This window comes from Catharus ustulatus, chromosome 7 (genome assembly GCF_009819885.2).
Source record: "Catharus ustulatus isolate bCatUst1 chromosome 7, bCatUst1.pri.v2, whole genome shotgun sequence".
NCBI lineage: Eukaryota > Metazoa > Chordata > Aves > Passeriformes > Turdidae > Catharus > Catharus ustulatus.
In genome coordinates this window covers 24,601,957-24,657,779 of record NC_046227.1, presented here as the reverse complement: position 1 = coordinate 24,657,779, position 55,823 = coordinate 24,601,957, and the positions used below count along the sequence as shown (strand labels likewise).

Genomic DNA, 55,823 nt, shown 5'->3' with positions numbered 1-55,823 from the left:
GCTTTTATATTTGTTTATGTTTTGTGCATCATGAGGCAGAAATGTCAAAACTTCTGGAACCATCAGTGACAGATTCTGCACAACTGGAGTTCAAAGAAATCAAGCTTAATGCTTATGACTATCTCCTACAATGAGATTAAGTTCAAAATGTGCATATTTGTTTAATCTATTCTAACATCGGACCCCAGAACACTTCATTTCACCCGACTGTAACCAGCTAAACCTATTTAATTTAAGCTGAGTCACCTTGGCTCCTTTTATAGTCAAAAGGGAGAAATCCCTACCTCCAAAGCTGATAAAAGGTAAACCAGAAACGTCTCCCTTCCCCCTCAGCTACAGAGGGAGATTAGCTGAATAGCTTAAATAGCTAAAGTTAAGAAAGCCAGATGGGTTATGAAACCCACCTGTAGTCCATCTCCCTGGTGACAGGATGACTCATTTCCACGGTTCAGAGGGAAGAAGCAAATCTGTCAAACACTCCAGCACAAACAGGCACATTTAACGTGTCCATGCCCCCCACTGCTTTCTTATGGCTTTCTTAATTGATTAATACTCTAGTCAATAATAACTATGTTAGCTCTCAGCCCCATAAGTGCATTTCTGTTCTCAGTTGTCTCATTAAGGGGAGAGGAAACGTTCACCTGTTTACAATTAAACATATGCTTAAATGCTCACTGGCTTGGAGTCTATTATTTTGTAGCTTAGGTACAATTTATTCCCTTCGTTGCACAAATTGTTGTTCCAGCTCTTTTTGTCATTATTATTAGTATTCCTGTTTTGCCAGTTTTGTCCATCTGGGAGCAGGATGTTTTCTTCATGATTATTAATTTAAATTGGTATAAAAATTTGTTTTTCAAAGAGTGATGTCAGCAATGTATCCATTAACTTATTTTTTATTGTTTCTGACTTTAAATTGTAGTTTGTGTGTTTAAAATAATAAGTAAAAACTTTCCTGCTACTGATGGCAACATCTTTCATAATCCAATTCATTTAAATAAAGTTATTCTAAAATTACAGCAGTAGTGGTTTCTACCATTCATGGAACTAGAACTCTGTTCCAGTTACAAAGAAAATTAAAACCCAGTTGAATTGATTTTTGTTTCTTTTCAGCAAAGAGTTCTGAATTTAAGTGTATAATTACAGTTTTTAGAAAATACTTAGTAGAGTTCAGTTAATTGTTTATGGAAAATATAAATACATCATTATTGAATTCCTTAAATTCTTATATTTATACTAAATAGTATTTGCAGTAAACTATTACTAAATAGCATTTGCAGTAAACTCTTTGAAGAACTCTAAAGCTAAAGCCCTTTACCCCAAGTACTGTTATAATGCAAAATGGGTCTATTTCAATCACAATTCCTTGCAGCACTCAAAGCTGAGGTTCAGATATTAACCTGGTTGTTTGGATCTGTGGTTTTGTTCTAACTCTGGCTGTAACACTACAGGTCACTTGGCCTCACTCCCTGCCAGCACCACTCTCTTGCTTCAGTGATGTCAGCTGAAGGACCAACCTAAGTCAGTAAATCCAACATCTTGAAAACAACAAATTGCATTAAATATATTATGTAGCAAAATCTAATCATGTTCTAACTCCAACCTTGCCCACCTTTTTCTTTCCATCACAGATCATGCATTCTTCTGGGACACATTCCAGAAGAGCTTGCAAAGGTGATTTCTGTGTTTTCTTTTAACCTGATAACATTGTCACAGATAATTTGGTTATCAGTTTCACCATTATCTAGTTTGCCTTAGAATTCCTTTCTGATTGTCTATATTCTCCTGCAAACTCTCCCTTTGTTGTCCCACAGAAAGGTGCAGGGAAGAATCAGGAAGTTTCTGCCATAAAAATAATAGACAAGAACTTGCTGATTATTTGTGTTCTGACCTTTAAAACAAGAGCAACGTGAAAGAACTTTGACTTTAAAAGTGTTCAAAGGTGTTCTCTCTCACACCTCTCAAACACTCAATTCCTGTTGAATCTCTCCATTATCTTTTATGAGAAACAGAAGATGATATCCAAGTTATTTTTCTTATGCTCTAAACACACCAAAAAACCCACAACACCCCCCCCCCCCAAAAAAAAAAAAAAACCAAACTAATACTCTAGAACTGGGAAGGCTCCAAAGCTGAGAGCTTTTCCTGTCTAGTCCAGACTCACCTGTTCAGAAACAGGGAGAGGCAGAAAATTAAATGGCATTAAAACTTGTGTCTCATGCCTCACTGAAGACTGCCCCATGATTGCAAGCTTGCTTGAATTCTAGGGAATTGTGTGGTGTTCATGGTGTGTCTTACTGGGACCTCCAAACTTTGCCAGATTTTTCATAACTTCAAAATTCATTTTCCATCCATATACCTGTTTGGGTGCTTGGTACACCTGCATGTAACTATTAGTTTTCTCTGCCTGTGTGGATTTAGCCAACACAAGTGATCTTTGGCCCTGAATTTGTGACAGATTAGTTACCATTCACAATTAAATGAAGCAAGTAAAGAATGGCAATGGTCTGTAAGCTTTGCACAAATATATTTCCAAGAAGCTTATCAAAATTTCTGTGTATCCTGTTGTGCAGGAAAAGAAAGGATTTGGCAAATATGAAGTAATTTTGGTTTTACTTTTTCATTATCATCAATCAGCCAGGAACAGGCAAGTGAATAATTTGCATCTTTTGGAAAATATTCTGAGAATTCTGAAAGCCTTCAAATATTTATTAGAGTATCTAAAAAATCAGCAATAATCATATACTCAAATGGACAGGCCAGTTTATCCCCATCTATAGCTAGAGTAGAACACAGGGCTGGACTGCTGGAATCACATAAAGGATATCATATCACCAGGATACCCTATCAACAGCACAAACTGGCACTGAAATGCAGGAGGTATTTGATATTTTCTATCAAACATACCTCCACAGGCTTCCACACTTGTGATAGCCCTGCCAGATGGATTAGGTAATGATAACAGTTGTCCCACTTGCAATGTCTTCATCCTTGCTTCCCTTTACCAAGAGCCTCATTTTATTTCCTTGGCAACGAAATAGAGTGATTTATTCACTGCACATTACTTACAAGAGCCATCTCTCCTTCAATTTCTGCAAGCTTACTATCAATTCAGACCTTTTCAGTTTGCAAAATTATCCAACTCTTTACTTTTGAGGTTTGGGATTTGATTTTTCATAAAATAAGGATTGTAACTTTCCAGTCTGGGCAAATTCTGTTTTTCTGCACGTATCTAATAAAACATGAGATATAATTTATTTATACAATCTATTCTATGTAATAATTACTGACATTTATAACAATGGTTTGCTAGACCTTGATCAGGGCTGAACTGAAGAAAATACAACATAGAAAACTCCAAAAAATTTATTTTTACCTGTAACAACTTAGCCATTTCCAGAGCTCTATCAATGCTGTAAAAATGCTTTCAAAAAGATTCAGCAAAAAACAGTGAAGGCCTCAAATAGTTAGAATTAGTTAGAATTTATATATTTCTCTTCCCAAATTATGTGACATTTTAATGTATCATTCAGTGCTGTGACATCTTCAAGTCTCCCTGCCAAATTTAGCAGAGAACATTCATGCATTCAAGCACCCTCTACACTTTAATGAGTCAAAGCCATGTGTATGCAGATATCAGGGTCATCAGCATGGTAGAAGAATAAACATAAATTTAAAGCTCAATTTCTGCTTTGTTTCCAAACTGTGTTTTGAAACATAGTGTATTGCATTAATACAACAAGGCAACACTACCAGATAAATGAACCAACTGTAGTAAATTGTGAAAATTTTTCAAACATGTCACAAGTGATGGAAATACATATTATTTCTACTGCTGTACTCTGAAAACCAAAGCACAAGCCTGGAAATGTTGCAGCATCTGAGCATCTTTACTAGGAATTTTTCAATACAGGATGTTCCCTCAAAACCCCATCTTTTGGAATAGGTGTCCACACAGGGGAGAAAAAAGTCAAAATATGAATCACAAAAACTGAAAACCAAAGAAGGGGAGGGCAAATTAAGCCATTAAGCCATGACTTCAACATTTTCATTTATTTTAAGGAATTCACAGCCTTAAGTCACGAGCTAAGGAAAGACCAAACGTGGCACTTCTCTCTTGGATGTGGAAGGAAAGATAAATTTATTATATATATTGTAGAAATGTGCTGCCTGTAAAACAAAATTCCAGAAGCTGGTAGCAAATAGAAACCCAAAAGGCAACTATTAACAGAGAACAGTATTTTTGGTCTACATAACAGCAGTGAGCTACATCACAGCAAAACAAAGCAAACTGCCTGGATAAGAATAATCTTGCGTAGCATTATCCTCTGGCTGTATGCGTCCTGTCAGATCTTCTGACATCCTAGATTTGAAACAACCAACCAAACAAGCAATAATATCCCTTCCTAGAAGGCCAACATGATTCAGATTTACTAAGACTTATATAGTAAACATTATAAAAGCAAGCAACCCTACATTCCCTAGGCAGAGCAACAAATAGGTACAATCCACTTGCAAATCCTACCAGTACCACACCAGTTTATAGCCTCATGAGGGTATGGCAATCCCAGAAACCACACAGTTCTTTCCTGCTGAAATTATACCTTTCCATTCTGTTTAGAAAGCTTTTCTTCATGGAGGAGAACGAGAAGCTTTGATCTTGGAGTTAACAAAATATTTCCTGGAGATACTTAATTAATTATCCTATCCTATCCTATCCTATCCTATCCTATCCTATCCTATCCTATCCTATCCTATCCTATCCTATCCTATCCTATCCTATCCTATCCTATCCTATCCTATCCTATCCTATCCTATCCTATCCTATCCTATCCATTATCACAACAAACAAGTCTTCATTTTCTTATATAAATATCAGAATATATAAATGGAAATACACACAATTTGTGCTTTATACCATATAGGATGGAACAGTGCCCTAGATATGTTTTGGTAATCTGATCAGTTATGCTCTTTTTTTAAAAAAAAATGTTTTACAGGTTCCTGTTGGTTTATATGTAATGTTAGAGGCAGTTCTTTAGATACTAGTCCCACATTATCTTGCAATTAGAGGTTGCTATTCATCCTACAGGAATGTCCAGCTGATCACAAAAACTTTATTGACTCACTGCTGTCTTTGAAGCATTTCTCTTGGCCTTGGTTACAACCAGTAGTCAATACAAACACCAATCACAATCACAAAAACCAACCAAAGAAAGTATCTTCTAGCTAGCAGTCCTTAACCTTTTATGAATTGCCATCACCTTAAAAAATACTTCAAAAACCATTAAAGCATGACGAGCCTTCCTTGTTTTAGTCCTTTACAGATCCTGGAGAAATAAATAATGGATTCTCATTGCTCCCTGGTGCTGACACTAAACATCCCTCTTTCCAGTCCTTCCAAACTTTAAATGTCAAGTACAGGATGATAACCAAAAAAGACAGTGCTTGCATTTGTTGCCTAAAGACATCTAAAATAATGAACTCTCTTCTCCTCTTTTTTTTCTTATTATGCAATTGCATAATAGACATAGAAATAAAGCAAAGGCCTAGGAAGATTTTCTCTTCTGGAAAGTAGCCAGTCCAGGGGAAACATCTGAGGACCCTGACCTAACCCAGCATCTTGGAAATGTTAGGTTATTTCCCATTCACTATACTTTTTTTAAAAATTTAATTAGTTTTCATTTTACATGAATTGCACAATTGATATTTCATCACTTCTCATGGCAGAAACTCTTTAGTATCCCTCTATTTTCTGTTCCAGTAGAAAAAGGACAATGTGCTATTTGTAATTATTTTCTAGCCAAATAACAGCATAAATTTTGTTTGATCTTGCCTATAATATTGTGTTGTGAAATGCCAACATCAAAAATAATAATGGAAGTACTTAATACCAAATTATACATCAGCACAATTGCAGTAATTGCAAGAAGTACTCTTGCATTCCCATGTGACCCAGACTGTGACAGATCAAAACATTTATCTCTACCTCTGCATTTGCCAGTGAAACTTTGTCAATCAGAAGATGCAGAAAGAGGAATTCAACACCATGAAACTGTTCAGCGTGGGCCTAAAATTTACAGCCTTGAAAAACATACAAACATTAGAGACACCTGCTTTGGTAGAGCAGCGTGGCTGTATCAGATCTTTCCCACCTCAATCGAATCTGACACAGCCAGTGGATGGATAAGTGTGGCCATTCCCTGCAGAGGTGATGATTGATCTCTGCATCTCAGGACAAGTTAGAAAGCTTTGCCAGTTGAGATTTACGTCTCAGAAATCTGCAAAGTTGAGATGTTTTGTAACCATTTCTAAAATAAAGTGTAGGATAGAGATGAGACAAATGGCTGCCCACACGTTCTGGAGCTGATATCTATTTATATTGCAAAACTAAGCTGACTAGCAACCAGTGAATGATTATTTCTTGGATGAATTTGGTGCCTTCATTCTTTGTGAATAGAAATGCATGTTATTTCATACAACTTCATCTGAAAATAATGGGTATTTGATAGAGTTATCATAATTACTATGCTTTATTATTTATGAATTTGTGACCATAGAAGGAACATCTATAAATGAGAGAGTGAAATACTGATTTCCTTTTCAGCGGTATCTTCTTAGAGGAAGATTTTTAGCCAAGTCCTGTGTAACTGATTCTCTGCATACTTTTCTGATTCTCTAATCAACTAGACTTGATGCTTCTTTTTTGCGTCTGGGATGAGACTATCTCTGCATTATTTGGGAATCTTCAAGCAAATTCAAGTGTTCACCCCGTCTGCAGAAAGAAGATAAAGAGCTTCACAAGTTGAGCTGCTGAAAGTAAGAAAGGTTTGCTTAAATGTTTCTCATCCTGTACTTAACTGCGGCAGCAAACATTCTCTTGCAGTAGTTTATCCCTTAGACACTTCTTCCCAAAATCCCTGACTCCAGCCTTCCTTTTGTCTCAGTAAAGTGGGCTGCTTCAGTGAGTTTACACTTCAATGTAATTGTTTCCCAACTAGATAAACATTTGACAGCAAACACTGTGCTTCAAACATTGCCCACTAAATGGTGTCAGATGATCTCCTGTTTACTGCAATGTTTATTGCAATAGTGTCTGAAACCCAAATATCCCCCTCACTTATTTCCTGTCTCCTTTACTCTTATCTCACCGAGACTGTGATCTCTTCAGAGTAAGAACTGACTTTATTTTGAATTTTACATGATAACAGTTAGTGTCAAAGCTCAATGATTAACAAACAGTTAAAAGATAAATCTCAGCAGGAGCCATACAGGCCTGCAAAGGCTGGATTTTCTCTAACAAAACTCTTCCCATATGAAACTTTGGACATACTGTACGTTTTTCCATATGCAAATTCCCATTTTGAGCAAGGATAAGCAAAAGATGAACAGAAATTGAGAATGTTTACATATACAGGGACTAAGGGTCCTTGTCAAACAAGTGTAACCAAACTCCTTGTCTTTAGCAAGCCATAATAAGTACATTGCTCTTAGCTATATATATTTTTTCCCATAGATACATAATCACAGACTTTAACTAAGGAATACTATAAAGGCAGCACCACCTAGTGGTACCAAAACCACAGTGTAGTATTTTCAATGGTTTCCTGCAGAAAATCCTATTGGTAACACAGGGGAAACTAAATTGAAATTATTTTTTAAATATTCACGACATTTATATGTTTTGGTCTTTTTTTTTTTTTCCAGCAAGAACATGAACAAATATTTGCAAGCTCTTAGCATACATAAATATATATACTTATTTTCTGTTGGAAGTACCATTTGAAAGAGGAAAAGGGAAGTGAACATGTGCATTAATGACACCAGATAAAATATTTTTCTTTTTATTGTACATATATGTATATAAAATATACTTTTAAAATATCAGGTACTTCTCACACCTTTCCATCCAACTTTATTTTATTACTGCATGTGTAAGGTTTAGATGAAAACCTACACAGGAATAAGAAATACCTAGCAACTTTGGACTGCTTTCCAAATATTCTGCTATTGTAGACAGGTAGAGAAATTATGAAAGAAAGGCCTCATAAAATCAGGCCCTGCTAAATTAAAGCTAGCCTGTCACTTCTAAGTGCAGTTTGCAAGTTCCCATGTGAAAACAATCTTGGTATGAAAGGTTCATTAACACAACAACCTATTCCTGGGTGTAAAACAAGTGCACTTATGTGAACAATAGAGTTTGTCCCATGAGAACCCAAAAAATCAAAATGTAAATACTTGAACTTTAGCATGTACACACAAAATCACCTTCTGACCAATAAATGAAGTAGTAAGAGAAGTAATGGCCAATTAGAGTCAAACATGAGGTCTGTAAAAATTGTATAAAAATGTAATATGTGAATATAGAAGGGGCTTTTCCTGCATGAATAAAATGGAGTCTCAGCTGATTTATTACAACATTTTCAACACATATTCCAAGGAACTGTAGTTTATCTTGCTTCAATAAAAATAGTCCATTACAGAGGTGCTCATTTTGCAAAAATCAGATGAGTCCAATGTGCAAGACCAGCTGTCCTCCCTAGGGATGGTATTGCCATGTGTATTTACATCTGTGCTCAGTAGCTGCACAGCTCTGGGACTATCACCTGGTACCATTTAACATCATCCTACCATCTGCTTTTCACTGGGCTCTGGAAATCCTCTATTGACACTTCTGTGACACTTCAGGAGGTGAAAAACCTTCAAATGTATCTGCCCCCATGGGAGCCTGCCAGTGCAAGCTCACATTGGTCTGAACACTGAGAATCAGTGGTTTGCCACTGCCCTTCCCAGTCCTTCTCTGGCATGCACTGGCAAGGTTTGGCATTACCAAAGGTATCAATCTCTAGTAATTATATGAAATTATATGACAGCATATTTTAAAGTTATAAACATTATGTGACAACATAGCACAGGAAAGGAAAACCTCAATGATCAAACTGAGTGGATATTTTTTTAATACAGTACAAATAGTACACATCAGGCACCCAAACTCCTGCCTCATCCCTTTTTCCTCAGCCTGCCCCATCCCCCATGTATCCACAGCTCACCTCTCCACTTCCTGAGCTTGCACCCCATGTGATATTTGGTGTAGCCACAAAGCCACACTGTGTGGTTTTCCCACTCCTCACTTCCCAGTCCCGAGTGCCAGCACAGCTCTTCTGTTCCTAGCTCCAAACAAAGCCCAGTGCCTCCTTCTCTCCTGTTCTCAGCTGCCAGGCATCCTACTCTCCTTGTCACAGCCACCTCACTGCTGGGGTGTTTAAGAAGCTTCTGAATTTCGTTCACCACTGGCACACAATGTTGCTGGTGTTGTGACTATTTCACCACTGACCTCATAGATTCCTCCCTTGCTTACAAGAGAGTGGAAAAACTGAGAACAAACTGACAGAATAGAGTAATTCTAGTTAAACACTTCATGAAATTCTTTTTTGCATGCTTTATCATTTAATGGTTGGGGATTTTTTACTACAGTCTTCCCCATGTCTCACAGTGACTTTATTCTAAACTCCAATTCTCCGGATAGTTCGAAACTTTCCACACCAGTTTATTTATTCATTGTTACTGGTGATACTTGTTTTGAACAGGCATTGTCCTTTACCTTAAGGAGTAAAGAGCTCAACCTGAAAGTATTTGAAGAGAAGATTTATTTCCTCTTACAATATTCACTTTTCTAGATTAATTACATGAACTTTTTGAGGATAAATTTAGTCTCTTGCAGACATCCATGTTTCCACTACCTGTTATCTAAGCCAACTGGAAGGAGCAAAATCAACTCAGCAGTTTTGTGTCCAACAAACCAAGTTCTCCTGAGCCATGGTTACATTGCTTCCAGATGTGCCAGGGCTTGATCTGCCAGCAAACCACAGGGAGGCAGAGCAAAAACCATTTCTCCACTCACAGAAACTACTAACCTTAGTATCCTCATCTGTCCAAATCAGACTCCACCTCTCTTGAACACTTAAGCACACTGCACACAGTACTTAGGAAGAGGTACCTCTGATAGAAATTGGGGGAAAATAGGTGAGATTGCATCTCATGCTTTGTAGGCTCTATTTCTCATTATTCCCACATACTTGCACTTTCTTGTCACCTGTGATTATATGGGCCTTCCTCTACATATTACATTTTCAAGTGGTGAGCTCCTCAAATAAATTAATATTTCCTACATATCTATATTTTGCTATTAAATTCCATCCCATTTCTATTACATTTTGGGTTCTGGTTTTTTTACTGTTTTGGTTTGATTTTCACACTTTATGCCTTTTTTAATCTTTAATACTCTTCTATGTATTAAGCAATTAATCAAAACATTGACATTAGAGCCAGTCCTTGGGTACTTCTTGGATAATTTTGCTGGTACCTTTCCTCCACAGTAACAGTATTCTTAATATAATGTTAACTTCCTGTTCACCAAGTCATTACAGACCTTGAATTCTTGTAAGAATTCCCCTCTTTTCTAGCTGAACTGTTAATTTCCCATGGAGCAGTGAATCTTTGAGTTAAATTCTTTAAGCTGCTAAAGAAAAATGCAAATATAAACAGAAATTAAAATAAGAACCAAGACTTGTAAATTCTGTATAAATATTTTATTATGTATAAAAGACAACTTACATGGATAGGTGCTCTATTAGAACAAAATACTGGCTGTTTTCATTAAAAGATTCAAATGCTATAAAAAGCATTTAAAAATGTCTCTTGCATTTCCTACACTGATGTATTACTTAGGGATTCATACCAAGCAGCAAATTTACTGCAACATAGCAGTGGCTGGTGTTTCTAACGATGCTATGACAAAGCAAAAGAAAGGCACCATATGGCATCCAAATCCGGATTCAAGGCAGGAGTTCTTTGTCTCCAAGTCAACAAAACCAGGCAGAGTTATGGAGTCAAATACTCAGTCCATAGACTTTTAAACAGATTTTGCAAAACATCTCCTTTGGGATGTCAGCTGGCTCTAGCAAATACAAATCTCTTAATTTGATTTAAGATGGAGACAATTGAAAATAACAATGGGAAAGAAAAAAAAAAGATTTATGGAATACTTGGAAGCCCTGGAAAAATCAGAAGGCAAGCTTGTTCAAGGAAAATACTCCCAACAGAATACCTGATTTTATTACAGTACACGTATATGCTCAATACAAGAATAACATCTTAAAGTCCTTATGTAAGCATTTAATCTTCTCATAGATCAGATCATTTTTTTGTATATGAGAACCATACAAAGGAGATTTTGTTTTTCTTTTGTCTAAATCTTGAGAAGGCATCACAAAAAAGGAATCAAAATATTATAGCAGTGCAACTGTAGTAGCTAGCTAGCAATGTGAAATTTCATGCATACCATTAAAACTACAGTTCTGTTTAATTTCTAATCTGTCTTTGACTTCCAAAGGCTAGACAAAGAAAAATTTTGTCATTTTAAAAACCAAGTTGCAAAATTTTGCTAAGTTTATTTAGCTGAAATATTTATGATTGTCAGTATGTAAACTACCTCCCGAAAAACAGTCAGAGCCTGACATGTAAACAGTTATCTATATATAATTACATATGTATTACATTAGGATATGCAGGTCTGAACATTGTTCAAGGCATAACCCATGGATACAGGGTTTCTCTCAAAAATTGGAATGTAAGGTTAGTGCAGTGATACTAAAGTTATCCAAAGTATCATGAAAGAGAGTTTTCTGTTGGCTGTCATAGGAAGAGTAATAGTAATAAAATAACCAACCAACCAAAGAAAACTACTCCCAAAAGACCAAACCCAGACTTCCAGGTGTCCACTCTTTCTGTTAGGCACCAGATAGTAAAAAAACCTCTCTGAATACTTCAGTAGTCACATTTCCATCCTACAGAATTCTGTATTTGCCTATGGTTCAGCAAGTTAAAATGAGAAGTTTTCAGTTCTTACTGTTGAAGAACTGTGAATAAAGTTTAAAGTAGTATTTTAATTAAATGATAAAAATGTAACAACTACTTCCTTTTAATATTTACATTTGGGTTTGGCGTATTAGCTAGAACAATGAAAGTGGCTTGTGCTTTGGTGATGAGAACAATGCCTGGCTTCAAACTATCGAATGTGACATTTAAACTTTAATTTTTAAGACTTTTATATTTTAAAACTATATAAAAACATTTTATGGGGATTAAGTTTAGATAAATTTGTATATGTTCTGTATTTCAAGTCTAAACAATGTGACATAAATTGTATTTTTTCTATCCTTACTTTTCATATTAATGGACTTTTTTTTTTAATACATGCAGAGTAAATGTTTTTACATATAAAAAAATCTCAATTTCATTATCACGTGGAAACTTCTACAAAACACTGGAGGACAACAAAGAGGAAAATACAAACTTATACATGCAGCTAATTTCCACACATTATATAATAATCCCCTTGCTCTCAAATACACTCACTGAGTAGCAGCGTAACAAAACCACTGAATGACACTGACATGTCTGAATTGACTTTTGGTTGGCTTTTTTCAATGCATGTGTTGTTATTACTAGGAATTCTCCCAGACAAAAGGAAATTCCCAGTGCAAGAAGGATTTTTTTTGGTATATATTTCCATATGTGTAATTAACTGTTACAGGAGAGGTAATTGCGCTTATGTACTGCCAGAACTAAGGCAGAACATAATACTTCATTGTATTGTCAAATACCTACAAACCAGAGAACAAGCCTGGTCTAAACTTGCATAAAATGCAAACCTGTTTCCATGAAAATTGTATAAGTACGTCCAAAACATCTGAGTTTCACTTCCTGTCAGAAAACCTGACATTGATGGGGTTTCCAGGAGTCAAAAGTCCATGAGTTTTGGCATGAACTGGTTCAGTTTTGGGAGAAATTTTGATTTCAAAGTTCTGAAGTAGCTGTGAACATAAACAGGATAAGTATTAGAAAAACTGCAAAATTGCCAATGAAGAGTAGCCTTTAAACAAGAGAACATAACAGACTGTCAGAAGCAAAATTTGTGTTGCCAGTTGGGCAGGGTTGAAGTGCTATGATTCCCATCCAGGAAAATAAAAGAAGACGTTACAAGGTAAAGATTACAGTTCAAAATCTTCCTCCTGTGATGGAGGGAGGACTGAGCAAGTCCTTCCTGAAGAACTTCCACATAACCAGATTAAACAGTCTGAACTATCAAAGAAACTAAGGTGTCTTCCAAACTTTGTGAGGTTCCTCTCTATGTGTTTTTGATTTCCCTTCCTTTAATATCAGTCAATATGTGAAATTATTAAGAAAGCTACAGGAATCCAAATCGCCTCAAACAATTTTTTGTGAATGAAGAATACCTCAGCTATCTCCTTTTACACATTCAGGAGGGAAATACTGCAACATCCTCAACTTTTCCTAGTAATAAATCTCAAACTCTTTTTTATATAAATTAAGTAATTCTCTCTTATCTTTCTCCTAGCCTGACCGATGACCAATGCATTATTTTCTACATTTTTCAGTGTCAGTTTTTGACTAAATTTTTATGTAATTTTTCTCTTTTTAAAATCCATCTCGTTATTATCTTTGTCTTCCAAATTTTCTTGAATTTGGCTTTATTGTCCTTAAAATGCAGTGCGTGGGGATGACTATCATTACTCAGTGAGGATTCATCAGTTTTTGGCAAAACTGAGTAACTTAGCTCCTCTTTCTCACATACAAAATGCTTGCTAATGCTGCTAATATTATCTAGAATAACATTGCCTTGTCAGACTTGACCAATTTTTTACTATATCCCTCCAGTCTGCTCCTATTGTACTAATATTACCCAGACAGTTGTTCATAAACTTGTATTTATGCATTTATTTCTTCTCAAAGGCACTAACTTGCAACTGTCATTAGTGAATAATTTTGTGTTACTTCTGAAACATTTCTCCTTCTTTTTCAAAATTCTATTGTCACATCCTCTGATTTTAACTTACTTCACATCAGCTTGGTATCCCATGCAAACTGTAAAAGTATTCTCTAATCCATCACTTAAACTGTTAATGAAAATAACTGCCTAAATCAAATGCAGGACAAACTGGTATAGAATTTTAATCAAGTGCTTTTTCAGTTCAACAGCAAATATTTGATAGCTACTGCCTCCAGCTATTTCCTTTTTCTAACCAGCTGTGCATGCACTTTATGGGCACTTCCATCTGGAACAAATTTTAGTAATTTAATTGAGAGAAAAACATACAGAAAGTGTGAAAATACTTCCTGAAGTCAGAGTACATGACTTCATTTATACCCCCACATGAGGCAAGTGATCAAGTCAAAGAAAGAAATCAGACTCCTCTGAAACAATTTCTCTATGATGAGTTCCCCGTGTTTCTAATTTTTACTCACTTAAATATCATCTCTGTTTGTAAATAGGTTGTGTGCTAGTTTGTTCTAGTTTCTTTCCAGAAAACAAAGCAGGTTCTCCATTGCTTCCCTGAGCTTCTTTTTCAAAAAGATGGAAGCGTTTTTGTTTTGCAAGCCCCCTGGGAGCTCTCTCAGACAGGCACTAATTGTTCAGAGACTGCTCTAGAAGTTTACTGAAGGAAATTCAAAGACAAATTCAATAAAGCTTTCCTTTGAATAGATAAAATGGATCGAAATATTTTTATAGTTAAGTAACTATAAATAGTTACCAAATCGTTGTGATTTGATTGCACAATCTGCACTCATTATTTGAGCTGTAGGCTGTCTTGTAAATTACAAAAATGTGGCAGCTGATGGGAATGTGTTCTTTATTATATGAATCAATAAAAAACAATATATCTCAGTATGTACTATTTATGTAACTATAAATTATGTATCTCTAAAATATAATGAGTTAGAAGAAAGAACAAGAAGAGACACAAAGCCCAGAACACAGAAAAATTCCACTGTTTGTCATCACACTGTGATCAGTATCACAAGGATATAAAATCTATTTTACATCTTTGTAAGTTCTGAATTCTTCTAACTAAAATGCAGAATCTGAGCAGGTAACCATTCCAATATACATTAAGAAAGATTTCTGATTTGCTTACAAAAAGCCTTCTATACCAAATCCATATAGTTCCTTTAAAAATTCACCTTTAGTTTTACATCATGTGTACCATACCGTCTGGAATGTAGTTTAGGTACTATCCTACATTTCAAGCACGATTATTTTCAATTTTTTCAGCATGAGTACATTAGACAACACTCCAAAACAAAGGTTTTGAACACTGTAGGATATCCAGAAATGGCATATATTGAAAAAATAATAACAATTCACTATTCTTCTTGTAATGCTGTTACATAGTTCTAACCTGGATCAGTGCAAGATGGATTTCCAGCTCTGCAATTCTTTTTCCTATACAACTTCGAATGCCATAACCAAAGGGGATGGAGCCAAAGTTGTCTACTCTGTCCAAATTATCTTTCCTCAGCCAACGCTCAGGTCGGAACTCATTTGCCACTGAGAAATTTTCTTCACTGTATGAAGTAGCATAGTGACAAAGTGCCAGCTGGGTCTGAGGAAATAAATGACATTTATATTTAGCTAGCTCCAATGTACATGACAAAATTTAAAAGCATTTGAAATTACTGCAGTTTCTGCAACAAGAGGTGATAAAAATTAAGCAACTCTGAGTAATTCTAAAGACAAAAGAATACCTCAAATATCAAATCCCTGTCTCAATTGGTCAAAGGAAACAATCTTCAAATTGTTTTCAATGTTGCTCAATGTGTTAGAGAAGATGCAGTGGGGAAGGAGATGGGAACAAGTCACAAGTATTGGGAATTGTTTCATGAAGTTGCTATGAGAAAAAGGGACAAACTTTCTACAAAGGGAATTAACAGAATTAGAAAACAGCAAGAATAATGAAATTCATGCTTTTTAAATTGAATTGTACCATTAGACAGATATGTTATTAATAGACTCCACCCTCAAGAATATTAAGAAGAAGTCATGATGATAAATTTCATTGGCAGGTGAGGACCCAAATAAAAAAAAATCAGAACAACAGCAACAAGTCAATCATAAAATCTATTTGTGGCACACAAATGGGTACTTCTGAAATACTTTCCTCTTAATGTTCTAGTGTGGTGAAATCTTTTAAAATCAATGAAGTGTATATATGTTGTAGCAGATCATATTTCATTTGCAAAAATTCAACTGTTCTCTGCAGAGGACTGCAATGGAACCTACCCCTTTAGGTATCAAGTATCCTCCAATGATCAAGTCTGTTTGGGTCACTCTTCCATTTCCTGGCAATACTGGATATAACCTAGTGAGAAATATTTATCTGAAATTCCACAGTAATAACTAATACAATTTTTAAAATGTTTACATTCCAATTTGCATTCACAAATATGTAGGATGAATGCCGTATTCATTCACACCAAAAATGTTTTTGAGGAGTACAGAACACCTTGGAGCTTCAAAGATCTTGAATCACTTGGGAGAATATGACCATGACCTGACAAAAGTTATTTGTTAGTGACCGAAGGTTGAGCTGTTTGGTCTGTGCATTTATTTGCTTTACCCATGTACAAGTATAAAGGTAGGTGGTCAAGCTGGAGACATTTTAGCACTGCTGATAAAGCTGAAAAAACCTTATTGATGCCTTCTCCTTTATTCCCCTTACCTCATGATGAACATTTAGTGTAAACATATTTTAAAAAGTATTTCACATGCCTTTAATTTAATTCAAAAAGCTTAAAATTATTGAAGTGGCACTGCAAAGTACCAGTGTAGGGGAGGGGAGCAGGTTGTTATGTTTTATCAGATGGACTAAAGAGAAAAATCAAGCTTTTGATTCCATACCTTAACAGACATGTCTTACATATGTGATACCACATCTACCACACTTAGAAACATTAAATATTATATAATCTATCTTATTCATTGCTTGAGCATGCTTGGACACAATACTGCTGAAATGAATAAAAGTAGAAGCACCAAACTGCAGTAGCAACAATAAGCTACAGATGCTAAAATGGACTCAAAATTCACTAGAATAATATGGAATTAAATCTTTTCATGGTCTGCTACTTACCTCAAGGTTTCTTTCAGGACAGCTCTAATCAAAGGCAATTTTGGGACATCATGAGCAACTGGAACTTGATCTTTCCTCAGCTTATTGGCTATTTCCTCATAAACACGTTGCTGCACCTCTGGGTGCTTTGCCAACAAATATATTGCCCAGGACAAAGTAAAAGAAGTCTAAGAAAGAAATCACAATCATCAAGCTCAACATTAAAAATAATTTCAAGCCAAGAAAAACAATCAGCTTTCAACTCTGTGTTTTATATGTTAAAAGTTTGAAACAGGCTAGCAGTGATTCACATCTGGATTCAATGGGAGGCTGCCAGACTTTGCTATCCTCTCCTTCATCCCTTTCCATCTAAAAGTCCACCGCATATCAAAACAATCCATGTTGATATTCTCACAGTGAAATATAAAAAGCAACAGACAAACCAAATGCAAACACAACTATGTAAACAATATTGAAACATAAACACTCTAAACAGCAATGGATTAGGTTAGCTCTTAGTTTTCAATATGCATTTCACCTTTCCTTCCAACAAAAACACTTCACAGGAAACAAGATAAGAAAATACTACTCAGAACATTTCCAACCCCTTTTAAGCATATGGTGGTCCCTCATAGCATCCACACAACACAATTAATATCGCAGCCAAGATTATACTTTATCCTTTTGGTAAGCAATGCTACACCATTAGAATTTAAAAATATTTGGTGTGAAGAAGAAACAGAACACGAGGCAGGACACAGTTCCACCTTGAGAGGAATTAAAGAAACCCATCATCTAATCTTTTTTCACCACAGCTGGGAAAAGTCAGCTTGTGGAAATGTCTTATTTTAGTCTTAAGTTTAAGACAAATTTAGAATGCAAATTCATCATGATGGTGACCTTTTATATCTTATCTTCAAACTGGGGTATAATGCTAGAAGTACCATTCTCATAACTTTTCTTGGTTGTCTTGCAATATTGAATGACTGTGCCGTCTACAATGCAACCCAGATCTATTCCACTCAGAGGAGGTGGCAGCTGTGCCAGTTGTGTACAGAACTTCTGTGATATAAACAGTGTTCCTCCCCAGTTTTCCAGTTCCTTCATAACTTCTTAAAAATTAGGACTGTTCCAGCAACAGACAAAATGCGTTGTAGCCAACAACTGCCTCACAATTTTCTTGAAAGCTTTTATAATCCTCTAAACCTCTTTCAGTTTCTATGATAAAATGAGATCTGAATTGGCAACAGTAGGGAAAAAAAGATTCCTTCAATTTTTGTTTTATACTTGAAAATGAGGAAGTCAGAAGTATCATCCTCTCGGAAAAGGACTGTTGCCAGCTGAGAAAGTTGAGTCAAATGGAAAGGGAAATTCTTGTTGGCATGAACATTGTCCTTTTATTTTAATGGAAAATGTCACACGCTAAAAATGGAAAATTAATGGTCTGAAAGATTAGAAAATGAATGGGATGAATAACCATGTTTTACTTAAGAACCAAACATCAAAAAGCTCTGCAAACTCTTAAGCCCTTGGGACATTTAACCAATGGAGTAATATTCAGCACATAAAGAAGTTTTACATATGCTTCTTATTTTGGAATTTAAAAGTGATTGCTGTTGGGGTTTTTTTGTTTTCTTTAGAAACCTTACAAACTTTCTTAAGCCAAATGAAATCTGAATTCAATTATCCAGAGAGATTTTCTTTTCTTTAAAACCATTTTACTTTTTTAACTTATTTTAAACTTCTCTGCTGTAAGACTATTTAAGACGTATACTGATTCCTTATAAAATTAATAAAATTTATTTTTTAAATTTGTTTGGCAACAATCATTTATAGTAGCAGTGTTCATTGATATTCTAAATAACTCTGTATACAGTGTACATACAATAACTCATCTTTCTTTTTGCTTATTCTTCCAATTGTCATGCTGCAGTCAGTACTGAGCTACTGATTTCATATGACAGGAATGAGAGGGGAAGATACACACACATCATTAATGTTTCTTCAAATGGTCTGTATGGCAAAGCAGAAGAATAAAGAATGAAACACATTCCTAGGTGTTAACATACTGGATACACCAGCTCCATTAATCCTGAGCCTTTACCTGAGCTCTTACCTCAGCCTGACTCTATGCTGCCAGCACAAGCAGGGGTAGAGTGAATTTATCCATATCATTGCTGGCCTAACATCCCCCTCCTAATGGATTCCAGCAGAAAGCAGGCATCTGATCCATAATGTGTGTCCCAGTTAATTTAATTAGCCATACATGAAAATCCTTCGCCAAACTCTACACATGAGTTTACTGATCAATTTTTTTCACACTAACTTTCAGCTAACTTTTCTATTGTGGTCTACCTAAAGTAGCACAAGCACCAACCTGATAAGCAAACTAGTAAAAGAAAATATGTGAAATACAAGCTGAATGTAAAGACAATTGCTAGTTCATCTGTCTAATAAACTGTGGAACAGACTCCCAAGTGATGGGTTCCTGTAAACCACAGCTAGATCAGAACACTGTTTTCATTCCAGTGGAGAGATTACACAGTGGAGGAAGTATTTTGTATCACTTTAAAGGCATCATGGCTTAAATGTGTTAAAATTACATCCTTATAAACAACGTAACCCCCCTGAGAAAGTTGTCAGTGATGTTGGTTTACAAAAAAAACTATGTACAAGAAAAATGGTAACAAGCTTACTGTGTCCACTCCTGCCAGAAGCATTTCAGTCATGTTGGCATAGATCTCTTCCAAAGTAAGTTCCTTGCTGACTAGGAGATGTGTAAGCAGCCCACCATTCACTACTTCTCCTTGGTCCAGCTGAGACTGAATAGCCTTCAATTTGTTGTCAACATGGATTTGACCTTTGGGATTAAAAAAATTGTTAAACCCCCATTTTTATTTTTGTGCTGGTTCCATTCAGTAATTGCGTTTCTCACTTACACTACACTGCACATCCAGGAGGAAAAAAATTCTTCTTTCTTAAGGAAAAATTCTAGAGTGGTGGTGGAGGTCCTTGGGTACTCATGGTAAGGAAAGATTGAGCTGACAGGAACCTTGGTAGCTCACAGCATGAGAATGCTGAGCACAGAAAAAGGACACAAGAGTCTTCAGTTCCCTTCCTCAAGGGAAGCTCAAGGACAAGTTTTTATGCCCACCTGGCTCCTGATGACTCTGCAAGAAGTGGTGAACTCTGCAGACCGTGCTGCAACTCAGCACACAGAGGCTGCAACTAGAAGGTCAAAGCCACAGAACTTAATTACTCTGAAGACACAGAGTAATTCAAAAATTCAAAAACTCCAGTCAATGACACACCAAGCAATTTCACTACAAGTTCCATGTATACTGTAGTGACTGCAAACAGCATCTTTGGTCAAACAAGGGATTTAGGAAGAGAAAAACTCCTCAGAAAGTTAATGGCTCACAGAATGAGCTTACAAAAAAAAAGGGAATTAGAAAATTCATGCAGCTTTCAAATACCTGAGAGAGAGAAAGGGTTCAAGTTTTTTAACACTCAAGAATGTTAAAAAAAAAAAAAAGGTGCAAAAAAACCTCCTTCTTCCTACTTACATGAACTTACATGAAATTATATGAAAACTGATTCATGAAGTAACCCAGAATGTTTTCTTTACAAAAAAAACCACAAAACCATAGTGAAGTGCATCAATGTATTCTGATGTCAACATATACACTTGAATATATATAACTCGACTTTACAAAGCATTTAATTAATTGCCAGACCCTAGTTTATTAAATTTCTAGTCACTTTTTTGTGATGATTATTTGTCAGGGTGCTTAATTAAAATTTTGCTGAAGTCAACAAAGCTACCCTCATTAAAATGGAAGTGGCTTAAGCTAAAAGTTTGGCAAAGCACTTGGACCTAGAGTGACAAGTGGGTGCTGAAATAGATGAAGATGAATAAAGACCTGTATAAAATAGGGGAGTTTTGAAATGTAAACTGGTAAAGTTTGTTTTCAGTAGAATATTTTTAAAACAGTTCCCCTGGCCAGTCTCCATTTAATATGAAACTTACTTCTGCCACAATGTCTTCTTATAATTTTAGAAGAGAAATGCAGCTTCTCCCGTTCAAACACACACAGAACCTGCAGAAATACAGCTGAACTTTCTACTACTAAATCTTACTAAATTTGAAGAGTCCATCCCAGGATCTGCAGAACTCTCTCCAGGGTTTTGGAATAAGTGGACGAAGCCATTTGGGAATAGCACCTGCATACATAGTGGTCTTAAACATGCTAAACATCAACTCCAGAGCCTCAATATATTCAACAGTCTGCTGTGGGACGCTGTTTTCCAGGCAGCCCAACCGGCATTCGTACAGAATAGTTGCCACACCTGCACATAAAGAAATGAAGGAATTGTCTATACACATGCATCAATACATATTAATAACTAACTAACAGAAAGTGGAACTACCTTACAATAAAATTATGATGATTATGATTATTACTATCATTACTGCTACTACTACTTCAGTTGGGGAATAGAGAAAACAGTAATTCAAAACACAGTAAAATAGCTCAGCTAAACATTGCAGCAAGAGAGTTGTTGCTATGTCATTAATGCTCAGACTGAGAAGACAGCCAGGAATTCTACCAGAAGCAGAGCAGCTTCCAGCCTGTTTGCTGAGTTTTGTATTGCACTAGGAATCCTGAGCCTGCCCTGTTGACTTCTGAACACACAGGGACACACAAGTCCGGAGACATTTCTGACAACAGGTGACAGCACAAGAGTTTCTACCAGTGGCTGTGTCTGTCATCAGCTGGTAGCAAATGAATACTGAGTCTGTGTAAATGAATAAATATCTTGCACTCCAGACAGTGTTTTTACTGCACACACTTTTCTCTACCCAGCCCTAAAAAAAAGCAAGTGTGACACTGGCAAGTGACAAAGTTGACTGCCTCTTGTTCTGATTTTCTGTAACTTTCACAGATGTTTTTCTGCACTTCTGCACACATCCTCACTAGGAACTATCTTTACTGACTATAATAATTTAAAATTTTAGTTATTTTCAATTCACTCTTCCTTTCCTAATTTTCCTCCCTGGGAAGATCTTTTCTGCATTTTTTCTTTATTTTGTGCCTCTTTCAGAAACTGCTAGTTCTTATATATCCTCTTGCTGTTTATATAATCCCTTCAAAGAAATCTTACATGCTGGTTCCCTGAACAGTTACAGTGTAAGTTAAATAAACAGCAAGTCATATAGAAAATAAGTGTGTGCCAGGCATAAGTTACAAATGAAAAACAAAAAAAAATTTGAAGGATTTAAATTAACTCATCATTTATAGTGAATCTGTAAGCTCACAGTTTGAAATTCCATAAACTGGTAGTTAAATGCCATTTTTAGACATTATTAATGTGAAACAGACCAAGCAGGCAGCCAGCAATTTGGCACAACATCTTCATAAGTGAGCAATCTGGAAATTCTTCAAATCCCAGATTACTCAGATGCCTGTCAGCAAAGACTACCAATGTTTTTACAAGACATTACATAAAACAAGATGGAGTTGTATGCAGTCAGTTAAAGAAATACATGGAATGTGTATCACCACGAGATTTCTGTAAGAACACAGGAAATGCCATACAGACTCAGGCCAGGGTTTCATTCAGCACTCCCTCATTAATGGTAGCCACCACCAGATGATCTTAAGGCAAGCATAACAAGCCCACACTTGGCATGTATAGGCAGGGAAAATCAGTATCTTTTCCCAATTAAGCTATGAAGTGAACTTAGATACGTCACATGGGGATCTCCCATTGGAATTTGGCTGGTGTATTGCGAAATTAACACATCTTAGAAGTCATCTGTTAGAAGGTCAGCACCCTTATTCTTGAAAAATTAATACAGAAATACAGAGTGTTGAGACTGTTCAAGGTATTGATTGAACATTTTAACTAAACACCAGCATTTCCATGGGAATTGCTCCTTAATACAAGGACTCTGCAAAGGAATTCTACTGATACTCACTGCACGAACTAGGAAGACACACAGAAATGCAGAATATCTAATGTCCCTTTCCAGATTAATCACATCAGGGTGCAGTCATTTGACAGAAATGCCTAACCACAACCACGCTGCTTTACATCCATTTTCTTTACACATCCAGCCTGGGCTTACCTTCCATTGAATACTTGAAGAAAAGGTTGTTAACATTGGTCACTGTTTCCCCATCCTCCTCTTGACTTCTGAGGCTGTGGATTCTTTTAATTAAGTCTGTGATAACTTCATTGACTCCTTCAGAGTAAACAGCCACATCTTTGGGTTTCAGAATTTTTTGCCTAAGTACACTTCTCATTTTTAGCCACTGCTCCCCCTCCCTAGAAGAAATTATTAATAATGTCATTACATAGTTTTCCTTAACAATCAGCAGCTGGGTAAGAGCTCTGTAACTAAACTGTGATTTTTCATGTCAAATGAAAGCAAATGGTAAAATGAAAATGATGACAATGTATATTTTGTATTATGCTCCTACAACTTTATTCTATATTTACTGCACGTCCTCATTAAATTTCTGAGTTGCAACATGTATGTTAAGGTGTAAGTTGGTTTCAGGGCTGAGTGACTGAACTTGCCCACTCAGAGTTCTGAATTTGACAAGTGTCCCTCTATTAATTTGTTAGCAGTAGGTAATGCAAGAAATTAGTAAAATATTCTACTAAAATTACTTTAAATAAATATTTGAAGGGGTAGTCTGCAAAAATGTTTTTACAAAGAACCAGTACTTAATTACCAAATAAACATATCACATTCAGATCTGACAAATCAACAGCTTGAGCTAGTACCATAAATTCCATTACTGATACATCACTTTCAGCTACCGCTGTTCAAAACCTACAAAGTAGTAAGAGAGCAGACCTATCTGTTGAGAAACAACTTACAGCTACCGATTCTGCTTTAGCTTAGATGTGCATGGAAACATTTGTGCTGAAGCCAAAAAAATCTGAATTATGGTATCTACATGCTCCATATGAACAGAGTCTTTGTGAACAGTGGTTCAAGGGATACCTTTCAATTCCTTATGAAATGGGCAATTATCTTTTATGTGTTTATTTTAAATTGTTGTATTTTCCATTACTTTTTTTTACCTGGAGCAATACCACTGCAAGGCACAGAAACTTATCAGACATCAGAAGAATTTGATGTCTTTAACAGATATTTCCTGAGTCTCTTGGTTTAAGATCTTTTCACTAAGTGTCAAGGAACTGTTAGTTTGAGTCTCAACTGCAGCTTAAGATTTGAGTCTGCAGTGCAATACATAAAGCCTTTTGCTACCATGAAAAAACAGACTGTCCATGACTCAGGAAATTAATTTCCCTCTAAATAAACATCCTATGTCAGTGGGGACTGTGAGTAGTTCCCAGTGGCAATTAACCACACCCACACTCACTGCCAGGTTATGCAAGCTGCACAGATAACTCCTCTGGAATCAGTCAGATCCAAAAATATCTGTGTGGGGACGCACTACAGTGTGAATTGGCAATTCTTTTCATTAGTCTTCTGAGGGGGCACCTCTGTGAACAATAAAGCTAAAACCAATCTGAGCCAACAATTCCACACAGCATACTGCCAACCAGATGGAAGGGTCTAGAAGTGATGCAATAAACCCACATTCATGCAGTGCAGAGACAAAGCTAGTAAGCTCTAATCTGTAAAACTGCTTGCAGGTGAATCAGCTCAGACAACTCCAGTTGATACACATCCCCAAAGAATGTCTTTGTGCAAAGTAGCTCACTGCACATTCAACTACACATCATTACCATCCCTTTGAAACTTCACAGCAGAACAAATTCACAGCATTCACCACAAATACCTACTCCCTTCCCCCCAGCAGACACACAAGTTCCCCACACAGAAAAGCCTGATTTCCCAGATGACCAGTAGAGTCCTTCAGAACATCACTAAACCTCCACAAGAAAACAAGGAAAGTGAAGGACTAACGACACTCACGCAGAAATGAGCCCCGTGGCTCTCCCCCGTAAATCTCTGTACTCCTGCCAGGATTCCATGTTGGCTCTTTGTGGTGCTCTGCCTTCTGCTCGGAGGACTTGAGCAACCATGTCTCGATCTGCAATGGATACAACAAACTGGGGACCAAAGTGAGACTTGAAGATCTTGCCATATTCCTGAGTGTGTTTTTGCTACAGCGTCACCAACAAAGAGAAACAGAAGTCAAGTATTACTAAGGAAAACTATCACAAAAGGAAACCGATTTGTCATACACAATCTCTCACATCTAGAATTTGATCCCCAGCCTTCCAGTCACGAAACAGTTTGGAATGTCAGGAGAAGCATGTAAGCATTACTGTGAAATATTCACAAGGAAAACAGAGAGGTCACACGGTTCAGGACCCTGACTGAGAAGACCCAAAGCTCTAAGGCACAGAGTGTGAGTGAAACCAAACACTGAGAAGATGAAAGGACCTGGTGCACTTTAAAACACATCCCTCCAGATCAAACAGGTTAGAAAGAATGTCTACAAAAATGAAAAACATGGAAGCATATAGTGTTAAATCACCAGTATAATATAAAGATATCTTTGTATCTTAATATCTTTTGTAAACAGCTACTTACTCTACCATTTAACTGCTTATAAAAAAAAGCTATGTATAAGTTTCTCACAACTAACCAAGAATAATGACAGCACAACAGTCTAGTGAAAAACTGCATTTTGGAACAGATTTGTCAGCAGTGAACTTGAGAGAAACATATGCTAATTCTGCTGAAGAAAGGAAAAGGTGGGGCCTTATTCTTGCAGTAGGGTTTATGGAGGGGTTGATCCACAAATCATGTGATTCAGGCTGGAGGCAAACAAGAGCATTGGAAATTAATAAAGAGGATTGGAAAACATTAAACTATGTATATATATTAAAACAAACAAAACCAGCCCAAAAAATTTTCCAGTAAGATTGCACTATCACTGTCCCATGAAATCATACTGATTATTTAAATAAATTTCATTCTGACATGGTCATGAAGTGAAACTCTCAACTCTTACAAATTCACTTAAAGTTGAGGTACATCTTCATTTCAGAGGTGAAAAAAATCCACCAGAACTTCAAAGCAGTTATTAAAAAGATATTATTAAACTTTAGAAATCCATTTTAAAGCCTTTATTTCTGGTTGAAGCATTAAGACAAGTTAAACTGATCAAAGTTTAACTTTGACACATTACCTACATTCTAATCCAAAGACATCTGCACACAGAGTTACGCTGATTATAAACCAAAGATGGTTGACACCAACTACACTTGTGAAGGTCTAGTATTGACTTGTGTGAAATACATTTTATTCAATCTTAGTTACAGAGATGAATTGTTTAATTGCCAACAATAAGTTTAAGACATATGAATCACTCTTCAGAATATGATACCAAGTGCACATAAAAATGTGATTCTTTTTGTCTTGTTTCCAAATAAAACAAGTTGTGCAATTGTGGTCTCTGCCAGTCACCCCTTAACTACTTTTGGAACACAATGGGCAACTTGAGTCTAAGTTCTAAATCTCTCCCACAATGATATTCCTACCATTTTCAAAAATCAGCATCCAGATTCATATGAGACACATGTATTAGTCATCCTGATGAGGGAAATGCTACAGCAGGAACTCAATTGTCCTTTCTGCTTGGTCTGCTCCAAACCAACACCACAGACAGAACAATGTATGAACAGGCATTCCCAAACCCCAAGTATTTCTTGCCTTATAAATACTTTAGGGATACTGAACTTGGAGATAACAACTTTGAGAGTATGTGTCTTTAAAGGAAAGGATGAGTTGGGAAAGGAGCGTTGCAAGGAAAAAATTAGTGGAGTGAAGGAATACAGGTCACCAGTCGCAGAAAGACAGGCTCAACGAATTTTGTTATTTATGGAGCAGTTTATTTTTTCTCTGATGGTGAGGTTTATATGTGACAGTGAACTTCAACAGAAAATAGATCGTGACAAGCTACCCAATCAAATAAATTAAATACTAGTTATAAACCAGAAATGGACAGACAGGGACAAAGTATTTGGACATCCCTTTCTTTCAATCGACTGAACACTATTTCATCAATTTCATGTATAAAAAGTTGCCCAGGATTTCTATTTCTGTTTTTTCTATCACAACTTGAGTTTTTCTTTCCCTTTTTCCAAACCATTGAAATGTTTCACTCTAGTGCCTCACATACCACTCTCACACCAGTCATTCTTTCACACACCATAAATTCAAACTGCCAGCATCCACATCCCTCTCTCCTCACCTTTCTTTTCTTTATCCTTGCACAGCACTGATGACACGAAAGCTATCCAACCCCACCAAATTATAAATACTTTCCCTTTGTCATAATTGCTGTAGGCATTACTACTTTGGCCAGGCCTAACTGGAATCATGTTACTGAGAACAGAACCTCCTTTGTGAAAAGGCGCTCAGCTTCCCCACCCCTTCTGCATATAGCACACAAATATTTGTGTGCACCAGAGGACATCGTTTAAGTAACTGTGCTGGTTACCAAAGGGTTTGGGATTAATTCATTCCTGATGTTGACTGTTTTGTTAAATTTAACAGAATGTTAAATGCCTACTTGCATTCTATGTGTAGGCAAACAGGATATCCTGTGATTCTTGAGACTCTAAGCAGAATAAAAACTAGTATTAAATTGCAACTTCTCTTTATCCTTCCTCACACTTTCCTTTCTAGGAATACTATTCACTTATAAGAAGAAAACACCCATATCAGCTAGTGGTAGTGAATACCATACACTATTTAGGATGTCTTATATTCTTTTTAATACTTTGAATCATTTTCACTGTTTTGACAGTGAAAGAACTTCAAACCAATGGTAGCATCTTTTCTAGTGTTATGAAACTATGATGAGTACCTCTCACATTCTGTACACCACCACAGAGTTAGAGGAAAAAAGAAACAGCATGAAACAAAGAGCTTTGGTTATCTTCAAGTTTCATCTTCGTGTCGTAATTAGCAAGCAATCAAGCTGCGCAATTAATCATTAGCAATCTAGTTTGGCTGCCATGGACTACAGCATACATCCTAACATTTCTTCTTAAAAATCTAAATGTATGTAGAAGAAAGCTGTACAAAACTGAGCTACTTATGTGATTCTTTTTTTTCTGTCTCCTGCCTCTTTCTGATGTTTTTAGGTCCTTTGCCAATCTTAACTTTCAAGTTTTGATTTGTGAACCATTTAAAGTTCTGTTTTCTTCAGTTTCCCTTTTCTATTTTTATTTCCCTTTCTTGCTCTTCTTTCTTCCTGAAATTTCAGTAATTTTCGGGCAGCGAACCTCTTGGGGCTGACTGTGAATTTCTTCCTAGCGATTTGGGAAAGGAAAGCAAAATAATAAATGCCCCATTTGAGGTATTCCCAACGAGACCTGTACTGCCGGTGGAAACCTTATGGATGCACAGCTGGAAAAGAGTGAAACACACAGCTTTATTCCCTTATACACAGAGCGCTTCCTTTAGACTCACTTGGACACGGGGAAAGGGCCTCAGGAGATACACTGTGACTTTTCAGGAATGAAACCCACATGTTTGGCCAAGCAACCAAAAGAATTCATCTCTGGGTAGCGACAGCCTTACGGTAAGAGTGCTGCCCGTGCCAGCATCCCCGAGGCGCTGCACGGAGCAGGAGGATCCTGGTCCCCCCAGCTCGGCAGGGATAACGCGGCTCACCCACCCTGACCAGGTGCGAGCGCCGGGGGGCCCCGCGGGACACCACAGCTTGTGTCCAGGGCAGAGGGCGCTTCTCTGGCCCCGGTTCACTCGGCTGCCTCCCCCGCTGCAGAAGCGCCACTCGCCAGGTGACAGGAGCCGCGCTCGGCCCGCCCTCCCCTGCCCTCCCCTCACACCTCCCCCGCCCTCCCCTGCCCTCCCCTCACACCTCCCCCGCCCTCCCCTGCCCTGCCCTCACGCTCCCCTGCCCTCCCGTGCCCTCCCCTCACGCCTGCCCTCCCCTCACGCCGCCATCCGGCCCCGCTTCCCGCCACCCGCTCCCCTCCCCCGCGCCAGTGTGGCGGCCGGGCCGGCTGCGCCAGTCGCCGCCGCTCCCGGGGCTGCCCCTCGCCCCCCCGGCCAGGTTCGAACCGCCCGCCTCCCGCCGAAGGGCCGGGGGCGGCCGCCGGGGGCCGGCCAGCGCTGACGGCAGCGGGGCCCGGCGTATCTACCGCCCCCGCTGGGCACCGATGGAGGCAAAGTGTATTTATGTAAGGGGAGGCCGGGGTAGGAGAGACAAAATGGTCTCTGCTCGCGGCGGAGCAGCGCCGGCCGGGCTGAGGGAAGGGCAGCGGCGGAGGCGCCTCAGGCGCGGCGGGGCTGGGGGTCCCCGGTGCCGGCACAGCCGGGCGCTGCGCTCTGAGAGTGCGGGCAAGCCCACGCTCCCAGCCCTGCCCGCCAAAAATAAGCCCTCTGCAAGCTTGCAAAACAGCCCAGTTTAAAAAAAAAAAAAAAAAAAAAAAAAAAAAAAAAAAAAAGTACTTTCTTTTTTTCCCCTCCTTCCAGCTTGACGCGCCTCCCCAGCGGTTCGAAGCGCGCACAAAGATGCGCGGGGAGCGCTCCTGGGATCCCCTGCGGAACAAACCCGCCGGAGCCTCCGGTGCCGCGGCAATTGGAGCGGGGATCCCCGAATCCCGGCTCTCCCCAGCGGGAAGGCGGCGCGGCGATGCCCAGCGGCGGTGCTGCTAACCCGGCCATTCACCGGCGCTTTGCGAGGGGACGGAAGGAAAGGTTCGAGTGATAGTAATCCTGGTGCGATTAAAGCATTAAGTAGCCGAGGGAGCCGTACCTGGATTTCATGAATGCGGCCGAAGCCGTCCTTCCAGAAGAACTCGTACAGGTTGTAGAGGGTGTTGGGTCCGGGCATTTCGTGCAGGCTCTTCACCCTGCCCAGGCGGCGCGGGGGGGGCTCCAGCAGCTCGGCTCCTTGCCCCTCGCCTTTGTTCCCCGCCGCTGCCCGCGGGCTGCTCCGCACCGCCAGCGACTGGCTGCTGCACGGCCGGGGCTGCCCGGCAAACCTGCTGCTGCTGCCTAAAAGCGCCTGGTAAAAGTAAGTCCTCTCACATTCAAGTGTCTGCTTGCATTTCATCGTCAAAACTCTGGTGAAGAAAGACATGTCTTGAAATTTCAGAAGGGTCCACTTTGTTCCTGAAGCTGCTTTTTATTTGGTTGCTCTTCCTTCAGTGCCTGCTTTAACTTGTACAAGCAGCACTTCTCCAAACTCTTACTGCATGAGCATCAGTTTACACAGACCATTATTTAACGCTCCCTCCCCTAGGGCTGGAAAAGGGGGGTGGGTCTGGGATGAGACTTGAATAGAACGAACCTATTATTTTGTATAATTCAAATCAGATTAAATTTACCCATTATACATGCAGCCAAAGTTCAGTTTTTGCCTCTTTCACCCATTAGTTTGGTGAAAAGCTCACACCAGCTTTCTCCTATTTTAAAAAGGCAGGATTAGGCCAATTTTTTTCTGTGGCATTAATTCATTCCCCTGTGTTAGAAAACAGTGTATTTTCTGAAAGAAGTTATCTTAGAACCATTCATTATCCTGTAACATATATGAAAAACATTTGTGCATCCACATAGAAGTAGCACTGGTCTTACACAATAACCTTACAAAAAATTCCTGTAAATTTCATTATTCAGAGATGTTATTTGTACTGCAGAACAATTTATCTTTTGGACAGGACACACTCCATAAGCAGCTTGTGTCAACTTTTGTAGAAATCTGCACAATTTAAAAAGCATTTGTGTTATTTTCATATGTATTTCTGTATAATTCCAAAGGTGTTAGTGATTGTAAAATGTTGATTAGTTTCAGAAATTACGTGGAAAAAACTAACATGGTTGTAAAGTGAATCAGACACTCAGAAAAAAAGTCTCAAGGAAGATCCACATTTCTAGAACGGAATTATGAATAAACTGCTGGAAGAGTAAATCTAGTAAGTGTCAAAATTATTAGCTTTTGTTTTCTTTGTTTATCTTCACTTAGATTTTTTAGGCTGTACTCTGATTAAGCTCTGTGTACATGCTGACTTTGGGGACTGATAACTCTGCTGAAACAACTCTGAAGTTAGACAGGCACATCAGCCTTTATGGATAGAGCAGTAAATATTACAGGAATAAGAGCTGTTAAAGTAGGTGCTGGTTTAAGCTAAAATCATGTCTTTGAAATTGACTTCATCATACTGGAAAGGGTCCAGAGAAGAGCAACAGGAAAAAGAAATGAGGTTTTTACAAACCATTTAAGAAGGTTGATAGACTTATTTCATCTGGGAAAGACGACTACCACAACCATGACAACAGCCTACAGATGTGTACATCTTTTGTTAAAAAGAGGTGCATGTCAGAGAGAGGAGAAAGAAATAATGGGCTTAGTTTGCAGTTACAGATTCCTGGTGACTTTTTCAGGTAGCCTTGGTACTTCACATTTCAGGCATCACAGGACGTTATGTACTTGCTATCACTGAGCTTTGCAAAAACAGGTTTGAGAACATCATCAGGGAACCTCTGAAGTTTTCCTTCCTACATTTCTGCGTAGTGTAGTTACATTATTTCTTTGATATTTATCTAAAGATGCTTGAAGAGAGACAGTTACACAGACTTTTAATAATAACATAGTAATTTCTAGATTGCTGGAGAGAATATGTGCACCCTTCCTAGAAACTCCTGCTCACAGCTATCAGTATGGTTCTTTTTTTTTTTTTTTTAGTTTGAAGTGATACATGGTTAAGGTAAAGCATCTGCTGCTATTAATGTGTTAGTGAGATAAACTTAGATACTTTATGCTATAAAGGTTACAGTTTTGCAACTAGTAGGTGGCTTTCTCTGCGTGTACCTTTTTCCAATTTCCATATTTGGAATTCTCCATTATTTTCCCCTGTTACCCCTTTTCCATGAAAATCATTTTAGGACATACTGTTTCTAGCCAGGATATTTGAAAGAGCTTCAGAAGCTTTAAGTACTTCATTAGAACAATACCTGCTTTCCTTCTGAGGAATTTCTGGAGGTGGCACTAATCCCAGCATGGGAACTGTGTTGTATAACCCCACCTTTACTCAGTATCTTCTCAGTTTACTCATTATTAGATTTGTTTGTTTGCAATACAATGGTATGAAACACAGGCTCCATTAAAAAAATCAACATGTAAACACTCAGAGAATCTGCAATTTCAGTGGAACAGGGAGCTTATACAATTACAGTAGAGCCAAATTCATGAAAAGATTCTAGCAATCCATTGTGCTACAGCTCCTGAGGAATTGGATGCATTCTCTGCTGTCTGTGTAGACTGTTGTTGGTTTTTAATATGACACTAAGCAGTGTGAGGTCTGAAAAAGTTTATTTCATTAGTCACATGCAGATGTTTATTACTGCAAAAAATATCACTACAAGAAAAATCCCAATCCCCCACCAAAAAACAACCCCAATGTAAAGAAAGAGTGGAATGTGCCATTTGAGAAGAGTCCTGACCCAGGAGTGTCTGTGAGACACCTCCATTACTGCTTACCACCTTGTCATTTTATTATGAGGAAACATGAGCATTTGATAAGCAAAGCCAAAACCAAACCATCCTAAAGAATTTCCAGAGTGCATTATAGGCAATGGCAGAGTGTAACAAAGAAATAAGTTAAAAAAACACAAAGTGGAAACGCTTTAACGATGAAAATTGCCAAATTTCTTAGATATATATAACAGAAGGATTTAAAGGGGTGTAAAGGTGCCATTATGTAAAGCTGTATAGAACACCTTCCTTGCATAAAAAGAGATTACTGGATTGACATCCACAGAAACATTTTTTTTTGCAGTGCAGGTGGTGGCCCAGAGGTAAGTCTGATGATCAGTGGGCCAAAAATATTTATAAGTGATAGATATTTCTAGGCAGTTTGCCAGAGGGAGTGGAAATTCAGAGCCACTAACAGATGCAGCAGTGGCGCACTATTAAGACATTGTTCTACAATAATTATCAGTAATACCATAGCAACCCATCAATGCAGATACAAGTTTCTTTTTCCATGTAAACTGTTCACAAAGAATACTCCAGACAACAAGAGCCAAATAGTAAGGTTGTTCAATAGCTGAATACAGGAAGGGAATATTTATGAGTGTGAATGAATACATGTGGGCTACCACAACACGGAATGTGTAATTAAACCATTCACTTCTCTTTGCTGTGCCAGATCATAATTGTGTGGTTCTGTTTGACTTTCAAATTAGAGTTTTAGTGTACATTTGTGCCACTAATTTTCCTGCTTTACTAACACACTTCACATCCTTACTACTGCAGAATCTGAGTTGGAGGTCAAACTTGCAAACTGCAGAATGTTCAGTAGTCAACATTATGAGTAAACACCAAAATTTACATGAGAAGAGATGGATGAAAGTGAAATGAGTTTCCTAGAATAGACTTGAAAAAGAGAAAGGTAAAGTAGAGGAGGCAACAAACATTTGAAAGATCAGCAGAGGGTGAAAGGTTTAGAGGGCAACCTCAAGTGGTGGAGAGGTTGGCATTGTCTGGTGCCATTTTTCCTCCCAAATGTGAACACAGACTTATTTCAGGTAACAGAAGTCCAGTAGTAGTGCCACAGAATTCCCAGGAATAATGGTGAGTATTGTAGCCATTATACAAAACCTCCTTCCAATCCACATAAAGCCACTAAACCATAAAGAAGGGAGGAGTTATGCCATCAGCACAAGCCAACCAAAACACATTTATGTGACTTAAAAGATAAATATTTTCTCCTACTTGTACAACCTACCAGTATATATATTTATCAGACATCTTAACATTGACTCAGAAACACACTCTGAGTTCTCTAAATTTAAACAATTACGTTTGTCCTAGCCTGTTGGTCCTTGGAGTCTGAAAATATGTTTTATGTAACAAGTCAGTTGGGACTTCTGTTATTTCAAACAAGTTGGAGCACAAGCCCCTTCACAGCAGACATGCTTCAGTTTTAGTTAACTTTTGCTATGTAACAGGATCACACTATAAACTAAACTTGGCTTATTGATAATTTAGATTATGTATTATTTTTGGATAATCTGTCTTCAAACCAACAGTCCTGCTGTTCTCTCAGTCTAGACCCCCCCAATGGTCTCATTAATTGTACTTTGTTACCTTCATTTAGTTATTTCTAAATCCAATTTAAACTTGCCCTCCTCTTAGCGCGAACTCTGAAAAAGTTCAGCCGAAGCTCTTTGTGTCAATAACACTGGTATTCACAGTCAATGGTTACATTATCATCTTACCAGGAATTCTGTTTTCTTTAAATTATTCTCACCTTTCAACAGCCTTGGCTATATCTGGTTTGTAATTCTTTGAACGTGATTTTATGATATCCAGTATAATAATTATGGTACTGTATGTTGAACATAACTGTTGAAATAGCTACAAGTATAAATCACTTATAATTTATGGACATAACAGAGATTTGATAGGAGGCATTTAACTTTGCCCAAGACTACACAGCCACGTTTTTCAGGACATTTGCAAAGAAAAGCTGAAAAAGGGCTGCAATGTCAGAAATGTAAGCACAAATTTTCAGCGTAGTTTAAAACTTTTTCACTAAAAAAGCCATACAGTGAGTCATAATTTTTGCCTTTTCTGGCTGTCCTCAAACCCATCTTCTGAAAGATCCTTTCAAATTGTGAAGTTAACTCTGTGGAATTTTAAATGTTTTCTAAATTCCTGGTTTTTCCTGAAAACAGGACAAATTTGAACTTCACAGGCTAAATACTAATTGAATATTGTACAAAAAGAAGATATTTAAAGCAGAACAAGCAAGCTAATGCAGCTGTGACTTACTGTTCAGCCTTTAATAAAAACCCCAGGAATCAACTGCAAAGAATTCAGCTCTACTTGCAGACTTCTTATAGATTTAGATCTTTGCCCTCTGCCTCCTAGAGCATATGAAACTAAGTTATAGTGAGAACTACTTGCCTTGAAGCCCAGAATTTTTGAGCACAGAGGAAAATACAGCATTACAAAAAATGACCATCAGGAGGGCATAAGGAGACAGGGAAGCAGAAACAGGCTGTAGTTAGGTGCTTTGGTGAGGTGCAACACTGTGAAATTGCCACCCCATCATCTCTGTGCCCTTTTAGTCTAGAATACCATTTTAATGAGTAACAGCAGCACTCTTCAAGCATTAACATCTTCATATGGACATTTGGTTTGCCACAGGAAGGAAGGACACAAACAGAAACTTCGGTGTTGTGGCTGATCAGGCACACAAACAGCAAATATTAAAAAACTCAACTCCTGAAGAAAATTAAGTCTCCTCAGTATGGAATCCAGAGCAAGGATGGGGCAAGGGAGCAGAATAAAAGCTTTTCTTCCAGCAAGGAAAGCTGAATGACATCCAAGAAAATCACACCTCCTCTATCCACAGACTTCCAAGAAATAATTTACTTACCCCTGAGTTCACCTGCCTCTGGCATCACTCCTAATCTGAATCAGAGTTCTGCCACACTATCTGTTCTTTTGTGGACAATTTAGTTTTCTATAGGGTGGGATTACAGATCTGGAGCTTGGGTGCATTGCCAGAGTGCAGGGGTAGTGAGGGGCCAGCAGGACAGAAGCCCCAGGAGCCAGCAGTTCCTGTGACCCACCTGCCTGACCCTGTTATGGTACAGGTGCTGCCACGTGCAGCAGCAACTCAGCTGCAGTGAGTAAATGCACCAGTCTGACACTTGCTGCTATGGCCTGGAGTAACAGCAGGCAGTAATGACCACACTTAATCTTATCAACTTAATGAATTCTAAAGTTTGAATACCAAGATGCTATCACTGATGCATGGAGTCATTCATACCTCATAAAATTATTGTGCTTTACTTGATGCTGAATGTACTGCAATCCCACACAGACATTACTTAGAGCAGTGAGATCATTAGTCACGATTTACTACACATGAACTACAGCAGTCCTAAATCCAGCTACTAGCGATTCCACAATTACAGGAAAGGTATTAAGCCATTTGCATTTAGTAAGGTGGTGTGGTTTTTTTAAAGTTTATGAAGGGTGGAGAATAGTTTCAAAGCAATTCATAAAGCTTTTAAAGAGGGAATTACGGAGAGGGACACTGCCTGACTTGCTCAGCTAAACCTCTGTCACAGGCCTACCCGTTATACTAAGTTACTATTTTGCTACTAACGGTTGCCATTAGAGCTGGTCCAAACTACTGTTAGAAGTAAATAGTGCTTTAAACTGGGGAGAGGAAATCAGCACCAAAATACTGCACGATTATCTTTTCTGTATAAGCCACTCAAGCACTGCCATGGCTGGTTCCACATTGTGAGTCAGAAGACTCAGCAGAAGAGAAATAATCAAGTCTTACTTGTTTAAATTTAATCATGTTTAAACTGAAGCAGATCAGTTCCCTTTTTAAAAATTACCTGATTCTGATAAAGAGACCAAAACCAAGCACCATCTGTTCTCAATTATTAAATGCTTCCATTATTTCTACATTCTCAGTTTGTGAATTCGTGCTAATAAGAAACAGAATTCAGCATTCTCCTGAAGTACATTTGTCATACAACCAGAACAGCTGTATACCACGCATGCTCCTTCCAGTAAGGTAAACCTTTACACCAACCTATTTTCAACCAACAGATGTTCCTGAAGGTCTACAAACAATCAGCAAAATAACACCTCTTAATACAACAAAAGTAGTGTATTACATTATTAAGCAGATGTTACTTAAAAAGCATTCCTCTGCCACAAACCACAACCATTTCTCCTATCATTTTCTGCAATTATAATGCAGTCTTAATTTAAAAAAACAAACTCGTGAATCTTTCTCACACACATTCTTCCAACTCACCTTGTGAGAAGTCAAAATGCTTTTTGATGCAGTAATAACTTCTGTGGTAACAGTGTACTGTTTAGCAGTTAAAGGTTTTATTGCATGGTTAATAAATAGAATATAAATAACAAGAGAAACGGCTTTTATTTGAGCAACTTCTCAACAGTAGCAAGAAAAAATTATGAAAATGAGCACAGAATTTGTTTGTATTTACTACTAATGCTCTCCTTGAGTTTACTCAAGGAAACAAGGAGAGACAGAGTCCCTTTTTCTTCTTGTAACTCTAAAGTATTTCTGACCAATTTGTTAGAATTTTAATACAGGTAAAGTCACAAGTATAAATTAGCTCTCAGTCTAAAAATATAATGTAAAGTGCTCCTCTCAGGATTTGTTCAGCTCACTGAATGATTTTATTTAAGCATTTTGAAGAACAGTATATTGTTGAGCAGACACAAGAATCACATAAATAATATTTCAAACATCAGTACAAACTTTATTTACAAAACCTTTTCAGGACTTTTCTGAAAAGCATCTTCAGCTGATAAAAATAAAATCTATTAATTACCCTGAAAACCAGACATGTACTTCTCTTGAATGTAGTGGCCCATATGCTTCCACCCTCTGGCCGTGAGGAAATGAGGGCATAAGACTAGGAGCACAGTGCCACACGAAGTATGTGCCGTGACATATTTGTATCTTAAAGGTTCTAAAATATATTTTCATGGCGAGATTTAGGTCCTTCTTTGCTTTCCCATTCACCTATGAGAGCACATAATTGGTAAGTAAATATGTAGTTATACAGATACATATAAAAGAGTCTTTTAAAGGTCCTGTCATAAATTTCAACTCCATCTATTCAGTTCCAGGAACAGGTACTTGGATCCACGGTTTGAACAAGGCGCCCGTGTGAAGGACGTCACTTGCGGAAGCGTTTGAACAGGGGGTGGATGTGTTTGTTGGCAGACGCCTTGCTCCGTGAGGAGTGGTACTCCATGTAAACGGTGTCATCTGCTCCAGACATGGAGCTCATGGTGCCTGCACGACGGGACACCTGCAAGTGCAAGGAGCATAGTGCTTAGTGTGTGATCAGAGGCCTAAACAAATTTTCATTGTATGCGTGACTTAAAAGATTGACTTCAAAATCTGCAACAACAGATCTGTTACCGTCTCCTTCAAATATGATGGAGAAGGACATGAATTCTGTGTCTAATTTCTTCTGAGTGCCCATGAATTATTCCAATAGCTAAATACTAATGCAGATTAAAAAAATAAATCTATACTCTAACGTTTCACAAAGATACCAGGCCATCAATGACAACATCGCATTTAGAATTGGATGGAAATAAAATGGCCCAGTTCTGTCCCTGTGGTCATCCTTTTCAAAGAATTCTTCATTACCTGAGCTGACTTTGAACCATATTCTCCAGCAACTACTTCCTCCTCAGCATCCAGGTCAGATGCTTGCAGGACTTTCTGGAGAAGCTGCTGCTGTTCTTCTTTGGTTGAAAATGAAAGTTCTTCTTCTTCCATGCCTGCCAGCTTTGTGATCACCTAAGAAACAGAGCACACTACAAGGGGAGGGCTCTTCCTCCTCACTGTTAGCTATGCAAAACCAAGACAAGTATTTGATTCCATATCCTGTTGGAATTGCCTTCAACTTTTATTAATAATTGGAACCACCTCACACTAGGGATAGCACAGCCACATACAAAATCTTGCTAAGTGAGGTACATGTACATGCACACATCTCTTGTTATATTCTAGCTGGAAATGCATAAGACAAATCTTTGGGGGGGGGGCGGGAAGGAAAAGAAGAAAAGCTCGGGACAGCATGTCAGCTAAACACTGTTTATACCAGCTTGACCAAGAACCTGACCAAAGCACATATAACTCAGACAGTTCATCCTTGCTTGGAATGAAGAAACATAATAGATTTTTTTTGGAAGTTTTCTTTCAGCCCTATTATTCTTTGATGCCAGCTATGACTAAGTCTGGCAAACAGAAGCAAATAGATATTCTAATGTTTTGTTTCTAATCTGCAAATAAAGAACATTCCAGTACTGGTCAGCAAAAATGTTGCTCCAGATATTCAGCTGGCCACTTGCACTGCTTTTGTCCCACATTACACCAAAGCTCCTAGGACTAAGAGCTCCTTCTTTGCAAATTGAAATCTCTCTATTTTAACCTCTTTCTTAGTTCTAGAATCCAGGGCATTCAAATATAAGGGATTGCCCTAATCTTGTGGCTTGCTATAGCCACACAGATGCATTTGCTGTAATTAATTGCAGCTCAGTACTGATCTACAAGTTTGTTGAAACAGATTCACTACAAAGGGAAACAAAGCTTTCACCTATAAAGACCATGACAGGTCTCTTTCTAAAGAGCTCTTTAATGGCCTGCTCTTTCCAGAGCAGTGATTTGCTCCAGCCCAGCAGTTCAGGGGGATATGCCGTACTGGTGCCTCACTAGCAGACAAGCTCTTGAACAGCCAGATGTGGGAGCCTTGGTTTTTATTCTCCTCACCACTGTTTCTCATGGGGAAGGCTTCTATTTAGAGCAGTAAGCTCCAGTTTTTCAAAGCAATAATTTACCTAAACCCAAGAGCTATAATGATACTCTGCTGCCTTTACAGTTTAACAGATGAGCATACAGGGCAATCCATGCATTAAAAGAAAAATAAATGAGATACACCATGAAATCTGTAATATAGAGGAGCTTTAGTTATATTTGGAAGATGACATAGTGAAATACTGGTCTGAGACTGGAGCTCTTTGGAAATTGTGTCACTTCTTAAGTTTTGCAAGTTGTCTGAATTGCTGCTGCCCACTCTGACAAGACCCAACACTGCTTTATGCAGTGCCAGTGTATAATGGGAGGCCTGCATAGATGGACAACTGCACAGCACAAACACAAACCAACCACGAAGGAACATGCACTGCACTCTGCAGGGTGCCTAGTCTGAAGTTACAACACTTCCCTTTCTAGAAGCTGTACAAAGCTACTTGTATCTGCCCTCACAATAATACAGATGATACAACAATACCAGAGCAGCTCTCACTTGCAAGAAAAACATTTATTAAGTCATTCCACAACCAGAATTCTCAAGTACTGGACCGAATATTTATGTTAAACAATATGAAAATTACATTGTTTGACCTCAAGCAAAATAAATAGAAGGGACAAATTACCTTGAAGCTATAACCTTGATCTACAAGAAACCGTTGCCGTTTTGTTGAATATGCCATTTCCTGAGTGTCTTGGGATACAAGGGAATAAAAAAAGGCATTGTATTCCTCTGCAACCATGCCTAGGAGACAAAAAGCACTCAGTGATTAGTTTCATTTGGAACACTGCAACAAAACCAACCAAGGAATAAATACCAAAAACAGGTACTTAAGTAACTTGTCCCCACAAAAATTAATTGCATTGTCTAGCTGCACCCAGACCTTGCATAAATTGATTGGCATAGCATGAAAACTCCTACTTTTGTTCTTAATAGCTGGAGAATAGGTGAAAAGACAAAAACAGAAAAGGAAACATAGACTAACACAATCACACAGGTGAGAAGAATCTGCTGCTAGGCAAGGTGAAAGATAAAATTGTTTTAAAGTCTAGAGTGTCAAGAAGAAGTAAAATGTCAAGAGCAACGTCTGCAGTGCATGTTGAAAAAGTTCAACAGAAAAAGACAAAGGAAAAGTTTTATCCATATGAACTAGAGTTTGCAGTGGTTTTGGATTTAAAAAGTGAAACAAAGATACTTAGCTAAGAATTCACAGCACTATCTAAAGACCAGCATATACCAGGCTGTATATAACTTTTTTTGACACTTACAGTCCTTAAGGTCTGCTACCCTGATAATAAGATTCTTTTTTAAAAGCCAGGGTTTCACCAAGACTTCATCACTTCACTAACACGGGTTTTGTTTACATTTTCAAACAAAGCCTACCTATAAGAAGCACAAACTGCACATAAAATAAGTGTTTGCACAGCTTAAGTCTGAATAGAAAGTATTTTAAGAGTAATTGTTCTAAACAAAAATAATTCCTTCGGCCATGTTTTACAAAAACACACTATCAAAAAACAAATCCAGTTTTTAAAAGGAAGTAATCTACAGTATCAAAAATGTGATTTCTAGAGGCTCACTTCTTAGAATAATACTATGATTCTTCCCAAGAATGAAGAAAATGAAAATATCAAGGAATGAAAAAGTGAGAGAACTGCCAAAGAACAGAAAGTCAATTTTCTTTCAGCCTTTTTTGTCCTTTAGAAGTCCTCATCACTAAGTTTACTGACCCAGAAGACCCATTTTTATTCACAGGTATATATGAATATTTGACTAAAACATAATGCAAGGACAGTATAAAGAAACCTCATGAACACGCAGTTTCTCCTGCTCTAGGTTGCTATGATCCAAGGCCCAGAGCCCAACCACCCCCTCCTTTACCTTTCTTGGCTCTCAGCACTCGTCCCAGCCTTTGGGCCTCCTGCCTTCGTGACCCACCATGGGATGAAATCTGAATGAGAACATTGGCTTCCGGCAGATCGAAGGACGTGTCCCCTACCTGCAACACAGCAGTACCCTCTGAACAGTCTCTTATTTCCACATTTCCCCAGCCAACACCCAATACAAAGCTTTCTTTGTGAGATGGAATATAAAGATGTCAAATGCACACCATGCACGTGCAGCTGACTCCTGAAGTTGACTCCAAAGACAAGCACAAGGACACAGTGAATGTACTCCCTTACCTTGGAAATGAAAATAGTGTTGATTTTTGGATTGTGCTTGAAGTTTTGTAGAATTTGCATTCTTTCTCCTTGTGCAGTAGGACCATAGATATAGGGTCTGAAAAGAACACAACATATGCAAATGAAATAAATTCAAGATTTCTCATTCATTTCTTATGAGGTCCCATGGCAGGGACACATTTGAGCAGATACAAAAACAAACCAGATTTTAGTCCAGATTTCAGTTTACTTTTAGCTTGTTTGGCTCTTCATGCCAGCTGCCCAGGGGTTTGTGGAACCCTCTGCAGCAGCCCAGTCAGCCAGAAAGAAATTCTGACAGTTACAAATGTTTTGCAATTACGTGCACCAATGAAGCTGTATATCAACAGACTGAATACATTTGCTAAGCCTACATGAAAGACTGAAGGCAGCTGTTAAGAAGATTTTTTTTCCTCAAATGTACTGAGTTAGCACATTTACAGCTGCAACCTTTGCTTCCTGTTTAAACATTTGAAAATACAGGCTTCTTTATCAAGGATCCCAAAGGGGCTGCCGGGTGTTGTTCTGGGAAAATTATTTTTGCTTTTAAAGCTAACCTCTTGCCCCTTCTCATACCTTCTGGGACTACTGAATTGAGAAAAAAAAGCCTCAAACATTTAATGAGCAGCTCACAGTGGCGTTGCACCTATGGTTTCTAATGTTTGAATTACATGGTATGTTTAATGTCTCAATTCTGAAGCCTCACACAAACTCTCAGCCACTCACAGACTTCATGAGTACCTTGGACTGCTATGAATTTTCCAGTGACTGGTTGTTTTATTTCTGCCCAAACAGAGTTAATAAACCAAAAAGCTATAAAGATCAAAGCCCATGCAAAATCCAGTGAGCTGCATGCAGGATGGCACTGCCACTGCTTTGTCATCTGTTGCATTACTTTTCCAAACACTGGTTACCAAGCATCACCAAACCATAGGACTTAAGTTTCCCAATTACTGTTTTGTTCACATTTCCATAAGTTGTTTCTAACACAAGGAACCAAGCTCAAATTTTCCATTTAGTTTTGCACATACATGAGTGGTAGCTGAACATACACATGGCAGTGCATAGGACTAAGGTTTTCTATTCTTATCAGCCAATCCCTCTGCACCAACTCACTACAAACTTTAGTCTAGGGTTTTTTACTAAACCTAGTCATCTCTAATCCAATTCTTCTATTTAGTGTATTTAAGCAGACTTTTAGAAAAAAACAGCTAAAAAATGAAAGTGACAAATGAGTCAACTCTGAAAAAATGCCTTCATTATTCAATTAGTAGCATTCAGTAATATCTTATGTCTTGTTTTAAATTTCATGTAGTATTTAAATTGTGAAGTTAAATGGCAGATTTAAACTGAAACTAAAGTATTTTTGAGCCTTCCTTTTCTTAAGACCACTAAGAAGGCATTCAAACACATTTTGTATTAAGAAAGGAATAATCCTGAACTCCTGGCTATCAATCCTTTATTTTAACTTGCCCAGATCCTACTTGACAGTGATTCACTGGCATTCTTAAGTACATTTCTAAATCTAGAACATTAAGTGCTAAATGGCTTCTTTTTTTAATGACTCATTTTCCTCACTGCAAAAAGACATTTGAGAGATTTGCAAATAGACTCCTCTCCCATTAACTGACATAACTGACAAAATCACAGAGGCACAGTCCTTCAGAAACAGTGATTTAAATGTATTCCTAACACCAGTAAAGCCCATTAGTACATGAGTTAGGCTGCACTGGATGGCAGACTCATGGCAGAGGGAAAGCTGGCCAAGCAAATTTGGATTCTTTGGCCCCAAAAATTGCAGTCAAAGTAATTCCTGTCATGTGCATGGTCTTTCCCTGATGGTTCCCCACCACCAAGGGCAAGGGGGTTAAGGGAGGAGCCAGCAGAGGCAGCCGGACCGTGGCCACCTCTCCTCATGTGGGAGCCCACCCAGCCCGCACGCTTCTGTCAGGCCATGAGAAGGGCAGTGGGAGCTGAGCTCCTGCTGGGCACACAGCCACACCACTCCTGCTGTACCCAGGGCTGCTCTGCCTCCACACACAGAATTCCTGCCCTGCACAAACTAACAGTCCCCTTTGGTTTAGCCTGCTCACAGCAAGCTGATACAAAACTCCCTGCTTAAAACAAAGGCTCCCTCACCTTTGTCCAGCACTGCAAGCCTCCCTTCTTTCTAAGAGTTGGATAACCTGGAGTTCCATAAATGATGTGAGAAGCACAGAATTCATTCCAGAATATAAAAAGGGGCCACCTACTAATTTTTCAACTGGTTTTCCTGCCATGTTTCCACAGCATCTACCCCATTTACAACTGCTGTGCTCCGTAGCATCCCCCCTCCCAGCACTGCCTGTGCTAAAGGCTTTGTGGTGCACTGAACACTGCTAGAGACATTCCAGAGGCATCATTACAGCTAATCTCTGTCCAGACAGATTAAAAAAAATGATGAAAGGGACCACGGGTGTTGGAATTCATCCAGCACCATTAGCTCTGCTTGCTATTTGACATGCCAGCATAACACGACCCCTTAAACTGCAGTCAGAACTGACCATGAATTTTGGAAAGTGTAAGGCTTGTTTGTGGTTTTGCTAAGGAGTACTGCGAAATTCCTAGACATGAAATCATACACCATCAGCCCCACAGCTTCCAGCAAGCAAGGCATTATTTGGGCTTGTCAAAGAAAGGATGAGGCCAGCTTACATGGTTATGTTTCCTAATAATGCCCAATCCTGCCCAACTCTCCCTGACCATGCCTCCCCAAATCCTACCACCAACGGAGGGATGCTGACCCCTCACTAAACCCTATCTGCACAACCTCCTGTAACTGGACTCAGTCATTTAAGGTAACCAAGGAGCTCTGGGGAGAAACATCCTTTAGTTTATGAAACAATTACTGTAGTTCTAGGTAGTGCACTAGTATAGCACAGATCCCAAAAAAGCTTGTCTTAGTTTTTTTTAGATAAGGGTAAGACCTTTTGACAATCTGAAGAGGAAGGTCCTGCATCTTAGAACATTTTGAAAGATCCAGAGAGCATATATTTGAAAACCTTTGTCTCAGAGAGACAGGGGAAGGAACCATCCATTCAAGAAACAGTTCTAGCGATATTTCTAAAAGCCCCTCATTTTTCCACTGGTTTTTCTAATTACAATAAAATAAAAATACTAAATCTTTCACAAAATTCTGGATGTAAACTTTTCTGAAATAAATGCTAATCAGAGACTTTTCAAACACTGAAATCATGTTGCAGTGCCAATAAGGTCCATCCAGAAATACCCTCCTGAGCTTTTTATGCAGGAGGACTGGAGTTACAACATTACAAAAAAATATTCAAGACTACTGAAAGCTGTGAGATTGCAAGGAAATTGTCATGGAAGGAGGAAAACAGTGCCATCATTGGTTGTGAACACTTACTTCCCAAGTCTGACTGCATATTCCTTCAGTGCAAACACGTTGTCAGCAAAGACGATGATTTTATCATTCCGTCGCTCGTGAAACTTAATCAGGAACTGACAGGCCCTGAATTTATTTGGGTTCATGGTGTAGAGCAGGATCCTTTTCTTTGTTTTAATGGCTACATATTCTCTGTAAAATTCAGGTGACATTGGGCACCAGACCTACAATTAGAAAACACACACAAACAAAGTAGCACTCTGTTATTTACTTATTTAATCCCAGTGGGAATTGAAAATATATTGCTAAGATATTGATAATGCATTAGGACTCGGTGTATAGTGCAGGTCACGGATTTTAACACAGTCATTTCTGTACCAAAATGAAAGCTACCAGTCAGTGAAGTCTCCTGCACTGCAAAAATCAGTTTTTTCAAAATGCTTTGGCATTGAGATCCATGACAGAAATAGGCAGTGGGACTGGAACAAGTCTGAAAGATAATTACTTTATGTTCACACTTAAATAATTTACTGAATGCTATGACTTCTTACAAAGCAGCAATTAAGGGAATGAACTGTCACAGCAGTCAAATCTTTTTCCCATAAAGACTAATTTCCATCCATATTCTGAAAGCTGAGACACATTTTGTCTTCATTACAGAACAAATTCACCCATCTTTCTTCATATATCCACAAAGAAGTGACCTTTATTTTAATAGCTATTGAGTCTAGAACTTGGAAAACACTAGGATCAATTAGAAGTTTTTAACAGACAACATCAGCCCAGGATACCTAAACAATTCTTCTATTATGTAAATAACAACCACAGTACTTCAGTAAGTCAAGGCTTATTTTTCCTATTGTAGCATGAAAAAAGAAGAAATTTTGAAGTTTAAGCAAATTGAAGTGACACTATTGATAACAACTGACACTATCCCCAGGGCATATAATTTAGGAAACATTCACTCTGCAGTACATGGGTTATTCTTTCATATCCATTGCACAATATAAATTAACAAACTACCACAGAGAAAAGCCTCTTTCATAACCACCATTCAGCTCAGGAAGTTAATGACAATTAACAGGAGTTTATTTAAACAACATGAATTGTTCTGTACTGATAAGACCTAATTTTCTGTTTCAAAATATTTTCTCCAGTGAGTTAAATGCCAGATCATGCTTTTATTACCCTTTGAGTACATTAAAAATAAATTCATGCATTGAATAGGCTGTTGTTATTGTGGGCTGTCTACATGAAAGACTTAGAACGCTTGAACCAGAAGACAATTACATCAAAGTGACAATGAAATACAAATACTGAATATCTGACTGCAGTGAAAAATTTCATCTATTGCTCAATGCCTGTGAGTGCATGGCATGCACATGTATTTTGTATTTGCACTCTCATCTGGATTAGGGAAGATCTACTTCTCACTCCCATGACATTTTCATTTTTACACTTTCCAAGACAGGCAGTCCAATCCAAAGACTTAGTATGGCTGCTCTGAATGGGGTTATTTGTAAATTACAAAACTCTGAAATAACAGGTTTGTTGTCTTTTTTTAAACTTTGTGTACCTTTTTAAACTGTGCTGCTCATTGTCTTTTAGAGCAGTGAAAGAGCAACACCTGCAACAACCATGACCTGCCCTATGAGACACCAGCACTGCCCCTTCCAGACACCTGGGAAGATCTGCACTTAGAGTGAGCCAGACACCTTTCCTGGCTGAGGAGAAAAAACTGAGTTATTAATGATGCTACTCCTCAAAGAAATCCAAACAAATATGCAAAGCAGTTGTGCACATATTGGACTCAACACTGGGCTTTTCTGTTCTTTGCTTTTGGTAGAGTCATCAAATGTTAGTTCCAAGCACTGGCCTAAGGAATACAAACTTGCAGAATTTTCCCATCATTCAGAACAAAAGGTACCTCATGCTTCATTTTCCTAAATAGTCATTTTTCTAATGACTAAAGGGCAGTTCAGAGACTGAGAACTTTGCTTGCACAGCAGAACTAACCAAAGTGCCTAAATGCAAATCTGAATTTGAGGAATGGTCACTGTCCCTTCAACAGTTATTTTCTAGGTGCCTTTCACTTTTTCACTTGCATTCTATGAATTCAAAACAGTGGAGTTTTTCCCTTCCACAACGTCCAGTTTGCACAGTGTTCATAAGGAGAGCAGCTGACCTACATCTGCATCTTTTATTCCAGAGCAAGGGAGAATTGCATGAAATTACCAAGACAGGCTTAAAATAAACCACCACAACAATAACAACAACAAAAAGAGAAAAACCTCCAAACCAGCAAAGACAGAAAATCCCCACAAGAATACCAAAATCATAGAGAAAACCAAATAGACAAAAAACCTTTTTAGAACTCCACCATAAAACAGCTGCTAAAACTTTACTTCCATTCAATGGGAGACCAAATAAGTTCATGAAAAAGCAACCCTCTAATGGTTACAGGGAAACCTTGTAAATAATGGAGCTTGGATAAAGTTACACTTTTCCCCAAGTCCCTTCCATGTCACTTATCAGAGACAATACACTGAACTAGGCTTTCTAGAAGGACTAATTTAACATTCTAATGTGCCTGTGTGAAAGATTTTCACTTCTTTTGATCCCACATTTACCTCTCACCCACATGCTGAGCAGAGGTCACACCTTTATACTGGAAAGAATGGTGAGATCCAGTCCTACGTTTTCAAGTTTCCCCCTCATATGTTCAGCTTGAAATAAACAGGTGTTTTCTCATGTGTATTAAAATTTCTACTATCCATCTTTGTTATAAGAGCTGCAAGAATTTTTCTCAATTTTACAAGCATACTAAATAAACACTAACAGTACCAAGAAAGCAGAGCATCACCTCAGCACACTGGACTTTAGCAATGTAGCCACTGTTCTGCAGCTCCATCCAGTTGGCTTCATAGAGCTTTGGTCCGATCAGGAAGTTCAGGTCAACAATTTTATCATCTTCTCTGACCAGGGTAGCAGTCAGCCCCAGTTTACAGTGAGCTTGTACAATAGTGAGCACACGTCTGAACATTTTTGCTAAGAAATCCAAGACAAATTTTTTGTTAACTTTCCTGAATTGTTTTAGAAGATAAATGCTGCAATTTTAAAAGACATTTTCATCCTCAACATAAGGCAAGCACAGCATTGGGAAATCACACCCCATTGCACACACACTCCTGACAAATCTGTGTTACAGCAAAACTTCACGTGATTGCAGCTTTACTTTGCATTGTCAAGTGTACTCTGAAAATCCCAGTAAACCTTCTGGCATGTTTATTATTTCCCATTCCCCAAGAGAAAGTTAATATATTCAGAGGTTACATTGCTTGGTTTGGATCTCTATTATTTCCTAGCAAGAACTATGACACAAAGGCTTCTTGGCTGACTGCCACACTCAGGACTTGCAGGAAATGGCAGAATTACTCATCTTTAGTATTGCTAGAGATCACAGAGGAGTTTTCTAGGAAACCAAGCAAGAACAAAAGTGACAGAACAGTGCCAGCGTTATGCTACTTTGATAAAATGGCAATTAATCACCAAGGTGTACTTCTGAAATCCATTACTTGTGTAGACACCAAAATATATTCAAATAAGGAAGAACAGCTAACAGAATCGTGGGTGGTTTTTTTAGCCAGGATTATTCCAAAGATATTTTAATAGCACATTATTGCTTTCCAGTAGTACAGATCTCAATTACATGGCAATTTCAAAGACAACAGTTATTTCTGGATGTTAATCACTATGGTAACTCATAGATATCAAAAGTTGGCCTGCAGTGCCACTGCATTTAAGGCAGATTAATTCCTCTCCTGCTCAGATATATCTACAGTAAAATCATGCAAATGGAATTCAGGTGTTTTAAGAGCACATTACCATCCTACATGGAGGAACTTGCGCTTTTCACTGCTATTACAGAAAACACAGTGTCTCATTTGAAGGATTTCAGAAAACTAGTGGTCAGTTAAACTATGCAGTATCGGGGGCAGGGGGGAAAAAAGTTAGAACAAGGCAGTTTACATCCCTCAAAACCCTCAGCCCATGGGCTTACCCACTACATTAATCATGAGAGCAACAGCAAAAAAACACCACTTCTACAAGAACAGAAGGACATTAACAATGTGTGCAACAATGGAAGGTTTGCACATCTCTTCCTTACCAGGAATGGTATGGACTTCATCCAGTATCATAAGGCCCCACTCTTGACTTTTAAGCCACTCCATTACTCTTTCTGCTTCCCAAGACCGTTTTGTCGTGTGCCCCAACATGGAATACGTGCTGATGGCAACAGAACAGCCAATGGGCTTGTCTTTGGCATCAGACGTGAAGCGACAGATCTGGCTGTCGTCGATGGTGGACCACATCTTGAACTGGGCCTTCCACTGCTCCACAGACACGGCGGAATTGCCGAGCACCAGGCACCGCTTGCGCACGGTGCACGCAGCTGTCACTCCCACCAGAGACTTGCCAGCACCTGTAGGGCAGGAGGAGTGACACTCATTAGTCATCTCTCAGACACCACAAAACAAAACAAAAGAGCAAAGGAAAACTGTGAGAGGGTATGAAACCGTGCAAAGGTAGATTTCTTTGCTGATTCTTTGGTACAATAGTCTTAAAGAGATCAAGCAGTCTCTATTAAAAATACAGTTGGACTGTCTACAGGACACAACTGCATTTCCTCAAGAAAATTGTAAACAATGGCTTTGACAATTAGCAGCAATCATTTCAATGCTTTTTAATTTCAAAAGAATGCTAAATTACAGGTGGCAACAGAAAGCTCCCCTAAGGGTGCTTTATTCCTCTGCCACTTACACATACCCCACAAACCAAGGCTTTAAATCTTCCCATCCTTCACACGTCTCCCAGTACCCCTTACACACTCTCAGGCCCTCATCACATGTCCCATGTACATCCTCTTCTCCCAGTACTGAGTGCACTGGCACACAATATCCTGTTTGCTCCTTTTCCCCCTGTTTTCTGTAGGATGTCTCAGTCATAGCATTTCTCCTTTCTTCCTCAAACTCCCCTGCCCAGCACTTGTGCACACAAGCTCTTTTCTTCCCTGGATGCCCCTTTATGTCACGTTTGCATTCCCAGCTCTCCTCCGTTTCCCTATTCCCAACCAAGGAACGAATTCCAATGCCACCACCTTTACACATCACAGGAAGATGAGCAGAGGTGGCAGAGGGCACAGTGGAAGCACAGCTGGCAGTGTGAAGGTCCCACAGCTGCTCCCCAGCCCCTGCCAGGACACTGACAGCTCTGTGGCCTGGCTCTCCCTCAGCACAGCCTCACCACCAGCTCAACAGAAACCACCAGGACTCTGCACACTGGGATCAGAACAGTCCCTGCTGCTGTCTGAAATCCAGGCAGCTGTCATCTTTGGAATTCTCTTTACTACAAGCAAATAAAGAACCAATTGTCTAAGTACCAACACAGAAACTTACCACATGGCAAGACAATAACACCAGACCTGGCTCGTCCATTCCCAAACATCTTCCTCAGGCTTTTCTCTTGATAGGGTCTGAGAACTGCAGTAGGTTTCAGATCTATATTGATATCAGGATTCACAGAATCATTTCTGAAATCATATTCTGCCAGCAAGGGGTACTCCAAATGGATACAACGCTTCTGAAGTTCTTCAATCATCTCCTAAAGAGGAAACAAAGCTTCAGTTGACAAATTCTCCACATCTGAATTAATTCCTTTTTCCCTAAAAACAATTAGGTTACATAATACCAAGTCAAGTTACATTTACTTTTTATGCTTCTGAAGTCTGCAAGAGCTAAGGCTTATTCCAGAAACTTTACCTGTGATTACCCCACCCCTCTAAACATTTTGAACAACAGTTAATATTAGACAGGGCTCTCTAGGCAGATGGAAGAACACGACATTCAGTTCAGATTGCTGCTTACCTGGCAATGACTAAACTACATCCTGCAATTAAGAGTCCAGTGTCAGAAAAAAAAACTATGTTACACAAAGCTCCACATCTGTTACCCTGAAAACCTCATACCCTGTATGGAAGTTCCTCCAAGACGATGAGAGGCTAAATCAGTCACTAAGAGGCTGTTGATTTGGGTTGGCTTTTTCAGATAAACAAAATGGCTACTAAGTTATCCTTTCTAAAATTCCCTTTTTCCCCCAACTAAGGCATCAATAGAATCACCAAGTCCAAAAACAACTTGAGAAGTTCTACAGAAGCTCTCTGAAGGTCAGGGAAGGACTCAACCTCCAACTCACCTTCTCAAGTGATGAAATCAGAAACACCAAGAAAGAGTTCCTTCTGCAACCATGAATTACAAAACAAAAGGAGGACGGGGAAAAAAAGCTGTCTGAAAGCAGCCCTCCACAGAATTCTCGTCTTGCACTAAGTAATACTCAGCCACATGTGACAGGAACATCCCTGAGTCCCTGGAGCCTCTCTGGCCTGAGGGCACTGTGCTCTGCAGGCTGGGAAGAAACAACACCCAGACTGCCACCCTCTAAGATTCTAAACTTTGGAAGGTAAAAGGAAAGAGATGTTAATGACTTCCAGTGATCTCTACCAAACAAAGAGCCACAGTACTTCCTAGTAAGTTCTCATGCTTATGTGCTTCTATGCAATATTCGTACCTGCTTGACTTCAAAAGACACTGTCTGTGTTTCCTCCTCCTCCTCCTCATCTTTGTCCATCTGTTCATAAAACTCAAATAAGTCAGCTGGGACATCTGGCTTATTCTGAGCATCTGTTCCCTGTGAAGTTGATGGACCAAGGCCACCTTCACTGGATTTGGAAATCTGAAATAGAGAAAAATGAATTTTCACCAAAGGTTTCATTAGACACACACTCTGGCTTCTCTTCCCCCCAAAATTTGGGCTCATTAAAGAGGTTGTTGCTGTCAGAATGAAGCTGATACAACAAACAAACAGCAACTCTAAGCTACTCAACAGTTTACCACCAGTCACTGAAGTATTTTAGAATATGGCTGGACATACCGCTGATTTACTTGTGAATGTCTCTGTAATGAGCTCTGTCTCTTCACCTTCAGCATTTCTCAGGCGACATTCTTTAATTACAGTGTCCTGCAGAAGCTGCTGGATGACATCAGGGTGGGTACTTTCCACAAAATATCTACAATTAAAGAATAAAGGAAGACATTTTTATGAATTAATCAAATGAATAACTCACAGGAAGAGCAGCATAGATGACTAAATGCATAGCTGTCCCAGATGCACTCCCAAGCATCAAATCTTGGGGTGCTAATTTAAAAATAAAGACGTTATGACAACCAAAACTTTTAAAAGATGCCTCACTCCAAAAGCATCATGTATTGTGCATGCATCCCTCCATCTTAGTCAAATGCTCTCTAACCTAACACAAGTGGCAAACTCCAGCAGAAATGCCCACACGGATCTCTCATATACAAGTCTTATTTGTGGCACACGAGTGAAGTAAATTGTTTAGAGACTGAAGTGAGTTTGTGAAAATGCCAGATGTGGTCTTTTTAAGTCCTGTCCACAGCACCAGAAAAGCCCAAAAGACAAAAACCCTAAACCTCCAAAACACAAACCACCTAAAAATTTAAAACTAATGCATCCTGGAGATTCCTCAGTGATGATGCTGGTTGGAGATCACATGTGCTGATTTCTCCAGGCCCCTCTCATCATTATCCTCTAGCTTTAAAACAAATCACATTCAACACAGACACAAGCACCCACCTCTTGCCACTGGATTTGCTTATCTTTCCCAAATAATTTGAAAACCTCAAAGACATACTGCAAATCCAAGCAATAAAGAAACAAGCTACAATATCAAATTTGCAGCCTACTTTTAAAAATGTGACAACTAGGGCTAGCTCAGGTTGTCACTCAAACACAATTCATCAGCTAATGTGTTAAATACTTCCAAAAGCTGTAAAAGTGATATCTGAGAGCTGTTACACTCAGCTGGCATCTGTGAGACTCCAGAGTTCCTGAGAGCACTCACTCACAGGTGTACATTTGGAAGAGCTAAGGAAGAAGCAACTTACCTGTTATGTTTCAGAACCAGCTTCACCTTCCCATAGCTGACAGTGCACAGCTACAAAGACAGCAGTCATTAGGAACATGCAAAAGAGAGATTCCATGTTTAGGACCAAACACTGCAATGGGTTTGTGTCTTTGTGGGGAAGCACCTTACCACAAAACATTTACTTGCACTGGTGCTATGCTCATGGAACAAACCTGAAAAGGTATTTTCAGAAGATGCTCGCATCATCTCATGCAGGAGATCAGGCAGAGATACTCACTTTTTATACCTAATTTCAAACTCTTTCCAAGACTGTGAGAACACACTTGCAGGATAAGTGTGTCAGTCTTACAGTGCCCCACTATTACAGTCTGCATCCCACACTCTCAGTTTTCCTTCAGAGCAAATCTGAGGAAACTTGCCCCACGTACAAGTCATATTGTCTGAAATTATCTACACAGACACTTAAATGTACTTTTTATAAACCCCACAAAGGATATATTATGAAAATAGTATGTGTGCAGCAATATCATATGCAAAAAGACAGAAAAAGAATAATGTTCTCTTGAAATGATGACAGAAGAATCAGACAGTTAAAAGTGATGAATGATTAAAAAATATCAATTAGACAGAGGCAGCAGGAAAGGAACTCCTTAGTAGAAACAGATTTATTTCCAATATCAGTAAAATAGCCTCACCTTGATAAACTGAATTATCCCATCTGGGACACCAGTCTTGCTGAGTTTCTGCAAATACTCAGTGATGTCGCTTGTCTGTAAGCCCACGCTCACAGCAGCATACAGGGAGTAAGCAGTCAGCTTGTACTCGTGAATATGGGTGGGTCTGCACACAGGCTCAGCAATGGCAACCAGAAAGTCCTGTGCATATTTGTAAACTGGAGAAAAGGCTTCCAAAAATATATGGCCATCAGGAGCCTACAGAAATAAAAACAAATGTTGAAGGCACAACGGTGTTAGCAGAACTGAATCTCATAATGAAGTCACAAGTCAAAGAATAAACATGTATCTTTTGTCTTCTGAAAATGGTCAAAACATTGATTTGTCCATTTTCCTTCCAAGGCACTGTGAGTAAACCACACCCAGATCGATAAAGTTTTTCTAGACTGACATGCTGATGTATTCCTTCTTTTTAAATGCTAAAAAAAATGCTTGAGTAGAGGCAACCTTCTAGCCCCATTCCCCTAGAACAAGAAAACTCCTTGCTCATTTTATGCAGAATAAATGAATGAATGAAAGCCAGCCTTTGGGTGTCACAGTACTTGGTGCCTGCACATCACTCGGTGCCAGCACCCTGCAGACTGGTTGCACCCTCGATGCTGCACCACTGGCGAGACCCTGGGCACGTTTCCTGACGTCTCTCTCAAAGGGCAGAGAAAACAAACGGCACCAGTGACAGAAGATGGGGCCAGCCTGTCTCAAAGCCGTTTCACTGCACATACAAACTCTGCTGTGTCGCTGCAGTGACAGACCCCTCTCGTGTCAGCCAACGCGCCGTAGCACAGCCGTCCCCGACACGTCTGGCGGGGGTGCTGCTGTGCCCCAGCGGGGACCCGCCCGGAGGCGGCTGCGGCCGCAGCAATTCCCTGCGCACCGCCGGGGCTCCCGTCCCGTCCCGGCTGTCCCGGCAGGGCGCTGCAGGGGCCGCACCAAACCCCGCTGCGGGCGAGCCCCGGGCCCTGCACCCGCACGCTCCGGCCCGTCCGTGCCCTGCAGCCATCCCGGCCCGGACACAGCAGCGCCGCCGCCGCCCCCCGCACGCACCACCCAGAGCGGCCGCGAGCTGTGGTCGGCCTTCAGCGGCATCTGCAGCCGGTAGTCCTTGGCGCCGTACTCGTCCACCTTGGTGCCGCTCTCCTCCACCTGCTTCCCCGCCGCCGACGGCACCGCCTCCTGCGGCTCCTTCCCGGCACCTTCGTCCTCATCGTCTTCGTCGTCATCGTAATGGCGCTTCTTGGACTTCTTCTTATCTGGGAGCAGAGCGGGAGCTGTGAGGAGCCGCCCCAGGGTCCCCCCGGCCCGGCCCGGCCCGCGCCGCTCCCCGGCCCCGCTCACCGCGCTCCTTCCTGCCCATGGCCGCCGCGCGCCGCGCTGCGCCCGCCCGCGCGTCACTTCCGCCAGGGGCGGCGGCGCCGGTGGCTCTCTGGTCCCGGGGCCGCCCCCGCCGCGGGAGACGCGCGGGCGGGCGCGGGGCGGGGCCGCGGCTGCAGGGGGCAGCCACACCCCGAGCCACGCCCGGAGCAGCACGAAATGAGGTAAAATAATTAAAAATTAATGAAACGAATTGAACTTCCGGAAAGCGCACCGTAAATAACAAAAAAAAAAAAAAAAGCCAACGCGGAATTGAGATAGGACAGTGACATTGCGCAGTTTCTACAGTACAGAATACTGAAAAGAGAAATCACACTGTTGTCCCTACAGAGTGTTTTAATATATTTCTAAGTACAATTCGTGTCTGATTTTGGAAATACAAATACATTTCGAATGGTTAAAAACAAAAATTAAAAAAATATTTTGAACATCAGCCAGCTGAAAATATATTTATCTAGTAAATCATCTCTCAAAGCTTTTATATATTTAATTATTCTAACTAAACATAGTACCCTTAAAAAACAAGTTCATAAAAATGTAAAAATGAAATTGTGGAATAAGATTACTGGGATATACACACACACACATTCTATGCATACACAGAATTACAAGGCGGGGTTGGTTGGTTGTTTTTAAGTTTGGAAGGTTGTTAGACAACGGAACTAGCAAGCAATGCCCAACTCCTGAGTTCCTCAACCATGATAACCATAAGCTGATTTTTAAATTGTTTTTATCTTTTTTTTTTATACACAAGATATTCCATGTAAAGCAGCAACAGCAGTGCA

At 39.1% G+C, this 55,823-nt stretch overlaps 2 protein-coding genes across 2 annotated transcripts; both read right to left on the bottom strand.

Annotated features, from left to right (window-relative positions):
* Window positions 1-12,755: 12,755 nt before the first annotated feature.
* On the bottom strand, window positions 12,756-30,800 carry LOC116998818 (cytochrome P450 27C1). Its single transcript, XM_033064930.1, has 9 exons — window positions 29,762-30,800; window positions 24,934-25,124; window positions 23,104-23,303; window positions 21,111-21,320; window positions 19,667-19,830; window positions 16,992-17,158; window positions 16,142-16,220; window positions 15,261-15,464; window positions 12,756-12,872 (listed from the first exon to the last, which is right to left on the bottom strand). Exons 1-9 carry the CDS (start codon window positions 30,086-30,088, stop codon window positions 12,756-12,758), a joined length of 1,659 nt encoding a protein of 552 aa, XP_032920821.1. The 5' UTR covers window positions 30,089-30,800.
* A 6,055-nt stretch (window positions 30,801-36,855) lies between these two features.
* ERCC3 (ERCC excision repair 3, TFIIH core complex helicase subunit) lies at window positions 36,856-55,073 on the bottom strand. Its single transcript, XM_033064938.1, has 15 exons — window positions 55,003-55,073; window positions 54,712-54,917; window positions 53,629-53,865; window positions 52,953-53,002; window positions 51,919-52,054; window positions 51,556-51,720; window positions 50,388-50,592; window positions 49,100-49,414; window positions 47,795-47,979; window positions 44,953-45,155; window positions 41,529-41,625; window positions 41,227-41,344; window positions 39,971-40,089; window positions 38,181-38,333; window positions 36,856-37,833 (listed from the first exon to the last, which is right to left on the bottom strand). The coding sequence occupies exons 1-15, from the start codon at window positions 55,019-55,021 to the stop codon at window positions 37,699-37,701; spliced, it is 2,343 nt and encodes a 780-aa protein (XP_032920829.1). The 5' UTR covers window positions 55,022-55,073; the 3' UTR covers window positions 36,856-37,698.
* Between the last annotated feature and the right edge of the window lie 750 nt (window positions 55,074-55,823).

Excerpts from the sequence above, each read along its gene's own strand:
- LOC116998818 (XM_033064930.1), bottom strand. The coding sequence starts at position 30,088 with ATGTCTTTCTTCACCAGAGTTTTGACGATGAAATGCAAGCAGACACTT. Across the intron at positions 16,221-16,991 it reads GTCCTGAAAGAAACCTTGAG|GTTATATCCAGTATTGCCAG; the intron begins GTAAGTAGCAGA and ends ATTTCTCACTAG. Across the intron at positions 12,873-15,260 it reads TCCATCTTGCACTGATCCAG|CTACTTCAGAACTTTGAAAT; the intron begins GTTAGAACTATG and ends TTATGTTCACAG.
- ERCC3 (XM_033064938.1), bottom strand. Across the intron at positions 53,003-53,628 it reads GGATAATTCAGTTTATCAAG|CTGTGCACTGTCAGCTATGG; the intron begins GTGAGGCTATTT and ends CTGTCTTTGTAG. Across the intron at positions 41,626-44,952 it reads TATGCAGTCAGACTTGGGAA|ACCCTATATCTATGGTCCTA; the intron begins GTAAGTGTTCAC and ends TGTTCTTTTCAG.